General features: G+C 45.0%; 2 protein-coding genes and 2 pseudogenes across 6 annotated transcripts in view; 2 read left to right on the plus strand and 2 right to left on the minus strand.

Moving 5' to 3' along the window:
• Positions 1 to 17,390: 17,390 nt before the first annotated feature.
• Positions 17,391 to 25,821, plus strand: LOC148136877 (uncharacterized). Its single transcript, XM_087982820.1, has 2 exons — positions 17,391 to 17,547; positions 24,709 to 25,821. Exons 1-2 carry the CDS (start codon positions 17,446 to 17,448, stop codon positions 25,129 to 25,131), a joined length of 525 nt encoding a protein of 174 aa, XP_087838946.1. The 5' UTR covers positions 17,391 to 17,445; the 3' UTR covers positions 25,132 to 25,821.
• Positions 25,822 to 34,179: 8,358 nt separating this feature from the next.
• Positions 34,180 to 36,863, minus strand: LOC148136878 (histidine N-acetyltransferase-like; annotated as a pseudogene).
• A 2,588-nt stretch (positions 36,864 to 39,451) lies between these two features.
• Positions 39,452 to 48,967, plus strand: LOC148136879 (histidine N-acetyltransferase-like; annotated as a pseudogene). The gene is made up of 3 exons (XR_015754344.1): positions 39,452 to 39,607; positions 46,592 to 46,885; positions 47,942 to 48,967. The product of XR_015754344.1 is annotated as a histidine N-acetyltransferase-like (transcript).
• A 7,057-nt stretch (positions 48,968 to 56,024) lies between these two features.
• The window catches only part of LOC148136880 (histidine N-acetyltransferase-like), an 18,294-nt gene continuing 2,398 nt past the window's right edge, over positions 56,025 to 71,920 (minus strand). Inside the window, exons 1-5 of one of the 4 annotated variants that reach the window (XM_087982816.1) lie at positions 68,120 to 68,216; positions 66,038 to 66,179; positions 64,571 to 64,781; positions 61,622 to 61,846; positions 56,025 to 56,908 (exon numbers count right to left, since the gene is read on the minus strand). In XM_087982816.1, the coding sequence (XP_087838942.1) occupies positions 56,354 to 56,908; positions 61,622 to 61,846; positions 64,571 to 64,747 (957 nt within the window). In that variant the 5' untranslated portion in view covers positions 64,748 to 64,781; positions 66,038 to 66,179; positions 68,120 to 68,216 and the 3' untranslated portion in view covers positions 56,025 to 56,353. Of the gene's footprint in view, positions 56,909 to 61,621; positions 61,847 to 64,570; positions 64,782 to 66,037; positions 66,180 to 68,119; positions 68,241 to 71,920 lie in introns of those variants that run through there. The other 3 variants (XM_087982815.1, XM_087982813.1, XM_087982814.1) reach the window with 3 other exon arrangements.

Consider the following 71,920-nt stretch of genomic DNA (forward strand, 5'->3'; position numbering starts at 1 on the left):
TGACCTTTGGACTGGCACATGAATAGGAAAGGTTCAGAGGGATATGGTACAAATGGGACTAGTTCAGTTTGAGATACCTGGTTGGCATGGACAAGTTGGTATGAAGGGTCTGTTTCCATGCTGTATAACTCTAAGACTATATGGCATTTGAACAGGTACATGATTAAGAAAGGTTTAGAAGGATATGGCCTGGATGTAGGCAAATGGGACTAGTTTAGTTGGGAAATTGGTCAGCATGGAAGGGATGGACTGAGAGGTGTTTCCATGCTGTGTGAATCTGGATAAAATTGAGTTCTTTTGTTCTGTCATAACTTTCTGAGGCTTTTTGTGTCAGATTCCAGGGAAGTGGAGTGCGCTGGTCCACCAGAGGTCAAAGGTATTCCACTCTTCACCCTGACCGAAGAGAGCTTTAAGGCATGCCACTTCTCGTTGACCCTGGATGACTATCTCTTCATTGCCTTTGTTGGCTTCATTGTGTCCATTGCATCAGTCGCCACAAACTTCCTTCTGGGAATTACTGCCAACTGCTGCCATCGCTGGAACAAGGCAAATGAAGAGGAAGAGATGTGACACCTCCCTCCCCAACTTTGGTGGACGAACCAATCGCAAAGCTGCAAGGTTTGACCGGTATTTTGGCTCCTTACATTCAGCCCATGCGAGGAAAGAGTGAGGGAGGAGAAATGGGGATGAGATCATGACGAAGACAACATGTCTTGTCAAGGGAAGAGCTTGGCGTTCACGAAGAAACCCACTTTTCCTTTTATATTCTTTCTGTCTCCGGTAGTGAGAGGCAACCAAGGAAGATACAGATTTGATTCCACCAGCCATGACCCTCTGAGCAAGGCTAGTGAGGAAAAAAGGGCATTTTTCGGTGCCGTTGTACCGAACGATTTGGAGAAGCTGAATTTGCTCTGAGACTCGAAAGCTACTTCTATGGGAGTCTTTGATGACATTGGAGAGGATGATCTTGAAAAGAGAATTCAAGTTTCTTGATGTTATAGCCATCGGAACTGGAGAGTTAAGCCTTATTCTTTATGCTGTTTGTACGATTGAAGATCAGAGTTGACTCCAAATCATTCAACTGTAATCATCACCTCAGTTGTCAAGCAATGGAGGATGCAGTTGAATCTACTCATTTACTAAGTTTTAACTGAGATTGTAATGGTGGAAAGTGACTGAGACTTTGCAACTTTGAAATTCAGATGAGAAGGAAAACTTTGAAATGTTCATTCACTTTTACAATCCGATGTGAGGAAGATCCGATTGAAGATGATCTGATAAGTGAAGACCAGAACTCTAAGCACTGTTTGAAGAAAAATAAAGCTTAAAAAGAAACAAACAAGTTCTTCATTTGTCCTTAATGCTGAGAGGGAGAGGACAGACAGAGTTCAATTCCAGCCTAATTGGTATCAATCTAATTGGCCTTTGGAACTTAGTTGAGTATTCAATGGACAAGAATCAAAGGACTGTGATTGCAAATAGTTTTGACATGTTTCTCAGCTAGGGTCAAATGTAATTACCTCCAATTACTTAGCGCAGAACCAGGCCATTTGGCCCAACAGGCCAGTGCTGATGTGTCAAGCCTCCTCCCAGTCCCTACTTCATCTCACCTTAGCAACATAACAGATGGTGAGGAAATGTACTGTGCTGTATGGGAGGCTTTCAAAGGTATGCACATCTTGCACATAGCTAACTGTGGGCGATTCAGCGCTTGCTATAAATATTTCACAATAGTCCTAAACTGAATTTGAACTTTGTGAAACTGACGAAAGGAAAAGGCAATTTGTCAATATCATTATCTTCAAATAAATGTTTGGGGAGCCTTGATGAGCAAGGATATGACAATATTAAGACCAATTTTAACAGGATATATCTTGGTGATGCAAACTGTGCAGGCATCTGCTCATTAAAAGCTGACTAGGTCTGACAGTTCCTGATAAACACCTGATTTATGAGTGTGGATACAAAATACAGAGAGCTTCATATCCGTTGGGCTATTTAAAGACAGAAGCAAAATGAGATTGAGAGGCTGCCTTCCCGTCCAAAAAAAATAAATCGGGTAAGGACAATGTTGGCAGGCCTGCCTCAGGAATTCTAACCAGCCTGAGAATATGTGTGTGTGTGTGTGTGTGAGAGAGAGAGAGAAAGAGAGATAGAGATAAGGCTGGTTAATATGTCCACTATGGAACCAGGTCACTCAGCATCCTGGAGCAATTTGCCTTTAGGTAGCAGCAGTTTTTATGAGGAGAATGTTCCCTAGCCAATTCATGGGGAGGGGGCATTTTCAGGTGAAGAATCGCATGCAAGCAAGTTTGGGGCGGTAGCAGAGGTGAACAAAGGAGTAACTTTTAAGCAGCATCTTACCAGAGCAGAGAGAGAGATGGCAATGCTGAGAGAGGGAATTCTTTCGGACGCCAGGCAGCTGAAAGGACGGGTGCCCCAAAGGTGTGACTAAAATTGGGGCTATTTCGGCAGTCAAAATTGTAGTTTACTCTCCTGATCAGTCATACGCTCGGCAGACCTCTGACGTCTTCAAGAAAGGCTGGAATTTATTGTGTGACTTCTGATGCCCAAATCATGGAAAGGATTAAGAGCCACCCTAAGGTGACCTTCCTTTGAAGGTTGTTAGAAAACTATTCAGTGTTTGCAGCAATTTCCGGTGGTGATATCAAGGTTCCAGATTTATTGGACTGCGTCCAGTAGCAGAATCAGGACTCGTGCCCTGTAGGTGCCATCATTTCAGCCCAGCCTTATCCACACGTGATAATTTGTTGCTTGAAAACTATACCGTGGTTTATCGAAAGGCCTCTCATTGCTCTTTGACCTCATTCAGTTTATCTATCTAAATGGCCTTTGAGCCATTTATACTATTTAAACACCCTTTCACTCCCATTCAGATGATTTGCCTTTGCTTTTATATTCATTCTTGGGATGTGTGCATTGCTGGCTGGGCCAGCATTTATTGCATGTACCTAAATATCCTTGAGAAGGTGATGGTGGGGGGGGGGAGTGGATGTGGTGGAAATGTGTTGCTGGAGAAGCGCAGCAGGTCAGGCAGCATCTAGGGAACAGGAGAATCGACGTTTCGGGCATTAGCCCTTCTTCGGGAAGGATGTGGTGCCAATCAAGTGGGGCTGCTTTGACCTGAATGGTGCTGACCTTCTTGAGTCTTGTTAGAGCTTGAATACCATTTGACCCTGTTTCTCCTCAGAACATTCTGACCCCAGTTATCTGTCTAGATGTCCTTCGACCCCCATTAGTTTTAACTGCCTTGATTTTCTTCCCTGGCAACAGATTGCTTAACACTCAAATCTACAAGGAATGTCGCAATATGAGGAACATGAGGCCATTCAGACCCATTGTGCATATGGCCATTTTGCAGCTCAACTCCTGTAGCCTCAACTTTCCCATACAATTCATGCATCTGTGCTCTCCACCCTCTACCCCACCATTGTTTGTATTTTAAAATCTGGCTACATCCGAAGACATTTTAACCCTCTAGTGAAAGGAATAATTTTCAAGGAGTGGAGGAATGCATGATGGAAGAAGAAAACAATAAACTGAGGAAACCTATGAAGAAGGGGGTGAAATTAGGGAAGACAACTGGGATTGAGAATGCTAGTGCAGTTGGGGAAGTGAGGTAAGCATTTCAGGTCCTTTTCCAGCCTCATGTCACCTTGACTTGAAACTACATTGGCTGTCGGTCCCTTCAAAATCCTGGGACTTCCTTCCAAATGGCACTGTGTGGGTGTTCCCTACACTACACAAACTGCAGTTGTTCAAGAATAGGCCTCTCCACCTCCTCAAGCGGCAATTAGACTTGGACACAAATTCTGGTCTGGCCCACCATGCCCCACATCCCAAACAATAGCTTTCAAAAGACACTTCACTTGAACCCATTTTCTTGTCAATTTCTATTTTGGTTTGATGTTGAATTTTTCTTCACAGTCCTTGGAACTCAAAAAGCAGCAACGTCCCAGAAACAAGCCATGTTTATGAGATCCTTGGCTAAATAGCGGATGGTTCGGACACTGAGGATTTTCTTTTTCCTTTCAAAGAATCCTACAGTATGGAAAGAGGCCATTTGGCCCAACAAGTCCACACAAACCCTCTGAAGAGCCTCCCACCTTATCCCCATAACCTCACATTTCCCATGGCTAATCCACCTAGCCTGCACATCGCTGCACACAATGGGGTGATTTAGCGTGGCCAATCCACCCTAACCTGCACATCTTTGGGTTGTGTGAGGAAATCAGAGCACCTGGAGGAAATCAGAGCACCCAGAGGAAACCCACACTGACTGCAAACTCCACACAATCGTCTGAGGTTGGAATTGAACCTGGATCCATGGTGTCGTGAGGCAGGAGTGCTAACCACTAAGCTACTGTGCTGCCCTCGGACTCCAGGGAATTGAGGGACACAGGAATGGGCAGGATCAGTGACCATCTTATGGAATTGCAAACCACCTTGAGGGACCAAATGGCCTATCCTTTATCCTATTTCTGGTACCCACAACTGCTCTTTAAAAAAAAAACAATTTTTTTGGGATATGAGGATTGATTGCAAAGCCAATTCATGTAGCATGGGAGAGAGGGGTTGGGTGGGTGAGTGTGGAGGTAGGCAAGGAAAAGGCTGAATTCTGGAATCAATTTGGGGAAAAGTAGGGTAAATGCCAACAGGTTGTTAGCCATTCAGACTTCCCCCACAACTCCCTCTCCCTTAGAAACATAAAATCCCTACAGTGCTGAAGCAGGCCATTCGGCCCATTGAGTCCACACCAACCCTCCGAATAGTATCCCACCCTATCCCTGTAACCCCAGACTTCCCATGGCTAGCTCACCTATCCCTGGACACTACAAGGCAATTTAGAGTCATAGAGATGTACAGCGTGGAAACGGACCAACTAGTCCATGCCGACCAGATAGCCTAAATTTATCTAGTCCCATTTGCCAGCACATGGCTCATTACCCTCTAAACCCTACCTATTCATGTACCCATCCAGATGCCTTTATGATTTTATAAAGCACTAATAAAGTCACCACCAGCCTTTGACGCTCCAAGGAAAACAGCATCAGCCTACTCAGCCTCTCCCTATAGCTCAAACCCTTCAACCCTGGCAAAATCCTTGTAAATCTTTTCTGAACCATTTCAAGTTTCACACCATCCTTCCAATAGGAGGGAGACCAGAATTTCTCACTATATTCCAAAAGTGGCCTAACCAATGTCCTGCACAGCCACAACATGTTCCCAACTCCTCTACTCAATGCTCTTACCATTAAAGGAAAGCATACTAAATGCTTTCTTCATTATCCTATCTACTTGAGACTTACTTTCAAGGAACTATGAACCTGCATTCCAAGATCTCTTTGTTTAGCAACACTGCCCAGGACCTTACTATTATTGTATAATTCCTGCCCTGATTTGCCTTTCCAAAATGCAGTACCTCACATTTATCTAAATTAAACTCCATCAGCCACTCCACCCATTGGTCCATCTGATCAAGATCCTACTGTATTCTGAGGTAACCTTCTTTGCTATCCAATTGCCAATCCACCCTAACCTGCACATCTTTGGACTGTGGAAAGAATCCTGAGCACCTGGGAGAAACCCACACAGGCACGGGGAGAATGTGCAAACTCCAGGCTGGAATCGAACCAGGATTCCTTGTATCGTGAGGCAGAAGTACTAATCACTGAACCACTTTCTTCTCACCCAAATGTTCTGGAGTGCAACGGGTGAAATGCGATTGTGAAACCTTGAAAGGCAGGAGCGCTACAGGAGATGCTACAATCAGCATCAGCGCCATCGCAATCTCTGAAGCAGGTCTATTAGTGCCCGGACTCCAGCCTGGTTATCCTGCTGTCTGACATTTCACATGGTGAGATGTCCTCACTGGGATTTTTCCCTAAGCCATTGCCTCCACCTTGAGTGCAGGCAATTAGCATCTCCATAGGAGCATCCTGAAAGCTGTTTGTTCTCAGTTCTTTTAAAAACTATTTTTCCCTCAATGTACCAAGGCCTCCCTCCACTGCTCCCCGCAAACCCTCCCCTCCCCCCACCACCCCACACTGGCAGAGAAACTGTGGGAGAAAGGCTTTTCAAATTTGTAGATTAGCTTTTCCTGCCTGCGCTCGAAAAAGAAGTAATTGAATTTGCACTTTGATATTTTTACACTGTGTACACATTGTATGGTAGCATTTATAGAATCATATGGCACAGAAACAGATCCTTCAGTCCAACTCGTCCAAACTGACCAGATGTCCTAAATTAATCTAGTCCCATCTGCCAGCATTTGGACCACATTCCTCTGAACCCTTCTTATTCATGTACCCATCAAGATGTCTTTTAAATGTTATAATAGTACCAGCCCCCACCATTACTTCTGGCAGCTCATTGCATACATGCACCACCCACTGCTTGGAAAAGGTTACCCTTTTTAAATTTTTCCCCTTTCACCTTAAGCCTATAACCTCTACATTTGGACTCCCCTACCCTTGAGTCAAGGCCCTGGCTATTCGCCTAATCCATATCCCTCATGATTTTATAAACTTCTAGAAGGTCACCCCTCAGCCTCCAATGCTCCAGGGAAAATAGCTCCTATTCAGCCTCTCCGGCTAATTCATACCCTCCAATTGTGGCAACATCCTTGTAAGTTTTTCTTGCACCCACTCAAGTTAAACAATATTTTGTCTATAGCAGGAAGACCAGAATTGAATACAGTATTGTAAAAGTGCCCTAGCCAATGTAGTCACAACATGACATCCCAACTTCTACACTCACTGCCTGAACAGACAGGACCATGGATTTGTTTGGAGGCTGGAGGAGGCCATTTGGGCTGCTGTGTCTGTACCGGCTGTCTGAGTGTAAGCATCAAACTCCTACCTTTCTTCCCGTTACCATTGCAGCATTGCATTCTAACACAAATTAATATTCAGTGGGCTCTTGGTCGAACGATCATATGATGTCTGAGGGAGGATACTGGAAGTCTGGGAGAAGCACACAGCTCTGAACGCGACATCTCCTGAATTCGGGCAAATTTTACAAAATATCGTTCCCTCCTTGACATCGCCATCCAATTCTTTCTGCATGAAACAACTCCCAGAAAACATCAAATGCACCTTCGTTCCGGCTGAATTTAACTTTGTTTCTCCCTCATTTGCAACTTTAGATGGTTTCCTTATCTGCTATTTTAGAGGACTGTCACAATACTAAAGGAGGCTTTTCAGTCCATTCTATCCCTGCTGGCATCTGAACAGGCAATTCATAAAAGTGAATCCTAGTGTTGTTGATAGACCTAGAGATGTAGGTACAGAGTTCCTTGAAAGGGGCATCACAGGTCGACAGGCTGTTGAAGAAAACTTTTGGAACACTTGTTTTCATCGGTCAGAGAATTGAGTATAGGATTTGGGATATAATGTTACAGCTGTACAAGACATTGGTAAGGCCACATTTGGAGTACTGCATACAATTCTGGTCATCTTGCTATAGGAAGGACATTATTAAACTGGAAAGAGTGCAGAAAATATTTACCAGGATGTTACCAAAACTGGAGGAATTCAGGTATAAGGACAGGCTGGATAGGGCCAGGATCTTGTTTCATTCTGGAGCAGAGGAGGTTGAGGGGTCCCTGGTGCTGTGAGGCAGCAGTGCTAACCACTGAGCCACCATACCACCCATGTCTCACTCCTTCTTCATCTGCCCCAAAATATCCTTCTACTCTTCTGCCCTCATATGTTGAGCTAGTATTGCTGTTATTCATCTCAACTGATGCCTCTGGTAGTGGATTCCAAGTGCTCACTACCCTTTGGGGATTAGTGATTGGCAAACATATGGTTCCTCCATTCTGGGCTTACCCATATTGTCTCTTTGTCAACCTTATCAAACCCTCCCATGTTCCTAAGACCTCAAATGGTCACCTCTTAGCCTCTCTTCAAAATGAAAAGACCCTCCAGCCTGTTCAGATCTTCCTAATTATGATTTTACAGTTCAGGTAGAGAACAGAGTTATAGAGTCATACAACACAGAAACAGAAGCTTCGGTCCAAACTGTCCATGCCGAACATAATCCCAAACTAAAGTAGTCCCATTGCCTGCACTTGTCCCATATCCCTCCAACCCTTCCTATTCATGTATATATCCAAATGTCTTTTAAATATTGTAACTGCACCGCCATTCACCAATTCCTCACCACACGAACCATTGTTTAAACAATTGCCCCATATTTAAAAAAAAATCTTTCTTTCACCCTAAAAATGTGACCTAGTCTTGAAAATCCCCACCCGAGGGAAAAGACACCTGTCATTCACCTTATCTATGCCCCACGTAATTTTATAAATATCTGTAAGATCACCCCTCAACCTCCTGTGCTCCAGTGAAAGAAGTCCCAGCCTATCCATAAAACTCAAATTCTCCATTCCTGGCAACATGGAACATAGAAAAGTACAGCACACAACAGGCCCTTTGGCCCACGATGTTGTGCCGAGATTTAATCCTAATGTAAAATATAGTAACTTAACTTACGCTTCCCTCAACTCACTGCTATCCATGTGCATATCCAGCAGTCACTTTAACGTCCCCAATGATTCTGCAACATCACGGTAAATCTCTTCTGAACTCTGTCTAGCATAATAATAACTTTTCTATAACAGGATGACCAGAATTTAGTGCATAGTACTCTAGAAGAAGCCTCATCATCCTGTAGAACCTCAACACACGACGTCCCAACTCCTGTACTCAAAAGGTCTGAACAATGAAGGGAAAATGAGATGAGGCTGGATCAATAAGGATATACAAGGCTAAGAGAGACAGATTTTTTTTTAAATCAGGAAGGGGAGTTAAGGGGAAAGACAGGAAAGTGGAGCTGAGGATTAGTAGATCAGCCATGATCATCATATCAGAGTGGATTCGATGGGCTGAATGGCCCACTTCTGCTCCTCTGTCTTCTGGTCATCTCAACTGTGCAATTGTTTATTGACATGAAAGTACAAATACTCCTGTCCCAAAACAAACCGAAGGTACCAAACTTCATGTAGCACAGATTAGATTGAAAATAGGAGAATTTCTGTATCATAAATACATTGCACAATGTTCTATATCATGTGATATACATTAATAATCTAGCTTCAGAGTTTCATATGTGTTTAGATGGCATGATTATTGGCACAACTTCATTCAAGGGATGGAAACACTGAATGAACTCTGCTTCCTCCTAATCGTATGTCAGTCAATAAATTGGTGATTCCCGGTTTTATTTCAGGGGTCTCCCAATCTGTGAACAATGGCAAAGCACGCAGTCTCCTGGGTGAGCCAGTATAATTTCTTCAGCCACTGCAGTGAGTGGAGGCTAGCTGAATGATGTTACATAAAGCGCGTGATTTCCAAATCTCTTCAAGACGTGATGGGCAGGGAAGAAATTACTCAATCATTGCTGTCCTGACTGAGACTAGATTTGTGATGCTCAATGCACTCTTTTCAAGACCCATACATCAATGCAGCTGTCAATATATATCAGCTGGTCCCAGGGATATGCTTTCCGGTGACAGACCCCCGCCTGATCCTGCTAAAACAAGTCAATGTGATTCACTCACAAAATACTAATAACTCGTACAGGATCTGCAAGTGTAGAGTGCAACACCTTTACAAATGTCTATGCACTTAAAGCCCCATTGTGTCTTTGAATAGGCTCTATCCATGGGTGATAGAAGGTCTGCAATATTTGGGGCAGAGCTATCCACAAAGTCATTGTTCTATTCAGTTACAGTTGCTTTTGACATAGATCACTAGCACCAACCCCTCTCTGTCCAACAGACCATCCCTTTCATTTGGAAAGTTAGCCAAATACATTTCAGATTTTTGTTTTCAGTGTATAAACATTGGCATCATCTTGTGGGTCTTTTTCACGCTGCCATTTCCATGTAATTAACTTGTAAATAAATCTCATGGTTTTTGCCTGAAAATAATGTGCGTGATGTTGCCACCTTACAAAGGTAAACCAGATAGGGGCAGATGTTATGGCCTTTGCTGAGGAGTCCCACTGAGGCCAGTCTTCATCAAGAGAATTCACACCACACTGTTCTCATTCCCATCACTGTATGAGATGATGAAGTTTCTCCTGATTTCCCCATCGGGATTCTTGGTGACAATGTTACAAAGATGGCCTTTGGATCTTCTCTTCCTTACTGTAGGACACATCTCTGCATTCAGTCAATTCCAAACTGGGGCTTTCTAACCTTTTCAAACGGGTGGGGGCACATTTTAGTTTATTTCTCACTCGATGGGGGGCAGGAGGGAAGAAGAGGTGGTGTGCAAATTTCACACATCCCCCTCTATCCCTCTCCCCCCGCCTTAGAATTAGTGGCCCAATCCTCACTTCCCATTCTACCCAACACGAACTAACTCTTCTGTTCTAGTCCCCCAGCATCTTTGAAGATTTTGTTTAAAACAATCAAAAACAGCCGGGGAATTGGCAGTGTCCTTACCTCTGAGCCAGGAGACCTGAGTTCAAGACCCACCTAATCAAGGAGGTGCATAATAGCATTTCTGAACAGGTTGATTAGAAAACAAAAAGGTGCATTAGGAGATCTTTCAGTCCTCGAATTGCTCCTCTCCATCTGGATCATACCCCGTTCCAATTTAAAGCCCTTTCGTCAAGCAATTGATGTTGAGGCATTTTAGACAGCAAGGTGGTGCTGATTGGTTCGATGATTGTTGACATGGGAGATGCAACAAGAGCAGTTAACTGTCAATCTTCACTCACAGTTGGTAAGCAGATTCTGATTTGTCATGGTGCTGCCAAGGGCATGCAGCAGAGGGCTTTCAGAAAAGGTGCACCGTATGCTTATATTTAGCTTCCTGCACGCGCAAATGCATCACTCTACAAACCTAGCTGATTTGACATTTGTTTCTGTTGTAAACCTTAGCAGAGTCTGGATTGTTTAATAAATGATACACAATCACAGATTCACATCAAATGTGGAACCTTCTTCAAGTCTGTTTCTTGTGTTGCAGCTCTGATGAGTACAAGATAAAAAGCTTCTTGTCTCCTTTTTATGACAAGTTCTGTACTAACGAGCATTTAATTTTGTTATTAACACATCACCATCAATTCTTTCCCGTTCCATTTCTTCTCATGGCTGATCATCCAATTCAGTTCCACGTTCCTGCTTTCTCCTCCATGCCCTTTCATCCCTTTAGCCCTACGAACTACTGTATATTCTCAAAGTAAAATCTGAAAAATTTGATTTTTATGTAAGGTTACATTTATGGGGTTGACCACTACATGGATACTACTTCTGAGGGAATGAAATTCACGCTACTGTCCAAAATACCGTATCCTGAGCAAAAGCCTTCCTTCTGCCGATTTCTGATTACAAACTGGCAAAACTGTAATATCTTACCTTCTAGCTCAGCAGGCAGCTTTTCTGCGAGCTTAGTTCTCTGCCGAAGTGTTAAGTTATGCCTTCTGATGTGTTGTGGTCTCTGCTGAGCAGTACTATTGAAGCCTGCCTTCATCGAAGGAATTCACAGCACGCTGTTCCTGTCTGGATACTATCCCATTCTGTTCACTTCAGTTCAGAGGAGAGTAGACCTGCACTCTTCAGAACAGCATAGAAACAGGCCATACGGCCCAACTAATTCATCCCATCTAATTCTACCTTCCTAACCCTCGACTCGTTTCACCCTCACGTGCCAGTCGGTTTTCCCAGAAAACGCATACAGACGTTTTCCTTCCATCACTTCCGTGGGAACCTTGTGAACCATCCAGACCTTGCCTTAAAATCTGAAATTCCATCCTTCTTTCATTCGTTTCATGCTTGGATTCAGATGGCTTCACAACTAACATTTTCCATTTTAATGATTTTCAAGGATCCACTCTAACTTTTTTCTCCAACTGTGGCCGCTTGAGAGGTTTATCTCTGTTGGCACACTTGTGTTTTAGTATTTTCTGAAGTTGGTTCGATATCAGTCTTCAGCCTAACCATTAACCTCAACTAGGTATAGGACTGTATTCCATGAATGCTACGGGGAACCTGAGCTCAGCTGAACTGCAGACAAACGGAGGTTGTCACCTGATTCTGACTTGATGCAGCTTGAACTTTTGTCAAATTGGTATGAATTATACATAAAAACATACACAATAGCACAAAAACATTAATTTCCTGATCATAACACTTATGTACAGGATAATACCTTGACTCACAAATGTTGATCTGTTATCCATGAAGAACTAGGGTTGACTTTTACAAAGGATATGTGGAAAATTCCAGACTTTTTGGCCAAAAATAGGGTTGACTTTTACATGAGATCGACTTTTACTGGAGTATACACTATATATCTACTTAAGAGTCATGGAGTCATAGAGATGTACAGCATGGAAACAGACACTTTGGTCCAACTCGTCCATGCCAACCAGACATCCCAACCCAATCTAGTCTCACCTGCCAGCACCTGGCCCATATCCCACCAAACCCTTCCTAATCAAATACCCATCCAGATGCCTTTTAAATGTTGCAATTGTACCAGCCTCCACCACTTCCTCTGGCAGCTCATTCCATACATGTACCACCCTCTGCGTGAAAAATTTGCCCCTTAGGTCTCTTTTATCCAAAACAATGCAATAGCATATAAAACAGCAATTGCTGCTCCAGGAATTCGAGGAAATCACCTCCAACACCTAAAATACCTCTTTAAAAAAAAAGGAACAGCTGTTACAGCCAGAAGTTTTTCCCGTCCTCCATCTTGCTTCTTGAAACCATTCAATGTTTTGGTCTCAATCACTTTGTGTGGCAGAGAATTCCACAGGCTCCCCACTCTCTGGGTGAAGACATTCCTCCTCATCTCAGTCCTACCCGGTCTCCTTTCGACTGTGACTCCCTGGTTCTGGACTCTCTGGTCATCGGGAACATCCTTCATCCGTTTACCCCTGTCTCCTCCTGTTAGAATATTATGGGTTTCTATGAGATTCCCTCTTCATTCTTCGAAACTCCAGCAAATATAATCCTAACCGATCTCAATCTCTCTCTTCATTCACCTGTCCTGCCATCCCAGGAATCATCTGGTATACCTTTCATTTCACTCTCTCTATAGACAGAGATATCTTCCTCAGATAAAGAGGCCACAACTACACACAGTATTCCAGGTGAGGTCTCACCAAAGCCCTGTACAATTCCAACAATATATGCCTGTTACTGTATCGATAATATAATGATAGCCCCTTCAGAAACTGCTTTGCTGACACCAAAGCATTTGGGGATGTCCTGAAGTCATAACAGGTGTTGAAAGGAACATGACATTTAAACATTAATCTTCTCCTTTCAGTCCTCTGCTAAGGAACAGGAGCCAAAGTTTTATCCAGTGAGTGTTACCAGTGGCCTAATTGCTAAAAGGTATCCCTGTGGTCCCTTAGCCTTGGCCAGGTCAACAGTCTTTCTTCAGCTTGTCATTAAAGATCCTCTGGGATCTCAAGAGGAGCTTATTAATTAGAGTTTGGGAATGCCAGGATATCAATAACTCACTTTAACTTCTCATTAGAGGTTTGAGCAAACGTTACCAAGTAACAAAGGCCTGTCAATTAATTACCGCTCATATTAATGAGAAAATCAAATGCGGATTGCCTCTGGAAATAGTGACCCACTGGCGACTGCACAACCCATACACACAACTAATCCAGTGCTGATACACAATAAAATGTGTTCGGGTTGAGTAATGGCATTTACACAGATGAAAACCTCATCCCTTTTTAAAAAAAAATGATGTTGGGGGGTGGGTGTTTCCCATGAGCCTCTCAGATCATGCAGACCAGATATCCTTTATAGATCTCGTCCCATTTGCCAGGATTTGGCCCACATCCATCTAAAACCCTTTGTATACATATATCCATCTGAATGCCTTTAAAATGTTGTATTCATACCAGCTTCCACCACTTCCTCTGGCAGCTTACTCCATGCATGCGCCACCCTCGGCGTGAAAAAGGTGCCCCTTAGATCCCTTTTAAAGTGCTCCCCTCTCACTTTCAACCTATACCATCTAGGTTTGCACTTCCCTTTCGCCAGGGAAGACACCTTGTCTATTTATCTAACCATGCCCCTCATGATTTTATAAACCTTATAAGGTCACCCCTCAGTCTCCTACACTTCCGGGAAAACAGCCCTGGTTTATTCAGCCCCTCCCTATAGCTCAAAACCTCCAACTCTGGCTATTTCCTTGTAAATCTTTTCTGTACCTTTCCAAGTTTCACAGCATCCTTCCTGCAGCAGGAGGATCAGAATAGCCCATATTATTACAAAAGTAGCCAAACCACTATCCTCTACAACCACAACATGACCACCCAACTCTTATACTCAATGTACAGACCAATTAAGGCCAGCATACTAAATGCCTTCTTCATTATCCAGCCTACCTGAGGCTCCACGTTCGAGGAATTATGAACCTGCACTCCAAGGTCTCTTTGCTCAGCAACACTCCCCGGGACCTTAACGTTAAGTGTAAGTCCTGCTCTGAAACTCCATCTGCCACTTCTCAGCCCATTAGCCTATCTGATCGAAAACCCACAGTTGTCGAAGGTAACCTTCTTCGCTGTCCACTACACCACGGATTTTGGTGTCATCTGCAAACTTAATAACCATACTTCCTATGTTCACATGCAAATCATTTATATAAATGATGAAACACAGTGGACTCAGCACTGATCCTTGAGGCACACTGGTCAGTCCTCCATTCTGAAAAGCAATCCTCCGTCACCACATACTGTGTTCTACCTTTGGACCAGCTTTTTATCCTAATGGCTTGTTCTCCCTGTATTACATGTGATTCAACATTGTTAACCAGTCGACCATGAGTAATCTTGTCAAAAGCGTTATTTTGTCCACACAGATCACATCCACTGCTCTGCCCTCATCAATCCTCTTCATTAGTTCTTCAGAAAACTCAATCAAGTTAGTGAGACAATTTCCCAGACACAGTCATGTTGACTTTCCCCAATCAGGCCTTGCCTTTCTAAGTACATGTAAATCCTTTCCCTCAGGATTCCCTCTAACAGCTTGCCCACCACCGATGTCAGGCTCACCCGGTCTATAGTTCCCTGGCTTTTAGAGGTTTATAAAATTATAAAGGGCATGGATAGAGTGCATAGCAAAGTCTTTTTCCCAGGGTTGGGGAGGTCAAATCTACAGGGCAGAGGTTTGAGGTGAGAGGGGAAAGATTTAAAATGGATCTGCATTTCTCATGCAGAGGGTGGTGCGTGGATGGAATGAGCTGCGAAACAAAGTGGTGGAGGCTGGTACAATTACAACATTTGAGGCATCTGGATGGGTACATGAATAGGAAGGATTTGGAGGGGTAAGGGCCAAATGCTGGCAAACTGGACTAGATCAATGTCTGGTCAGCATGGATAAGTTGGACCGAAGGGTCTGTTTTTCTGCTGTACATCTCTGACTCATGACATTTCGATGGTACATGAATAGAAAATGCTTAGAGGGATATGGGCCAAAATCAGACAAACATGACTAGTTTAGTTTGGCACTATTGTCAGCAGGGACTGGATAGACCAAAGGGTCTGTTTCCATACTGCGGGACTCTAAGAATGGTTGGACAAAGGACTGGCTAAAAAGGTGATTAGCTATTAATGGCGACTGTGGCTAAAAATCAATTGCGTAGTAGCAAACTGTGTGAAAACAAGGCCTACTGTGTGGGGTTTGGGACGTGGGAGAGCTCAAGTCCTCAACTTATTGAACTCTCAGAATATAGACATAAACAGAAGTTGCTGGAAAAGCTCAGCAGGTCTGGCAGCATCTGGCAAGAGAAATCTGAGCTAACGTTTCGGGTCCTGTGACCCTTCCTCATAGAACAGTACAGCACAGGAACTGCTCTTCGACCCACTATGTTGTGCTGAACATGACGCCAAATTAAACTAATTTCTTCTGCCTGCCCTTGGTCCATATCCCCCCATTCCTTGCATGTTCATGTGCTGATCTAAAAGTTCCTTAAACACCCCGATCATGTCTGCCTCCATCACCACGCCTGGCTGCATGATCCAGACTCCTCCCACACTCTAGGAGAAAGTGAGGACTGCACCAACCAACCCAACCACCCCGTGGCTCAACACTTCAACTTCCCCTCCCACTCCAACAAGGACATGCAGGTCCTTGGACTCCTCCATCGCCAGACCATAGCAACACAATGGCTGGAGGAACAGCGCCTCATCTTCCGCCTAGGAACCCTCCAACTACAAGGGATGAACTCATTTCTCCAGTTTCCTCATTTCCCCTCCCCCCACCTTGTCTCAGTCCCAACCCTCGAACTCAGCACCACCTTCCTAACCTGCAATGTTCTTCCTGACCTCTCTGCCCCCACCCCCATTCCAGCCTATCACCCTCACCTTAACCTCCTTCCACCTATCGCATTCCCAATGCCCCTCCCCCAAGTCCCTCCTCCCTACCTTTTATCTTAGCCTGCTTGGCACACTCTCCTCATTCCTGAAGAAGGGTGCTTGCCCGAAACGTCGATTCTCCTGCTCCTTGGATGCTGCCTGACCTGCTGCGCTTTTCCAGCAACACATTTTCAGCTCCTCCCACACTCTGCAAACCTGACCCTCCTTTGGACATCTTAAATGCATGCCCCTCGTATTACACATTTCAGCTATCTGGACCATCAAACCAATCTCAATTTTACAGACTTCTCCTCTCAGCCTCCGCCACGGAGTTTCTTTTGAGCTTCTCCTTAAAGTGCACACCCTGTCATCTATTTTTGAGTTAAGTTTTCAATTACATTACACTGTAAACTTGTGCTATAAATTCTGTGTCTTACAATCTTATTCTCCACAGCTGCCTGAAGCAGCAGCAGCACTCAGAAAGCTAGTCTTCCAGATAAACCTGTTGGACTATAACCTGGTGTTGGGTGATTTTTAACTTTGTACACCCTGTCATTTGTGCAGCCACCTGGTAAACCCCTTCTGCAGCCTCTGAAAAGCCTCCACATCCTTCCTGTAATGCAGCAACCTGAGCTGAACGCGATACTCTTTTTTTCCCTCCCACCCCCCAGTGTGGCCTAACCCAAGGCCGACGTCTGAACGGAAACCCTGTGCGCGCGCGCGCAAGTACCACTCAAGGGAGGCCAGGCCCAGTCTCACCGAGCGCCCGCGAAGGGGGCGAGGGCCAGGCGTCAGAGCTCTGCCGCGCGGGGTCACGTGCCGGAGACGGGCCACGTGCCGCAGCGGGGGGGCCGCACTGGAGCAGCTTCAGGCACGTGCTGAGGGGGGGGAGGAGAAGGGTCACGTGCCGAAGGGGGTGATGCACTGGAGAAGGTCACGTGATGGAGGTCTCGCGCTGGAGCAGAGCCACGTGCTGGGGAAAAGAGTCTCGCGCTGCAGCGGAGGAGGAGGAGAGCCACGAGCCGGGCTGTTGCCGCGCCCAGGAGGCCGAATCCCCGGATGTGATGGACATCTCGAGAGATGCCCGCGGCGGCCTCGGCCACCTGCCCGCCCGTTACCGCGCCTGGGTCAGGGGCCCCGGATCGAAGAGCCATCCCTGCGGAAAAAACAAAAGGGAAAGTAGTGAGTGTGACCTCTCCACCAGTTTCCAACCCCCGCCATGCCGAACTAATACCGCCGCCTCCCCCGCGGGCTCTTTCCGGCCTCGGGGGCTCATTATTTAATTTCTCAGGCACTAATCTGGCCCCGACACTCACTCCTGACCCAAGTCTAACTCCTCTCCCTCACCCCCTTTCGAGTTGCCTTCCCACATAGCCTGCTTTGACGCCCCACCTCCACCCTCCACCCTCCACCCTCCACCCTCCATTAGCTCCAGCTCCAAACCCCACCTCCACCCTCCATTAGCTCCAGCTCCAAACCCCACCTCCACCCTCCATTAGCTCCAGCTCCAAACCCCACCTCCACCCTCCATTAGCTCCAGCTCCAAACCCCACCTCCACCCTCCATTAGCTCCAGCTCCAAACCCCACCTCCACCCTCCATTAGCTCCAGCTCCAAACCCCACCTCCACCCTCCATTAGCTCCAGCTCCAAACCCCACCTCCACCCTCCATTAGCTCCAGCTCCAAACCCCACCTTCACCCTCCATTAGCTCCAGCTCCAAACCCCACCTTCACCCTCCATTAGCTCCAGCTCCAAGCCCCACCTTCGCCCTCCATTAGCTCTGCCCCTAACTTTCACACACCATCTTCATCCTCTGTTAGCTCCCCTCCCCCCAAATTCCAAACCCCACCTTTGTCCTCCATTAGCTCCATCCAACCTCCAAACCCCATTTTTGCCCTCTATTAGCTCCTCCACTAACCTCCAAACCCACCCTTCATCCTCCATTGGCCCCTTCCCTAACCTTGAATTCACATTTTTCACCCTCAGTTAGCTGCTTCCCTAACCTCAACTTCCTCCTCCATTCACCCCACCCTGCTGGTCTCCATCCCCATCTCCTGTGTCTATCCCGATCTTCAGTGTGGTCTACTTTGAGTCAAACCAGATGTTAAGGTGGCAATATTCTCCTGTCTGGCCTCCTCATGGTGTGCATGTGATCAAGGGTCTCTCTTTCGAAGGAGTTGTCTCACTGCCTCAATGGTCCTCCACTCGTACTGCTTTCCATGGCCCCACCCTTTCACTCAGTGAGTAGTATTGTGGTTTGACTGGTAATTCAAGGTTCAGTTCCCAGGGGCATTGGTTCCCAATTGATGTTAATTCAATCCAGTTAATGATGATCATTGGGAGAGCGTAGACATGGCAGTGGCTCTAGAAGGAGGCCATTCTGCCCAGTTTGATGATGGCCTGCATCTTCAGAGTGGCAAGATGGTCTTCTAATTAATTTCCTTTGACAAATTTTCTCTGCCATCTCGTCATGAGAGTTAATCTAACCTTTTTTTGACTCACTAATGGGATGTCTCCAGCGAGGCCTAGCATTTATTGTCCATCTCTAATTGCCCAGAGGGCAGTTAGGAATCAACCTCATTTTAGTGGCAGCATGGTGGCTCAGTGGTTAGCACTGCTGCCTCACAGTGCCAGGGACTCTGGTTCAATTCCATCCTCAGGCAACTGTCTGTGTGGAGTTTGCATATTCTCCCTGTGTCTGTGTGGGTTTGCTCTGGGTGCCCTGGTTTCCTCCCATAGTCTAAAGGCATGCAGGCTAAGTAGAATAGCCATGGTAAATGCAGGGTGATGGGGTGGATCTGGGTGGCTTGCTTTTCAGCTGGGTGTTTGGGGATTCGATGGGACAAATTGCCTGCATCCACATTATAGGAATTCTTTATTTTTTTTAAAATACATTCATGGCATGAGGGCATCACTGGCTGGGCCAGCATTTATTACCCATCCTTAATTGCTCAGAGAGCAGTTAAGAGTCAGCTACATTGCTGTGAGTCATATGTTAGCCAGACCAGGTAATGACAGCAGATTTCCTTCCCTAAAGGACATCACTGAACCAGCTGGGGTTCCCGAGCAATCCAAAATGGATCCATGATCATTAGACTCTTAATTCCAGATTTTCATAAACTGAAATTCCAACATCTTGAATTCGAAGGGTCCTCTCTGCCTCTCGCCCTCTTCCTTTCAGCCGCTCCGTAAAATCTTTGACTGAAGTCTCGCACTGAATACCCCCTCTCACGGCCTGGGGTCGAATCTTCTGCTGGATTTGCCTCTCCTTCACGGGATGAAGGCATCACTGTCTTGGCCTAGCATTTATTGTCCATTCCTAATTGCCAAAGGGCAGTCAAGAGTCCAAACACATTTTGTGTGGAGTTACGTGTAGGCCAGACCAGGTAAGGATGGGAGTTTTCCTTCCCTAAAGAATATTAGTGAACCAGATGGGTTTTCCAACATTCAAACCATGTCCATCATTGGAATCTTAATTCCAAACTTTTACCAATTTCAAACTATCATCTATCATTACATTGTCCCCAAGAACATTACCAGTATCTCTGGATTAGCAGACCTGCCAATAAGCCATCACCTACCCTTTACCTGAGTATCTTAGACAGGAGGGGCGATTTCCAGTTTACTGATGTTGGACGCCAAACAAATGCACATCATTGTGCTATGGACTAGGCGAGACCACTCAAAATATTCTTAAGCAGAAACCCCAGATCATAACTTTACAATTTGTTTCATAACTGTACAGTGAGAATTAGCTGGAGTAAGCTAGCTCGGTTGACTACTAGATTTTAAAACAGACAGAAATTTATTCTCAAAATTACACAATGAAACACAGAGAACAGAATAAAGAACCCCTACAGAACTCAATCTATCCAAACTTGACTTAATTATGCTGTTCTGAATATACACAACAGTCCCAATAAACAAACCCCCTTAAAACACAGTTTTAAAATGGAACAGAAGGAGCTTATTCAAGGAAAAGCTCCTGTGTGTCCTAGATAAGTATGTACCTGTCAGGCAGGGAGGAAGCTGTAGAGCGCAGGAGCCGTGGTTTACGAAGGAAGTGGAATCTCTGGTCAAGAGGAAGAAGAAGACTTATGTTAGGATGAGATGTCAAGGTTCAGTTAGGGTGCTTGAGGATTACAAGGTAGCCAGGAAAGACCTAAAGAGAGAGCTCAGAAGAGCCAGCAGGAGACATGAGAAGTTGTTGGTGCATAGGATCAGGGTAAACCCTAAAGCTTTCTATAAGTATTTAAGGAATAAAAGAATGATGAGAGTAAGATTAGGGCCAATCAAGGATAGTAGTGGGAAGTTGTATGTGGAGTCAGAGGAGATAGGGGAAGCACTAAATGAATATTTTTCGACAGTATCACTCTAGAAAACGACAATGTTGTCGAGGAGAATATTGAGATACAGACTACTGGACTAGGTAGGATTGAGCTTCACAGGAAGCGATATTAGAAATCCTGCAGAGTGTGAAAGTAGATAAGTCCCCTGGGCCGAATGGGATTTATCCTTGGATCCTCTGGGAAGCCAGGGAGGAGATTGCCGATCCTTTGGCATTGATCTTTAAATCGTCATTGTCTACAAGAATAGTGCCAGAAGACTGGAGGATAGCAAATGTGGTTCCCCTGTTCAAAAAAGGGGAGTAAAGATAACCCTGGTAATTATAGACCAGTGAGCCTTACTTAGGTTGTTGGTAAAGTGTTGGAAGAGGTTATAAGAGAGAGGATTTATAACCATCTATAAAAGAATAATTTGATTAGGGATAGTCAGCACGGTTTTGTGAAGGGTAGGTCGTGCCTCACAAACCTTATTGAGTTATTTGAGAAAGTGACCAAACAGGTAGATGAGAGTAAACCGGTTGATGTGGTGTATATGGATTTCAGCAAGGCATTCGATAAGGTTCCCCACAGTAGGCTATTGTACAAAATGCAGAGGAATGGGATTGTGGGAGATGTAGCAGTTTGGATCAGTAATTGGCTTGCTGAAAGAAGACAGAGGGTGGTGGTTGATGGGAAATGTTCATCCTGGAGTCCAGTTACCAGTGGTGTACCGCAAGAGTCGGTGTTGGGTCCACTGCTGTTCGTCATTTTTATAAACGACCTGGATGAGGGTGTAGAAGTGTGGGTTAGTAAATTTGCAGACGACACTAAGGTCGGTGGAGTTATGGACAGTGACGAAGGATGTGAAACTTGAAAGGGTTCAGAAAAGATTTACAAGGATGTTGCCAGGGTTGAAGGATTTGAGCTATAACGAGAGGCTGAACAGGCTGGGGCTGTTTTCCCTGGAGCGTCGGAGGCTGAGGGGTGACCTTCTAGAGGTTTACAAAATTGAGGGGCATGGATAGGATAAATAGGCAAAGTCTTTTCCCTGGGGTTGGGGAGTCCAGAACTAGAGGGCATAGGTTTAGGGTGAAGGGCAAAGATGTGAAAAAGTTGCCCCTTAGCTCTTTTTTATATAGAGAGTGGTGCGCGTATGGAATGAACTGCTAGAGGAAATGGTGGAAGCTGGTACAATTGCAACATTTAAGAGGCATTTGGATGGGTATATGAATAGGAAGGGTTTGGAGGGACATGGGCCAGGTGCTGGCAGGTGAGACTAGATTGAGTTGGGATATCTGGTCGGCATGGACGGGTTGGACCGAAGGGTCTGTTTCCATGCTGTACATCTGAGTTGCTTACAGGTTGAAGTTAGAAGGGCAGAAAGAGAGAGAGTTTCCACACAGCTCACTGTTGAACTCCCTACTAGTTCTGGACTGAACTGCTCAGCTAGAGACCTGACCACTCCCCTGTCATTATACAGGTCACTCCTAAAACATGACCACTTTGGCCTGAAGTCACATCTGTTTATAAATAAACAAAAAGGCCTCTCATTACCCTTTAATCTCTGTAACAAACCAGTCTAATCGGCACGAGGAGCATTTCTGACCCCTCTGAATAAAACCAAGGACACAGTATCCTTGAAAAAAGGGACACCTTTTAGAAAAAAGGGACCAGCTTTGTGACAATTGTTGTTGGCAGGTAGCCTTTGCTTCAGTGAACATTGTGGATGATGGGCACACTGCGGTGGTGGAAGGGTTGAGGGTGGCACCGCAAGAGAGAGGCAAAGGAATCGCTAAGGTCTTCCAGCACTACTGCATCAATCTGCTCAGGGCTCAGTTCCCAGAGGTGAAAGTGTGTCACCACACCAGAGCCAGACCCCTGACATTTGAGACTCTCACCAAGTTCCGACTGATATGTACACAGGTAACGTCACGTGCGTGGCCGTGAATAAGCGATACATGGGTTCGTCCAGGCTGTTGCCCTGCTGCCATGTTGCTATGGTGACCAGTCTTGACCTTCGATGGCAATGGCGGGAGTAGGGGGGTGATTGGGAGTGTGTCACGTTGGCTAAGAGGTTGTGCCAAGAATTATCCCACAGGATTGAAACCTGAGTAAGCCATTCAGCTCCTCATGGGATAGGAATACATGAGCAGGAATAGGCCATTCAGCCTCTTGGGCCTGCGCAATGAGATCATGTTTCATGAAAGTATGAAAAGAAATCTCCTTGGAGACGAGAAAATTGAGAGAAGATTTGATTGAAGTGTGAAAAATCCTAAGGGGGGGTAGGGGGAATTCCAGGCAGTGCTGATAGATACAAACCTCTCCCATAGGAAAAGTATGTAGAATCATTGGGCACTGAAATATGGTGATTGATGAAAGAAGCAATGGTTACATGGGGAAACACACGGTGTGTGGTTAGGGTCTGAAGTGACTTGCCTAAGACTGTGATAGAGGTATAGGAACGTAGGAATTAGTAGCAGGAGTAGGCAATTCAGCCCTTTGAGGATGCTCTGCGATTTAACATGATCATGGCTGATTTTATCCTGGTCTCAACTCACTTTCCTGCCCGTCCTCATAGCCCTTTATTCCACTTTTCATCAGAAACATATTTATTTATTTCTTGAATTGTTGATTTGATTCTGCTTCCTCTGCACTCTGGGCTTGTGAGTTCCACAGATTCACAACCCTCTGAAATTCTAGTTTCTCATTTCACTTTTGAACCTAGCTCCTCTCACTGTATATCTATGATCTCTTGTTTGAGGCTGTCCCATAGTAGATAGCATCTGTTCAATGTCCACCATATCAATTGCCTTTAGCATTTTATATGGGGTGGCTCAGTGGTTAGCACTGCTGCATCACAGCAGCAGGGACCCAGGTTCAATTCCACCCTCTTTCATAATGTTATAAACCTCTAGAAGGTCAGCCCTCGGCTTCCTTTGCTCCAGGGAAAAGAGTCCCAGACTATCCAGCTTCACCTTGTAACTCAATACCCTGCAATCCTGGCAACATCCTGGGAAATCCTTTCTGCACTCTATCCAGCTAGTTCTGTTGATGACCGTGATGAAATTCTATCAGACTTACCACAACCCAATGAGTAAATTGCACTGTCTTTATGAATTTTGGATTTCAGATATTTAAGTTTGAGTAGGATGTATGTGTGTTGAGTTTTGATGAGTATTTCAGACACTGCTGCAGATTCACGTCACCGGTACCCCTCATTCATGGAGGTCAGTTATTTCAGTTGGCTGGAAGGCTGGTTTGCAACGCAGCATGATGCTCATAGTATGGATTCAATTCCTGCATCAGCTGAGGTTATCTTGAAGGTCCGACCTTCTCAACCTCTCCCCTTGCCTGATGGTATGGGCCAGACCAACTCCCCTTAATATGGCAAGGAGATAGAATTGGACAGTCTAGGCTATTTTATTTAAAGGCAAATCTTTCAGATGTGTTTCAGCTGGTGAAATTACTAGGTTTGAAAAACAAACTTTATTCTTACAACAAAGTTAAAATATGAATACAAGAAAGGAGAACTGGTAAAACCTCATTGAAATACTTGATAAAGAAATATGTTACTTAACTACTAATCATCAACTATTCCAACGTAGCAGCATCCTATAAACACACCCTTGGCAAAGGTAGATTCAGAAAAACTGATGTTGCTCACATGCGAACACCCTTCCTGTCCAGGAGAATGGAACACTGTCAGAAACAATATAGCAGCTGAGAGGGACAACTCAGGCTTTCTGCTGCAGCAGCCAGAGCTGTATCTAACAGCTTCAACTGCAAAAGTCCCGACTGAAAACAGCTTCCACTTCTTCAGGCCCACAACAGCAACTGCTGAAAGCTCATACCTAAAATCCCTGGTTCTGTGGGTGGGAGGTTGACCACACCCATTCAGACTGCTTCTGTTGTTCCAGTTTTGCTAGAAAAGAAAACTCAAGGCTTCACAAGTTGTTTGTCTTCCCAGAGACTGCTCTTTCACCTGTCCCCCAATCTCTCTCTCTCGCTCTCTAACAGAAACCAGGACAAAACAAATCTTTTAAAGCCACAGTATTGTCACACTGGGAATCTTCATCAATGCTTTCATTCTTCCAGAAAATCTTCACTGTGCTGTTTGAGACAGAAACTAACATTCAGTGGCTGGAAGCTGCCATCAACCAGCTGAAGGAGAGTGTGGCAGGATGGGAAGATCCAATCCTTCTCGGAGCCACGGATGTCAAGGGGGTGTTCCTTAGCCCCAAAGCGGTGGATGAGGTGCTGCCTGGGAAGACCATTATTCAAGACTGGGCTCCGTACAAGCCATTGGAGAGCAACCCAGAGAACTTAGAGGCAAGAGCTCATCTGGATGGTCGACGACAAAGAAGAGCCCAGGGTCGTCAGCCTAGGCACTGCCCCCTACAGGGTACCCTTTGGGACTGGCTAACACCTGCTGAACATTGATATATTTGGGAAGCATTTCCCCAGGGTCAGGAAACAGTTCCTCTCTCAGATCCAGCAAAGGATCAGCACCTTGAAGGGCCCAGTATACTGTGTTTAGAGCTTTGAATCATCCATGTGGCATGACATGTTATTCTTCTGCCAGACTGCATTAGGACTCCACATGGATAGAGACATTGAGGAGCAAAGCTTGCTGGAGACAGATATGTAGACCTGTAAGAGAAAGAGCCCCCAATGCTGCTATTGCCAGTCCTTTGTTGCTTCTGGGCTCAGTAGTTTATCCGTTGTCCCCTCCTGTCATGCTATCGCCTCAGAATCAAGGGTATTGTAGATTCAAGTCCCACTCCAGGGCTTTGAAAACCAACAAGCCCAATGGCAGACGAGTGTTGAATTGTTCAGTGTTTGCTTACACAGGTCTTGACTACTTGAGCTTGGATGTGGACTCAGTGAAGCAAACAGACACCAATTTCAAAAGACTCTTGTAAATAAACCTGTTACATGTTCTGAAACTTGTCACCCCTGCATTTCTGTGAAATTCACAGTAAGAACTGCAGACAGTAGAGTGGGATGTTAAGGTAAGAATGCCTACTCAGGCCTGATTGTCTTTTCTTATGGCAATGTGAGCAAACCATTATTGGTGTTTGAAAAGGAACATGGGATGAGAAAGCTTGTAGCCCAGATGAGAAAGCACGTCGCTGTATGAAGTGCACTAACAAACTGAAAGGATTCAACATTAACATTGTCCCACTGTTAGAATGGTGCATTAAAAGAACTTCCTGTACCCACGATATGGGGCAAGTGAAGCACGTACTATGTCATAAAAGACACTGCTCGTACTACTCTCCAGCTGCTAATACACCTGGATAACCGAACTTTTGGTAACACCTACTGTTTACAAGATTCGGCCCTTGCTTTGAGTGGACTCATCATTTCTCACAGAAGTCCGCCCTCAGAACTCCATTTAGCCTTCATTGGCTATGCGAAAACAAGGCCTACCCATATTTATCCAATGACTGGTATGGATATTTTGCCTTAGTGCACACCTTACCATTTTTTACCCTCCACCATAAAATACTTAAGATAGATGATGAATGGAAAGCCCACCAATATGTGAATAGCTACGGGACACAAATTAGAGGGAAAACAAAATGAGACTTGCACGACTTCTTCCATCAACAAACCTAGTGGTCTAGGTTGATGGGAGGCCTTATTCCTGGCTGGGGTGTCGAGATAGCCCTAGATAAGATAAGTGACCTTGCATACAACGTTAGAAAACTTGCCAACTCAACTGCCCATGCGTTGAAACTAATGAAAAAGAACTATAGGAGACCTGGATGCTGACGTTTTAGAATCGATTAGTGCTAGATTTCCTCCTTGCTAAAGAAGGAGGTGCTTGTTCTGTCATTGGCCCACAATGTTGCACCTACGTAGACGACTTCTCTAAAGGCATTGTATATGGCACAGATGTCATCAACAAAACAGGTCAAGATACAGGGAAGATACCTGCCCCACCGACTCATGTGGATGGAGTCCTATCTGCTGGCTATGGCCACTGTGCAGATGGTTTGTGTGGGACGCATTAATACTCCTTGGTCTCATTCTAGGAATATACATTGTCGTTTGCTTATTCATGAAATGGACTGTGCATTGCGTTTCGCCTAAGCCAAAGAAGAATCTCGTTAATCGACTTTTGTTTACTCCTGTACTTTCATGTCCAAGCTTTTATGCTGAAATCAGGTATCGTTCTGACTCTGCTCCTCCGGACGATGACTTGTCAGAAGGAGGCGCTCAACTTGTTGAACATACAAATGGACTGAATGGACTAATTATACTCGTATATGCTGTATTGTTATCGTGAAATGATAAAAGGGGGGAATTAGAAAGCTTGTAGCCTTCCATCCACTACAGGATATGCGGAAAGCACTTGACCCACGGCTGGGGGGGGGGGGGGGTGCATTTGTTCAGAAGCATTAAGGATATCTATTCCTAGTGTCAATAGCTCGGTGTAAATAAGGTGATAACATTTGTTCACTTCTGGAATGTGTGGCAGTACTTCCTTTTGAGAGAAAGTGAGGGCTGCAGATGCTGGAGATCAGAGCTGAAAATGTGTTGCTGGAAAAGCGCAGCAGGTCAGGCAGCATCCAAGGAACAGGAGAATCGACGTTTCGGGCATAAGCCTTCCTGAAGAAGGGCTTATGCCCGAAACATTGATTCTCCTGTTCCTTGGATGCTGCCTGACCTGCTGTGCTTTTCCAGCAACACATTTTCAGTACTTCCTTTTGACTCAGGGCTGGAAGGTGCGCATATTTTATAGTTGGAGGTTGGATAACTGAATTTCTGGTTTATATTGAAGACTCTTAGCAAAAGTCATACTCAATAGGAAAAGAAATTTAATAAGCTGAGTGCAATATGTACCTAATAGAACTACCCTGATACACTTTCATGTATACGCCATTGAGCAGATTTAAATTTATGAAGCTCAACTCCGTAATCTTGACTGTTCTGGAATGCGAATGTCTCATTACCCTTACAAGCTAGGAAAACACAGGCTGAAACTGAGATGGTAAGAAAATTGGAAGATGCTCATTGGTGAGAGAGAGGGAGAGACAGGATGGAAGCTAGTGGAAAGGTTCACTTTTGTGGTGTGATTTGGGTGTACATTTGCTTGTCTTGGATTGAATATTTGTGTATTGCTGCCTGGAGCTCGCGATACAGGAATGTTATGAATTTAATTTCCATTTTAGGAATCTTAAGATGATTTTTTTTTAAAAAGCCATTTTGTGGACAATGGTACTGGGCATGTTAGCTAAGTGAAGTAACCTCGTGACCTTTTCCACATAGTTTAAACAAGTCTCTCATTATGATGTACTGTTAAAAAGGAAGCTTATCTAGCTAAGGCAATTGGCCATTTGGCCTGGCCCAATCAGTGTTTCCCTCTTTGAGCATGGAGCTTAATTAGTCACACGTATTCAGACCTGTCAATGAGTTTCTCTTCCTCTACAAACTTTTTCCATTTTATTGCTGTTTATCTGATTAAAGACAGGTTTTTGTCAGCTCAGTACCAATTTCTGTATAAAGACAGCTTGTTTGCAGCAATAGAGGGAGTAGTCTGAGAGAGCTCTTAGGACTAAGAGCTGGCACCGCTACTCTGCTAATGGCTTTAAAACCTTAGCTCAAGTCTGGCTTGTAGATATCTATATTATATTGTAACATTGATGCTATTGGTAAATAAAGGTAATAATTTAAAATAAACTGTGTCTAAGAGTTTTATATTCCAGAGTACAATCTCCAGGAAAAACCAAGAGAGGCTTACAGGTCCAGTCCATTAGGGATTCCCTGAGCCATCTCGAATAGGTACTTTAACAGGGAGAGACTGGATAAAGACTCTAACGTGTCCATCAGTCCCATCAAGTCCCTGCCACAGCACCAGGAACGGACGAATAGGCTGAACAGCCAAACCATTATTATTTGTGGGATCTTGCTGCGCTTTATGATCCCAGCTGCCTATACACACTGGATAATTGAACGCTTACCACACTATAAAACTATATCACATATTACAGTACGGCTAGATAGCCACTGAACAAAACAGATCCCAGATCGAAGTGTGAATGATAGACCGTGCTTGTTTTTGATAGTTAAGTACCGTGGTGATCGGTCATCAAAATACAAGGCTGCTGATGTTCTTTAACAGAGTATAAAGTTATTAGCTGAAAGGAAAAAAAACAAGGTTATATATTTGTGACCGTTAAAAATGTCTTAACGCAAACAGCAAAAAACAGTCAAATGTTTTCCAATATCGGTTGGAAGCTGACGCAATTACAATATTTAAGAGTCATCTGGATGTATATATGAATAGGAATGGTTTAGGGATATATGGGCCAAGTGCTGGCAAATGGGACTAGTTAAATTTAGGATCTCTGGTTGGCATAGACAAGTTGGACTGAAAGGTCAGTTTACATGTGGTACATTCAATTATAGAGTCATAGAGATATAAGAGGATGTCATGTGAGAGCTGTACAGGACATTGGTTAGGCCACTTTTGGAATACTGTGATCAATTCTGGTCTCCCTGCTATTGAAAAGGTGTTGTTAAACTTGAGAGGGTTCAGAAAACAAATTAAAAGTATGTTGCTGGGGTTAGAGGATTTGAGCTAAAGGGAGAGGCTGGATAGGCAAGTCTATTTTCACTGGAGCATCAGAATGTGAGGGGTGACCTTATAGAGGTTTATAAAATCATGAAGGGCATGGATAGAGTGAATAGTCTTTTTCCTAGGGGAGAGGTGTTCAAAGCTAGAGGGCATAGGTTTAAGGTGAGAGGGAAAAGATTTGAAAGGGACCTAAGGGACAAATTTTTTCACGTGGGGGTGGTGCGTGTATGGAACGAGCTGCCAGCAAAAGTGGTGGATGCTGGTACAACTATAACATATAAAAGGTATCTGGATGACTACATAAATAGGAAAGGTTTAGAGGGATATGGACCAAATGTTGGCAAATGGGACAAGATTTATTTAATATATCTGATTGGCGAGGATGATTTGGACTGAAGGATCTGTTTCTGTGCTGTATAACTCTTGAGTCTATGATTATACTTTTACTGGTAACCAGCTCCAGAGTTATTTCACTCCTCTTCATTCTGTATAATTTTAATATCTAAAGAAAAATCTATACCTTTCTTGAAAACGTTCAGTGACATGGCCTCCACGGACCTCTGTGGTAGAGAATTCCATACGTTGACACTATTTGAGTGAAGAAACTATTCCTCATCTAAGTCCGAAAAGCCTAGCCAGATGTAACAGGATAAATATAGAAAGGATGTTCCCAAGGCCTATGAACCAGGGGTTACAATCTAAGAATACGTTGAGAAGAAATGTCTTCATCCAGCGAGTGGGGAGTCTGTGCAATTCTCTGCCACAGAAAACTGTTGACTCCAAAACATTGAATGTTTTCAACGAGGAGTTAGATCTAACTCCTGGGACTAAAGAGATCAATGGGTATAGGGGAGAAAGTGGGAAAAGGGGACTAAGTTGGATGATCAGCCATGACCCCGTTGAATAGGGTAGCAGGCACGAGCGGCCGAATGGCCTACACCTGCTGCTATTTTCCCACCACCTAACCCGAGCACAGGGCCCCCTCCCATTCCAATGGGACACAGTGGGCCATTTCTCTCTCCTCAAGCCAGACCCTTGCAGCACTCCACGTTCCCCCTCCCAATAGGGGCACGATTGCGTTTGAATGAGGCGTTGGTTCAGCTGTGGGTTCTTAGCCTGTGAGGCCTACCTCAAGCCTCACGACCGTCCCACGAGGAGGGCAGCAGCTGTTGCCTGAGAAATGGCGGGTGACATGTTGTTCACTTGTCCCTCTTTCCATTTCTCTTTCTCTGTCCATTTCCTGCCCTTGTCTTCCTGTAAGGCTTTGACACCAATTTTGATGTCAGTGGCCATTTTTATCACGGTTGTACCTCATCTGCTTCTGATTTGTTGACGTTAATTTCAAAAGGAGGTTTCGAGAGATTGTCATCAAGTCATATAGCATGGCAACAGACCCAGTGGTCCAACCAGTCCATGCCCACCAGAATACCAAACTAAACTGGTCCCACCTGCCTGTGCTTGGTCCATATCCCTCCAAATCTGTCCTAGTCATGAACTTATCGAAAGTGTTTTACATATTGTAACAGTACCTGCTTCCAGTACTTCCTCTGGAAGTTCATTCCATGTATGAATCACTCTGATTAAAAACAATTGAAAGAGGACTATGGGGTACTAACTTGGACAGTCTAGAGAAGGGCATTCTGACAATGTCATGTTCCTATCTGCCAAAGCGATTTGGCCACAGTGTCCATATATAGACTAAAAGAGTCGCACAATTTCTTCCAAAGTGGGACAAAGTTCTCTGAGGAAATGATGGATGGAGTTATTTTACGTATGGTATTGTGAATATGGCAAATGGGTTTCTTGATGATGACGAATTGGTTCGTTGTTAATGACCCCAGTGGGGAATTCAGCCTCTTTACCCAGACAGCGGGGAGAATATGAAACGCTCTCCCAGAGGGAGTTGTTGAAAAGGAGTGCTGCGAATCATCAGACAGCAGCAAGGCAGAATGAGGCCATTCACCCTGTCAGTCGTGCGCTGGCTTGCTGCCAGACCATGAGTTATAGGAGCAGAATTACATTCTTTGGCCCATCGAGGCTGCCGCACCATTTGATCACGACTGATATGTTTCTTAGCCCCGTTCTCTTGCCTTCTGCCCATAGACCTTGATCCCAAGTGATCTCAATCACTTGGCCTACACAGCATGGGGAGGCACTGAACTCCACAGATTCACCACCCTCTGGAGAAATTCTTCCTCATCTTAATTAGAGTCATAGAGTCAGACAGATGTAAAACACGGAAACAGACCTTTTAGTCCAACCTGATCATGCCGACCAGATATCCCAACCCAATCTAGTCCCATCTGCCAGCACCTGGCCCATATCCCTCCAAACCCTTTATATTCAAATACCCATCCAAATGCATTTTAAATGTTGCAAATGTACCACTTCCGCTGGCAGCTCATTCCATAAACGTACCATCCTCTGCGTGAAAAAGCTGCTCCTTCGGTCTCTTTTATATCTTTTCTCTCTCACTCTAAACCAATGCCCTCTAGTTCTGGACTCCCGACCCCAGGGAAAAGACTTTGTCTATTTATCCTGTACATGCCCCTCATAGTTTTGTCATGTCACCTCTATAATGTCACCCCTCAGCCTCCGACGCTCCAGGGAAAACAGCCCCAGCCTATTCAGCCTCTCCTTATAGCTCTAATCCTCAAACCCTGGCAACATCCTTGTAAATCTTTTCTGAACCCTTTCAAGTTTCACCTTTCCGATAGGAAGGAGACTAGAATTGCACGCTATATTCCAATAGTGGTCAAACCAATGTCCTGTACGGCCGCAACATGACCTCCCAACTCCTGTACTCAGTAGTCTGACCAATAAAAGAAAGTATACCAAATGCCTTTTTCACTATCCTACCTACCCATCTCCGACCCTTTGGCACTCCACTGGTCACAGGCCTCCAGTCTGAAAAACAATCCTCCACCATCACCCTCTGTCTTCTACCTTTGAGCCAGTTCTGTATCCAAATGGCTATTTCTCCCTGTATTCAGTGCGATCTAACCTTGCTAACCAGTCTCCCATAGGGAACCTTGTAGAATGCCTTACTGAAGTCCATATAGATCACATTTACCACTCTGCCCTCATCAAACCTCTTTGTTACTTCTTCAAAAAACTCAATCAATTTTGCGAGACATGATTTCCCCCACACAAAGCCATGTTGACTATCTGTAATAAGTCCTTGCCTTTCCAAATACACCCTCAGGGTTCCCTCCAACAATGTGCCCACCACCGACATCAGGCTCACTGGCCTATAGTTCCCTGGCTTAAGCTTACCACCCTTCTTAAACAGTGGCACCACGTTAGCCAACCTCCAGTCTTCCAGCATTTCACCTATGACTATTGATATAAATATCTCAGCAAGAGGCCCAGCACTCACTTCTCTAGCTTCCCAGAGTTGTAGGGAACGGCTGATCAGGTCCCTCTGACCAATTTTCAAAGTGTCTCAATCTTTATACCCTCCAACAGCCGATTGTCTCATTGGTGCAATGTTGGCAAAACTATAAATTCAAATTCAATTGGGTTTTAGTATACTGGAGCATAATTTAAATTGATTGGTTAAGTTTGAATGGTTGTCAAACCCAGCAACCAAAACTCAGGTATCCATTTCTCAGCCATGTTACGTAAGTTAGCATGGTGGGTCAGTGGTTAGCACTGCTGCCTCACAGCGCCAACGACCCAGGTTGGATTCCAGCATTGGGGCAACTGTCAGTGTGGAGTTTGCACATTCTCCCTGTGTCTGCGTGGGTTTCCTCCCACAATCCAAAGATGTGCGTGATGGGTGACTTGGCCATGCTAAATTTCACATAGTGTTCAGGGCTGTGTAGGCTAGATGAGTTAGTCAGGGGAAATATTGAAAAGAATGGACTTGTTGGGCCAAAAGGCCTGTTCCCACACTGTATGGATTCAATCATATTTTCAATTTTCCTGTACACTCTGGAACTGCCATGTAGTCATATACAAAGGTTTTTGTAATCTCTCAGTTCAGAACAGCATTCTCTCTCTATCTTAAAGGTACAGTACACACCTTCAACTTCATAACTGTATGCTGTAAATTTCAATCAGATGCCTCCCCCCTTCCTTCTAAACTCCATCAAGTACAGACCTAGATGCTCAACAACGCCTCATATGAGCAACTCAGCCGGTCCCACACCTCCCATCTCCTCCCTGTGATCCAACACGTTCTTCTTTTCCAGATCATGGCCCAATTCCCTCTCAAAATGTCAGCTTTGATGAATTGGTCTGAAGGGTCTGTTTCTGTGCTGTACATCTCTATGACTCTACAAAATGACATTCCAACCTCTACACTCAATTGTTGGGAAACTTATTCAGACTGTTTTTTACTGTTTGTATTAAGACATTTCTAACTGTCACAGATATATAACCTTGTTTTCTTTTTCTTTTGGCTGACAAAGTCATACTCTGTTGTTAAAGAACACCAGCAACTTTGTGTTTTGGTGACTAATCACCATGGTAACCAATTGCAAAAATTAAGCACAACCTATCAAGCCAGTTTTTATTCTGTAATCTGATTTGTGGGTATCTCGTCTGTATTCTAATATACGATGACGTGTGGTGAGCTCCCAACTATCCAGCTTGTATCGGCAGCTGGGAATCATAAAGCACAGCAAAATCCCACAAACACCAACAGGTTGTCTGTTCAGTCTATTTGTCCTTTCCCAATGCTGTTGGTTGTGGCCTGGGAATAGATGGGTCTGACACGCACCTTAGATTGTTTATCCAGCCTCTCCCATGTTCCTTTTTAAACAACAATCATCATTTGCTAGCACTGACCTAACAAAAAAAAAATCAGGCCTGAGCAGGCATTCTCAGATTATGTTTGCAGTTCAGAGAAATGCAGGGGCGATATGAGTTTCAGAGCATGTGATGTTTATTTACAAGAGCATTTTGAAATTGGTGTCTGTTTGCTTGGCTCTGAGTCCATATCCAAGCTCAAGCAATCAAGTATACTGGGCACAGATCAGTGGTCAGACTCACACAATCAAACACCAGACAATTCAACACTACTCTGTCATTGGACTTGTCAGATCTCAAAGCCCTGGAATGGGACTTGAATCTACAATGCTTTTGATTCTGAGGTGGTGGTATGAGAGATAGGGAGTGGACAATCTACTGAGCCCATAGGCAGAAAGGGGCTCGCAATAACAGGGTAGTGGACTCTTTCCCTCACAGACCTACATATCTGCCTCCAGCAAGTTTTGCACCTTCAAATCGAACGCAGTCTGGCAGAAAGAAAGCATGTCTTGCCACAGGGATGGCTCAAAGTACAAGATGCAGTATACTGGGCCCTCCAAGGTGCTGGTCCTTTGCTGGACTTGAGCGAGGAACTGGTTCCTGACCCTGGCGAAATGCTTCCCAAATATATCAATGTTCAGCCGGTGGTAGCTGGTCCCCAAGGGTACTCTGGAGGGGGAAGTGCCTCGGCTGACGACCCTGGGTTCTTCTTTGTCATCAGCCATCCAGATAATACCTTGCCTCACTAACCTCTTGAGGTTACTCTCCAATGGCTTGTAAGGAGCCCAGTCTTGAATAATGGTCTTCCCAGGCAGCACCCCATCCACCACCTTGGGGCTCAGCAACACCCACTTGGCATCTCCGTGGCCTCGAGCAAGATGGGATCTTTCCATTCTGCCCTGCTCTTCTTCAGCTGAGTGATGGCAGCTTCCAACTTTGGATGGATACATTCTGCCTTGAATTGTGCACAGAGAATTTCCTGGAAAATGGAAGCACTGATGAAGATTCTCAGTGTGTCAATACTGTGGATTTAAGAGGTGTGTTTAGCCCTGGTTTCTTTGAGAGGGAGAAAAACATTGAGGAACATGTGCAGAGCAGTTATTGGGAAGATAAGCAACTACTTAAGAGAGGTCTCTTCTATGCTGTGTCTCTTACAGGGAGGTATGGCCACATTGGTGGCAGAATATCTGCTTCAGAAGCTGTGAGGGAACAGCTTTGAACTCCCTGAGTGTTTTTTTATTTTAAATTTTGACTAAAGAAATTATGAATGGATGGACACACAGATCAAAGGTTTTTCATTTGGCTTTCAGTTGGGTTGTTGCAATCGAAACTGATAGGTACAGCTCTCTCTTTGCTGCAAAAAAAAACTGGAGTTCCCTCTTTGCTGCAAGATTCATTTTGGCGGTGTTTCTTATCCTGGATTTGGAGGAGATAGCTCATGAGGAAAGTTGGTTTTGCAGAATCTGCCTTTGCCAAGGGTGTGTTTATGGGATGCTACTAGATTAGAAGAGTTCATGATTGTAGAGGCACAGAGTCATAGACAAGTACAGCACGGAATCAGACCCTTCGGTCCAACTTGTCCATGCTGATCAGATATTCTAACTTAATCTAGTCCCATTTGCCAGCACTTGGCCCATTTACCTCCAAATCCTTCCTATTCATGTACCCATCCAGATGCCTTTTAAATGCTATAACTGTAGCAGCCTCCACCACTTCTTCTGGTAGCTCATTCCATACACACACCACCCTCTGTGTAAAAGCATTGCCTCTTAGGACCCTTTTAAACTTTTCCCTCTCACCCGAAACCTATGCCCCCTAGTTCTGGACTCTCCCACCCCAGGGAAAATACCTTATCTATTTACCTATCTGTGCCCCTCATGATTTCATAAACCTGTAAAAGGTCACCCCTCAGACTCCAATGCCCCAGGGAAAACAGCCTCAGCGTAATCAGCCTCTCCCTGTAGCTCAAATCCTCCACACCTGGCAACATCCTTTTAAATCTTTACTGAACCCTCTTAAGTTTCACAATATCTTTCCAATAGGAGGGAGACCAGATTTGCATACACTATTCCATAAGTGGCCTAACCAATGTCCTGTACAGCCGCAACATGACCTCCCAACCGCTATACTCAGTGCTCTGTCCAATAAAGGAAAGCATACCAAACACCTTCTTTACTATCCTATCTACCTGTAACTCCATTTTCAAGGAACTATGAACCTGCACTCCAAGATCTGTTCAGCAAAACTCCTCATGACCTTAACATTAGGCATATAAATCCTGCTCTGATTTGCCTTTCCAAAATTAAGCACTTCACTAATTTATCTAAATTAACAGTTAAATAATATGTTCGTTTATTATGTATTTGAATAAAGTTATGTCGATTCTCTTGTTTGTATTTTAACTTTGATGTAAGAATAAAGTTTGTATTTAAAGCCTGTTAGTTGGCCAATCAAATCACATCTCTGCCTTTAAATAAAACAAAATGACAGTCGATTGTATCTCCTTGATATATCTTGAGGGGTTTTGGTCGGGTCCATAACATCAGACAGGGGAAAGGTTGAGAAAGTGAGACCTTCGTGGTAACCTCAGCCAATTCAGGAATAGAACCCACACAGTTGGCATCATTCTGCATAGCAAACCAGCCTTCCAGCCAACCGAACCAACCGATCTCAACGAATGAAGGGTACTGGTTACATGAATCTGCAGTAGCCTTTGAAATAATCATCAAAACTCAACCGCACTATTCTTTAAATTAAAAAAAAATCTGAAATCTAAACATTACAAGGTTCGTGTAATTTCCTTCTTGGGTTGTAGAAACTCTGATAGCATTGCATCGCGGTCATCAATAGAACTAGCTCTTGCTTGTTCCAGCCTCCAGCCAGTTTACTTGCTTCTTGAGTAGCAGCTAAGGTTGAATATTGCGGAGATGGTGATATAGATCATCTTGAATTTTTTTTTTATATCTACCTGCTTGCATGCTTTTCTTCTCCTGTATAAAAATCGGGAATGTTGAGGTGAATTGCATCACAGGTTCAGCCATGAGGCAGCCAAAGACAGGAAAGATTATATTTTGTAGAAGAGTCTCCAGACTGGAACCATTAACTCTACTTTCTTCCCAAAGATGCTGTCAGACCCTGTTGCATTTCTCCAGCAATTTCTTTTTGTTTCAGAGCTCCAGCATCAGTTCTTTGTTTTACATTCAGGCAGGACAGATACTTCGCTGGGGTTGAGTATCTATAAAGGATATTGCTGGGAAGAGTTGAACGGTCTGTTTGCTGTTTATGTTAAGATATTTTTAAATGGTCTTAAATATGTGTATCGTTTTGTTTTTATTTTACCTTTGTGCAATAAGTTTGGCTGTTTGCTTAATGGAACAATTGTAGCCTGATTATGGTGATCTTGAGTGACAGATCACTCTGGTAACCAAACAGCAAAAAGTAAAACTTATGGTCTATCAAGCCAGGTTTCACACTGGGACGAGTGGTATAACCGACTGCTGGTTCAAAACCTTAATGCTCCATTGAATTAATGTCAAGAAATAGGGATGAAAACCTAATCCCAGTGGAATATAACAGCAGAAAGCTTCTACAAGTACATTAAGGGCAAAAGAGTAGAATGGGAAATCATTTGGATGAGAATATAGGAAACATGGTTTGTAAGTTTGCTTATGACATCAAAATGTGATGTAGTGGACAGTGAAGAAGGTTATCTAAGAGTACAATGAGATTTTGATTAGCTGTGCCAGTGCGCAGAGGAGTGGCAAGTAGAGTTTAATTTGGATAAATGTAAAGTATTGCATTTTGGTAAGACAATGCAGGGCAGGACTTTCTACAGTTAATGTAGGGCCCTGCGGAGTGTTATTGAACAGAGAGACCTCGGGGTAGAGGTATATAGTTCCTTGAAGGTGGAGTCACAGGTAGTCAGGGTAGTGAAGAAGGTCTTTGGCATGCGAGCCTTTATCAGTCAGAGCAGTGAGTATAGGAGTTGGAATGTCATGTTATGGCTGTACAAGACATCCATGAGGCCACATTTACAATTCTGGTCAGCCTGCTGCAGGAAGTTTGTTGCTGGAAAGGGTGCAGAAAAGATTTACAAGGTTGCTGCTGGGATTGGAGGGTTTGAGTGATATGAAGAGGCTCCATAGCCTGGGACTTGTTTCCTTGGAGCACAAGAGGTTAAGGGGTGACATAGAGGTTTATAAAATCATGAGGGGCATAGATAAGGTTCAAGACAAGTGTCTTCTCCCCAGGGTGGGGGACATATTTTCAGGTGGAGGAGAAAGATTTAAAAAAGACATGGGGGAAAATGTTTTTTGACAGAGAATGGTTCATGTGTTGAATGAACTTCCAGAGAAAGTGGTGGATGCGGTTACATCATTTACAAGCCATTGGGATAATTATATAAATAGGAAATGCTTGGAGGGATACGAGCCAAGCGCAGGCAGGTGGGACTAGTTTAGTTTGGAATTATGATTGGCATGGACAGGTTGGACTGAAGGGTCTGTTTCCATGCTGTATGAACCCATCACTCAAAGTATTTTCTTCATTACCCTGCAACATTTTTCTCTCCCAGTCTAATTCTCCTGGTCTTAATTGAGAAAGGATGTGATGGCACTGGAGGCAGTTGAGAGGGCATTCACCAGATTGATTCCAGGGATGAAAGGGCTGTCAGAAGAGGAGTGGTGGAATAGCTTGGGCTTGTACTTGCTGGAGTTCAGAAGAATGAGGGGGGTAATATGACAGAGGTAAATTAAATAATAAAAGGGATTGGGAAGATGCACATTGAACAGATGCTGCCACTTGTGGGACCGTCTCGAACAAGTGGTCATAGGTAGAGTAAGAAGTCACACCCTATCCATATAACTCAAACCCTCCATTCCTGGCAATCTCCTGATAAATCTCTACTGAACTTTGTCCAGCTTAATAATATTCCTCCTATACCAGGGTGACCAGAACCTAGCGCACAGTAATCCAGAAGAGGCCTCACCAACATTTGTGCAACCTCAACATGACGTCCCAACTCCTGTACTCAAAAGGTCTGAGCAATAAAGGGAAGATGAGGTGAGGCTGGGTCAATAAAGGATATACAAGGCTGAGATGGACAGATTTTTTTAATCAGCAAGGGGTGTTAAGGGTAAAAGCAGGAAGGTGGAGTTGAGGATTAGTCGATCAGCCATGATCCTCATTGAATATCAGAGTGGAATCAATGCGCTGATTGGCCCACTTCTGCTCCTATTTCTTCTGGTCATCTCAACTGGGCAATTGCTTATTGACATAAAAGTATAAGTATTCCTGTCCCAAAACCAGCTGGAGGTACCAAACTTTTTGTCACACAGATTAGGTTGAAAATAGAGGGGAATTTCTGTTTCGTAAATACATTGCACAATGTTCTATGTCATGTGATTTATCATTCAAGGGATGGAAACACTGAATGACGTCTGCTTCTTCCTAATCCGAACGCCAGTCAATGAATTGGTGAATCCTGGTTTTATTTCAGGGGTCTCCAAACCTGTGAACAACAGCAAAGCAAGCAGTGTCCTGGGTAAGCCAATATCATTTTTCCAGTCAGCTAAAGTGAGTGAAGGCTAGCTGAATTATGTTAAATAAAGTGTGTCATATAAATCTCTTGGAGTGGGGCCGACGTGATAGGCAGGGAAGAAATTATAGGTGACAGTGGGTACTGCAGATGCTGGATATTAGAGTCAAGATTAGAGTTGTGCTGGAAAAGCACAGCAGAGTAGGCAGCATCCAAGAAGCATGAAAATTGATGTTTTGGGCTAAAGCCCTTCATCAGGAATTATGCTCCATCATTACTGTCCTGACTGAGACTAGACTTGTGATGCTCAATGCACTCTTTTCAAGGCCCATACACCAATGCAGCCGCCAATATATATCAGGTTGTCCCTGGGATATGCTTTCCGGTGACAGACTCCTGCCAAAACAAGTCAACGTGATTAACTCACAAAGCATTAATAACTCGTGCAGGATCTGCAAGTGTAGCGTGCAACACCCTTGACAAATGTCTATGCAGCTTAAAGCACTGTTGTGTCTTTGAACAGACTCTTTATCCACGGGGCGTACAAGGTCTGCAATATCTGGGCAGAACTATCCACAAAGTCATTGTTTCACTTGGTTACAGTTGTTTCTGACAGAGGTCACTAGCACCAACCCCTCTTTGTCCAACAGACTGTCCCTTTCATTCGGAAAGTTGGCTGAATAAATTACAGCTTGAATTCTACCTTGTGATTTTTGTTTTCTGTGTGTAAATATTGGAATCATCTTGTGGGTCTTATTCACACTGCCATTTCCATGTAATTAACTTGTAAATAAATATAGTGCTTTTAGCCTGAAAATAATGTGTGTGATGTTGGCCAACTTACGAGGGTAAACCAGACAGGGGCTGATGTTGTGGTCTCTGCTGAGCAGTTCCACTGAGGCCAGTTCTTCATCAAGGGAATTCACAGCACACTATTCCCATTCCCATCACTGTATAGGATGACTAAGTTTCTCCTGATTTCCCCACTGGGGGACAAGGTTACATTGTCCTTTGGATCTTCTCTTCCTTACTGTAAGACATATCTCTGCACGCAGTCAATTCCAAACTGTGGTTTTCTAATCTTTTCAAATGGATGGGGGCATATTTTAGTTTTTTCTTCTCACTTGGTGGGGAGGCAGGAGGGAAGGAGAGGTGATGTGCAAATTTCACGCCTCCTTTCTACCCCTTCCCCCCCCCCCCTCCCCCCACCATTGCTGGTCCAATCTTCACTTCCCATTCCATCCAACAGGGACCAACTCTTCTATCCCAATCCCCCAGTATCTTTGAAGAGATCGTTTAAAACAAATCAGAAAAGCCAAGGTAATGAGACTGCTGTGGTGTGGGTGCCCTGACCTCTGAGCCAGGAGACCTGAGTTCAAGATCCACAGACTCCAGAGGTTGCATGATAGCATCTCTGAACAGGTTGCTTAGAAAACAAAAAGGTGCATTAGGAGATCTTTCAGTCCGAGAATAATATACCAAAGTAAGCAAATCTCCTGAAGCCTGCTTGATGTTGCGGCTGTTAGCTGGGTTAGTAGGTATCTACTAATTGCTCCTCTCCATCTGGATCATACCTTGTCCCCATTTAAAGCCCTTTACTCACGCAATTGATGTTGAGGCATTTTAGATAGTGGGGTGGTGCTGATAGGTTGGGTCATCAATGACATGGGAGATACAACAAGAGCAGTTAACTGTCAATCTTCAATCTCATAGTCAGCAAGCAGATTCTGATTTGTCATGGTGCTGCCATGGGCATGCAGCAGAGGTCTTTCAGAAAAGGTGCAATGTGTCCACAAATTACTCCTTTCCTACATAAAACTGAGCCTCGTGCTAAAATGTAGCTTCCTGCACAGGCAATGCATCTCTCTACAAACCTCGCTGATTTGACGTTTGTTTCAGTTGTTAACTTTAGCAGAATCTGGATTGTTTAATAAATGAGAGCCAATCACAGATTCACATTAAATGTGGAACCTTCTTCAAGTCTGTTTCTTGTGTTGCAGTTATGATGAGTACAAGACAAAAAGCTTCTTGTTGCCTTTTAACGTTATTTAAATTTGCACTAACGAGCATTTAATTTTGTTATTAACGTATCACCATCAACTCTTTCCAGTTCCATTTCCTCTCATGGCTGATCATTCAACTCAGTTCCCTGTTCCGGATTTCTCCTCCATGCCCTTTGATCCCTTTAGCCCTAAGAACTACTGTATATTCTCAAAATAAAATCTAAAAATTTTGATTTTTATATAAGGTTAAATTTATGGGGTTGACCACTACGTGGATACTACTTCTGAGGGAATGAAATTCACACTACTGTCCAAAATACCGTATCCTGAGCAAAAGCCTTCCTTCTGCCGATTTCTGATTACAAACTGGCAAAACTAATATCTTTTCTTCTAGCTCAGCAGGCAGCTATTCTGCAAGCTTAGTTCTCTATCAAAGTGCTAAGTCATGCCTTCTGATATGTTGTGGTCTCTGTTGAGCAGTACCACTGAGGCCCGCCTTCATCGAGAGAATTCACAGCACGCTGTTCCTGTCTGGATACTATCCCATTATGTTCACTTCAGTTCAGAGAGTAGAGCTGCACTCTTCAGAACAGCATAGAAACAGGCCATTCGGACCAACTAATTCATCCCATCTCGATCTACCTTCCTAACCCTTGACTCGTTTCACCCTCGTGCTGGTCCGTTTTCCCAGAAAACGCATCCAGCTGTTATCCTTCCATCACTTCTGTGCAAACCTTGTGAACCATCCAGAACTTGCCTTAAAATCTGAAATTGCATCCTGCTTTCATTCATTTCGTGCATGGATTCAGATGGCTTCACGACTAACACGTTTTCCATTTTGATGATTTTCAAGGACCCACCCTGCAACTTTTTTTCCCCAGTTGTGGTGACTTGCGAGGTTTATCTCTGTTGGCAAACTTGCGTTTTAGCATTTTCTGAACTTGGTTTGATATCCTTCTCCAGCCTAACCTTTAACATCATCTAGGTATATGACGTAATTCTATGAATGCTACGGAGACCTGAGCTCAGCTGAAATGCAGATAAAGGGAGGTTTGTCACCTGACTCTGACTTGATGTGGTTTGAACTTGTGTCAAATTGGTGTGAACTGTACATCAAAACACACAATAGTACTAAAACTTTAATTTCCTGATCATAACATTTATGTACAGGATAATACCTTGACTCAGAAATGTTGATCTGTTATCCGTGAAGAACTAGGGTTGGCTTTTACAAAAAATATATGGAAAATTCCAGACTTCTTGGCCAAAAAGAGGAAGTTGACTTTTACTCGAGTATATACACTATATCGATATCCTTCTTGAAAATATTCAATGTTTTGGCCTCAATCACTTTTTGTGGCAGAGAATTCCATAGGCTCCCCACTCTCTGGGGGAAGACATTCCTCCTCATCTCAGTCCTACCTAGTCTTCTTTCGACTGTGACTGTCTGGTCATCAGGTCATCAATTTACCCCTGACTAGTCCTGTTAGAATTTTATAGGTTTATATGAGATTCCCTCTTCATTCTTCGAAACTCCGACAAATATAATCCGAATCAAGCCAATCTCTCTTCATACACCTGTCCTGCCATCCCAGAAATCATCTGGTATACTCTTCATTTCAGTCCCTCTATAGACAGATCATATCTTCCTCAGATAAGGAGACCACAACTACACACAGTACACAAGGTGAGGTCTCACCAAAGCCCTGTACAATTCCAGCAATACTGTTACTGTATTGATGATATAATAGCCCCTTTCGAAAGTGCTTTGCTGATCCCAAAGCATTTGGGGATGCCCTGAAGTCATAAAAGATGTTGAAAAGAACATGCAATTTAAACAATAATCTTCTCCTTTCAGTCCTCTGCTGAGGAATAGGGGCCAAGGTTTTATCCAGTGAGTGTTACCAGCAGCCTAATTGCTAAAAGGTATCCCTGTGGTCCCTTAGCCCCAGCTAGGTCAACAGTGTTTCTTCAGCTTGTCACCAAAGATCCTCTGGGATCTCAAGAGGAGCGTATTCATTAGAGTTTGGGAATGCCAGGATATCAATAACTCACTTTAGCTTCTCATTAGGGGCTTGAACGAGCGTTACCAAGCAACAAAGGCCTGTCAATTAATTACCGCTCATATTAATGAGAAAATCAAATGTGGATTGTCTCTGGAAATAGTGACCCTCTAGCAATTGCACAGCCCACACACACAACTAATCCTCCGCTGATAAGTAAGAAATTGTGTTCGGGCTGAACAATTGCATTTACACAGCTGATATTTTCATGCATTTTCCAAGAAAAGGTGTTGGGGGCTTTGGTGGAGGGGGTGGGGGGGTGGGTGGTGGTATTTCACGTGAGCCTCTCAGATCATGCAGACCAGATATCCTTTATAGATCTCATCCCATTTGCCAGCATTTGGCCCATATCCCTCTAAAACCCTACCTATGCATATATCCGTCTTGATGCCTTTAAAATGTTGTATTCATACCAGCTTCCACCACTCCCTCTGGCAGCTTATTCCATACATGCACCACCCTCAGCATGAAAAAGGTGCCCCTTAGGTCCCTTTTAAATCTCTCCCTTCTCACTTTCAACCCATGTCCTCTAGTTTTGGACTTCCCTCTTGCCAGGGAAGACACCTTGTCTATTTATCCTATCCATGCCCCTCATGTTTTTATAAACCTCTATAAGGTCACCCCTCAGATTCCTACACTTCAGGGAAAACAGCCCCAGCTTATTGAGCCTCTCCCTGTAGCTCAGAATCTCCAACTCTGGCAATTTCTTTGTAAATTTTTTCTGAATCTTTCCATGTTTCACAGCAACCTTCCTATAGTAGGGGAACCAGAATGGCATATATTATTCCAAAAGTAGCCAAACCAATTCCTGCACAGCCACAACACGACCACTCAACTCATATATTCAATGTACAGATCAATTAAGGCAAGCCTTCTTCACTATCCAGTCTACCTGAAGGTCCACTTTCAAGGAACTATGAACCTGCATTCCAAGGTCTCTTTGTTCAGTAACATTCCCCGGGACCTTACTGTTAAGTGTATAAGTCCTTCTCTGAAACTCCACCTTCCATTCCTCAGCCAATTGGCCTATCTGATCAAAATCCCATAGTTGTCTGAGGTAACCTTCAAGTCCACTACACCATGAATTTTGGTGTCATCTGCAAACTTACTAACCATACCTCCTATATAAATGAGGAAACACAGTGGACTCAGCATAGGTTCTTGTGGTACATCACTGGTCACAGTCCTCCAGTTTGTAAAGCAATCCTCCATCACCACCATCTGTCTTCTACCTTTGGGCCAGCTTCTTATCCTAATGGCTAGTTCTCCCTGTATTACATGTGATTTAACATTGTTAACCAGTCGACTGTGAGGAATCTTGCAAATGCCATATTTTGTCCATACAGGTCATATCCACTACTCTGCCCTCATCAATCCTCTTTCTTAGTTCTTCAGAAAACTCAATCAAGTTAGTGAGACAATTTCCCAGACACAGTCATGTTGACTTTCCTGAATCAGCCCTTGACTTTCTAAATACATGTAAATCCTTTCCCTCAGGATTCCCTCCAACAGCTTGCCCATCACTGCCATCAGGCTCACCAGTCTACAGTTCCCTGGCTTTTAGAGGTTTATAAAATTAGAAGGGGCATGGATAGGTTGCATAGCAAAGTATTTTTCCCAGGGTTAGCAGGCCAAATCTAGAGGACATAGGTTTTAGGAATTCTATGCTTTTTTAAATTCATTCAAGGGGATGAGGGCACCACTGGCTGGGCCAGCATTTGTTGCCCATTCCTAATTGCTCAGAGAGCAGTTAAGAGTCAGCTACATTATTGTGAGTCATATGTCGGCCAGACCAGGGTTGGACAGCAAATTTCCTTCCCTAAAAGGCACCAGTGAACTAGCTGGGGTTTTCTACCAATCCAAAATGGATTCATGATCATCATTTGGCTCTTAATTCCAGATTTTCATAATCCAACATCTGTTGGATGCTGTTCCCAACATCTTGAACTTGAACCCATGTCTCCATCATCCTGAGTCTCTGGATTGATAGTCTGGTGATAATACCACTAGGGGAAAGTGAGGACTGCAGATGCTGGAGATCAGAGCTGAAAATGTGTTGCTGGAAAAGCGCAGCATCCAAGGAGCAGGAGAATCAATGATTCGGGCATGAGCCTTCCCTGTTATATATAGTTCCTAAGGCAAATTAAATTGTATCTTGCTATAAAAGACGAGCTACTCAGCTCCTGAGACCTAACTGTGGTCCATTGTCGAGAGTGTGTTGCTGTGGTCTATTATCCATAAGTGACTACTGAACAGCTCATTAGACAGACATAGGAAGGAGGAAACCTATCATTCATACCTTAGCAGTGATAACTATCATTGATTGTTGTGAAAAACCTACCCTGTTCACTAATGCCCCCTCCTTGCATGGACTCTACATGATGCCAGACTCCCCCCAGTTTTACTTCTAACTGCCCTCTTAAAATGCCAGGTGACATTCAAGGAGACATGTGACAAATACTGGGCATAGCCTGGAAATACCCATGCCCTCCCTCTCCCCCCCCCCCCCCCCCGCCTCTTGCCTTCTTCCTTTCAGCCGCTCTGTAAAATCTTTGACTGAAGTCTCACTATGAATGTCCCCTTCAGCAGCGTGGGGTCAAACCTTCTGCTCGTTTTGCCTCTCATTCACAGGATGAGGGTGTCACTGGTTCAGCCCAGTATTTATTGCCCATCCCTTAATGCCTGAGGGCAGTCAAGAGTCCAAAATCATTTTCTGGAGTTCCATGTAAGCCAGACCAGGTAAGGGTGGGAGTTTTCCTTCCCTAAAGAATATTAGTGAACCAAGTGGGGTTTTCCAACATTCAAACCATGTCCATCATTGGAATCTTAATTACAAACTTTTACCAATTTTGAACTAGCACCTATCATTACATTGTCCCCAAGAACATTACCAGCATCTCTGGATTAGCAGACCAGCCAATAAGCCATCACCTCCCCTTTACCTGAGCATCTTCAGACAGGAGGGGTGATTTCCATTTTACTGACTGTCAGGTGCCAAACAAATGTGCATCATTGTTGTTGGCAGGTAGCCTTTGTTTCAGTGAATGTTGTGGATGACGGGCACACTGCGGTGGTGGAAGGGTTGAGGGTTGCATCGCTGGAGAGAGGCAAAGGAATCGGACAGGTCGTCCAGTACTACTGCGCCGATCTGCTCAGGGCCCAGTTCCCAGAGGTCAAAGTGTGTCGCTACACCAAAGCCGGACCCCTGACACTCAAGACTATTGCCAGGTTCCGATTGATATGTAAACAGGTAATGCCACATGCGTAGCCATGAATGAGCAGCACATGGGTACATCCAGACCGTTGCCCCGCTGTCATATGGCAACCAGTCTTGACTGGTCTTAAATTTGAGTAGGGTGTATGTGTGTTGAGTTTTGATGAGTACTTCAGAAACTGCTACAGATTCACGTCACCGGTACACCTTATTCATGGAGGTTGGTTAGTTCAGTTGGCTGGAAGGCTGGTTTGCAATGCAGTGTGATACTAACACGGATTCAATTTCCTGCACCAACTGAGATTATCATGAAGGTCCCACCTTCTCAACCTCTCCCCTTGCCTGGTCTTATGGGCCAGACCAACCCCCGTCAAAATATGTCAAGGAGATAGCCTAGACTGTCTATTTCTGTTTAATTTAAAAGCACATCTTCAGATTTGGTGAAACTACTTGGTTTTAAAAACAAACATTATTTTTACAACAAAGTTAAAATATAAACACAAGAAAGGGGAACTGGGATAACTTAATTGAAATACTTGATAAACATAAAATATTATTTAACTACTAATCATCAACTATTCCAGCGTAGCAGCATCCCATAAACACACCCTTGGCAAAGGTAGATTCAGCAAAATGGATGTTGCTCACATGTGATCACCCTTCCTGTCCAGGAGAAAGGAACACTGTCAGAAACAACCTAGAAGTTGAGAGAGACAACTCAGGCTTTTTGTTGCAGCAGACAGAGAGCTGTATCTAACAGCTTCAACCGCAAAAGCCCCAGCTGAAAATAGCTTCCACTTCTTCAAGCCCACAACAACAACTGTTGAAAGCTCATACCTGAAATCCCTGGTTCTGTGGGTGGGAGGTTGACCACACCCACTCAGGCTGCTTCTGTTGTTCTAGTTTCTCTAAAAAAGAAAACCCAAGGCTTCACAAGTTGTTTGTCTTCTCATCGACTGCTAGGCACCTGTCCCCCAATCTCTCTCTCTCTCTCTCTCTCTCTCTCTCTCAAAGAAACCAGGACAAAACATACGTCTTAAAGCCACAGTATCATCACACTGAGAATCTTCATCAATGCTTTCATTTTTCCAGGAAATCTTCACTGTGCAGTTCGAGATGGAAGATATCCTTCCGAAGCTGGAAGCTACGATTGTCCAGCTGAAGAAGAGCGGGTCAGAATGGGAAGATCCCATCCTGCTCGGAACCACTGATGTCAAGCGGGTGTTCCTTAGCCCCAAGGTGGTGGATGAGGTGCTGCCTGGAAGACCATTATTCAAGACTGGGCTCCGTACAAGCCATTGGAGAGCAACCTAGAGAAGTTAATGAGGCAAGACCTCATCTGGATGGCCGACAACAAAGAACAGGCCAGGGTTGTCAGCCTAGGCACTGCGCCCTACAGGGTATCCTTGGGTACTGGCTACCACCGGCTGAACATTGATATATTTGGGAAGCATTTCCCCAGGGTCAGGAACCAGTTTCTTGCTCAGGTCCAGCAAAGAGTCAGCACCTTGGAGGGCCCAGTATACTGTCTTTTGAGCTTTGAGCCATCCATGTGGCAGGACATGTTATTCTTCTGCCAAACTGCCTTAGGACTCCACATGGATAGAGATATTGAGGGGCAAAGCTTGCTGGAGACAGATGTATAGACCTGTAAGGGAAAGAGCCCCCTACCCTGCTATTGCCAGTCCTTTGCTGCTTCTGGGCTCAGTAGTTTGTCCGCTGTCTCTCCTTCTGCCATGCTATTACATCAGAATCCAGAGTGTTGTAGATTCAAGTCCCACTCCTGGGTTTTGAAAGCCAACAAGCCTAATGGCAGACTCGTGTTGAATTGTTTGGTGTTTGATTGCACTGGTCTGATTATTGACCTCGCCCAGTGTACTTGACTATTTGAGCTTGGATGCGGACTCAGGATGAAGCAAACAGACACTGATTTCAAAAGGCTTTTGTAAATAAACCTGTTGCATGTTCTGAAACTTGTGTCACCCTTGCATTTCTGTGAAATTCAGAGTGAGAACTACAGACAGTGGAGTGGGATGTTAAGGTAAGAATGCCTGCTCAAGCCTGATTGTCTTTTCTTCGGGCAATGTGAGCAAACCATTATTGTTATTTGAAACGGAACATGGGAGAGGCTGGATAAGGACTCTAAGGTGCCCATCAGTCCCATCCATTCCCCTGCCACAGCACCAGGAAAGGACAAATATGCTGAACAGCCAAACCATCATTATTTGTGGGATCTTGCTGTGCTTTATGACCCCAACTGCCTATACACGCTGGATAATTGAACGCTTACTACTCTACAAAACTACATCACATATTACAATACAGACTAGATAGCCACTGAACAATTCAGATTGAAGTCTGAGTGATAGACGGTGCTTATATTTTACAGTTGGTTACCGTGGTGATCAGTCATCAAAACACCAGGTTGCTGGTGTTCTTTAATAGAATTTAACGTTATTAGCCGAAAGGAAAAAGCAAACAAGGTTATATATCTGTGACAGTTAAAAATGTCTTAACGCAAAAAACAGTCTGAATGTTTTCCAACTACTGGTGGAGGCTGGCACAATTACAATACTTAAAGTCATCTGGATGTATATATGAATAGGAACAGTTTAGGGGGATATGGACCAAGTGCTGGCAAATGGGACTAGATTAATTTAGGATATCTGGTCAATAAGGACAGATTGGACCGAAAGATCAGTTTCATTGCCATACATTCCTATGACTCTATAATTGAATGTAAGAGTTAGTACGTCATGTTATAGCTGTGCAAGACATTAGTTAGGCCACTTTTGGAATACTGCATTCAATTCTGGTTCTCCCTGCTATAGGAAAGATGTTGAACCTGAGAGAGTACAGAAAAAAATTATCAGGATGTTGCTAGGGTTAGAGGGTTTGAGCTATAGGGAGAGGCTGGATATACTACAGCTATTTTCGCTGGAGCATCAGAGTCTGAGCGGTGACCTTTATAGAGGTTTATAAAATCATGAGGGGCATGGATAGTGTGAATAGCCAAAGTCTTCTCCCCAGGGTAGAGGTGTCCAAAGCTAGAGGGCATACGTTTAAGATGAGAGGGAAAAGATTTGAAAGGGACCTAAGGGACAACTTTTTCACATGGGGGTGGTGCGTGTATGGAATGAGCTGCCAGCGGAAGTGGTGGATGCTGGTACAATTATAACATCTAAAAGGCATCTGGATGGCTACATGAATAGGAAGGGTTTAGAGGGATATAGGCCAAATGTTGGCAAACAGAACGAGATTAATTTAGTATATCTGGTCAGCATGGATGAGTTGGACCGAAGGGTCTGTTTCTGTGCTATACAACTCTGAGTCTTTGATTATACTTTTGCTGATAACCAGCTCCAGAGCTATTTCACTCCTCTTCATTCTTTATGTTTTTAGTATCTAAAGAAAAATTGATACCTTTCTTGAAAATGTTCAGTCACAGGGCTTCCACGGACCTCTGTGGTAGAGAATTCCATACGTTGACACTATATGAGTGAAGAAATTATTCCTCATCTAAGTCCTAAGTAGCCTAGCCAGATGTAACAGGACCAGACATGGATAAATATTGAAATGATGTTCCCAAGGCCTGGAACCCAGGGGTTACAATCTAAGGATACGTTGAGAAGAAATGTCTTCATCCAGCGCGTAGGGAGTCTGTGCAATTCTCTGACACAGAAAATGGTTGACGCCAAAACATTGAATGTTTTCAACGAGGAGTTAGATCTAACTCTGGGTCTAAATGGATCAATGGGTATAGGGGAGAAAGCGGGAAAAGGGGACTCAGTTGGATGATCAGCCACGATCCCATTGAATGGGGTAGCAGGCACAAGGGGCCCAATGGTCTACACCTGCTGCTATTTTCCCTCCACCTAACCTGGCACAGGGCCCCCTCCCATTCCAACAGAACCCCTTTCTCTCTCCTCAAGCCAGACCCTTGCAGCACTCCTCATCCCCCTACCAATAGAGATACAGTTGGGTTTGAACAAGGCGTTGGTTCAGCTGTGGGTTCAGCCTGTGAGGCCTATCTCAAGCCTCACACACCGTCCCACGGGGAGGGCAGCAGCTGTTGCCGGAGAGATTGCGGGTGAATGTTGTTGATTCCCCCCTCTTTCCATCTCTCTCTCTCTGTCTGTCCATTCCCTCTCAGCACCTGCCCTTGTCTTCCTATAAGGCCTTGACACCGCTTTTGATGGCAGTGGCCATTTTTATGGTTATACCTCATTTGCTTCTGATTTGTTGACGTTAATTTCAAGAGGAGACTTCGAGAGATTGTCATCAAGTCATGGAAACAGACCCTTTGGTCCAACCAGTCCATGCCCACCAGAGACTGGTCCCACCTGCCTGTGCTTGGTCCATATCCCTCCAAACCTGTCCTCGTCATGAACTTATCCAAAGAGTTTTAAACATTGTAACTGTACCTGTATCTAATACTTCTTCTGGAAGTTCATTCCACGTATGAATCACTCTCTGTGTAAAAACAATTGTCCTTTGTGTCCTTTTCAGTCTTTTTCCTTTCACCTAAAAAATATGCCCTTAGTTTTGAAATCTCCCATCTCTGGGGTCACCCCTCAACCTCCTACTCTCCAGCTAAAAATAGCCTTTCCAGTCTATTTTCGTATCTCAAACCCTCCATTCCCAGCAACATGCTGGTAAACCTTTTCTGAACCCTGTCCAACTCAATCATATTCTTCCTGTAACAGGGAGATCAGAACTGCCACAGTACTCCAGAACAGGCCTCACCAACATCCTGCACAACTTCAACATGATGTCCCAACTCCTATACTCAAAAGTCTGAGGAATTAATGTCTTTGAAAAGTTCCCTTTGCCCCATCCCCCCACCTCCCCCACTGTGGAAGGACTACCTGGTACAGCTCTGTATGGGGTACTCACTAGGACAGTCTGGAGTTGGGCATTCTGACGATGGGGAGAAAGTGAGGTCTGCAGATGCTGGAGATCAGAGCTGAAAATGTGTTGCTGGAAAAGCGCAGCAGGTCAGGCAGCATCCAGGGAACAGGAGAATCGACGTTTCGGGCATAAGCCCTTCTTCAGGAATGAGGAAAGTTTGTCCAGCAGGCTAAGATAAAAGGTAGGGAGGAGGGACTTGGGGGAGGGGCGTCGGAAATGTGATAGGTGGAAAGAGGTCAAGGTGAGGGTGATAGGTCAGACTGGGGTGGGGGCGGAGAGGTCGGGAAGAAGATTGCAGGTTAGGAAGGCGGTGCTGAATTTGATGGATTAGACTGAGACAAGGTGGGGGGAGGGGAAATGAAACTGGTGAAATCCGAGTTCATCCCTTGTGGTTGGAGGGTTCCTAGGCGGAAGATGAGGCGCTCTTCCTCCAACCGTCGTTTTGTTGTGATCTGGCGATGGAGGAGTCCAAAGACCTGCATATCCTTGGTGGAGTGGGAGGGGGAATTGAAATGTTGAGCCACAGGGTGGTTGGGTTGGTTGGTCCGGGTGTCCCAGAGGTGTTCTCTGAAACGCTCCGCAAGTAGCCGGCCTGTCTCCCCAATATAGAGGAGGCCACATCGGGTGCAGAGGATGCAATAGATGATGTGTGTGGAGGTGCAGGTGAATCTGTGGCGGATATGGAAGTTTCCTTTGGGGCCTTGGAAGGGAGATGCCACATTACTCTTGACCGAAGCGATTTGGTTGCGGTGTCCATATAGCGACAAAAAAGTTGCGCAATTTCTTGCAAAGTGGGACAAAGTTCTCTGAGGAAATGATGGATGGAATTATTTTACGCACGGTACTGTGAATATGGCAAATTGGTTTCTTGACGATGACAAATTAGTGCGTCGTTAATGACCCCAGTGGGGAATTCAGCCTCTTTACCCAGACAGCGGGGAGAATGTGAAACACTCTCCCAGGGGGAGTTGTTGAAATGGAGTGCTGCGAATCATCAGACAGCGGCAAGGCAGAACGAGGCCATTCAGCCAGTCAGGCATGTACTGGCTTGCTGCCAGACCATGAGATATAGCAGCAGAATTACACTAGCTCACCCATTGAGGCTGCTGTTCCATTCAATCATGGCTGTTATGTTTCTCAGCCCAATTCTCCTGCCTTCTCCCTGTAACCCTTGATCCCCTTTACCAATTGCGAATGTATTTATTTCTGTCCTAAATACACTCAATCACTTGGCTTCCATAGCCTTCTGTAGCAATGAACTCCAAAGATTCACCACCCTCTAGCTGGAGAAATACCTCCTCATCTCAATTCAAAAGGGTCATCCCTTCACTCGGAGGATGTGCCATTGGCTCCTAGTCTCTCCTACTATTCAAAACATCTTCTCCATGCTCACTGTATCCAAGCTTCTCAGTATTCTTACAACACAGAGGTGAACCCCTCTGTTAATTAAACCAGACACCCAGAAAAGCTCACCTTGCCTCGTAATGTTAAAATATGAGTGACAGGGAACTCCCAAGTTCCACTATATAAAGAAAATAACATCAATTTGGTTTTTATTTAAGTCTAAAAAGTGAACATTAAACAACAACTGCCTAGGGACCTCAATTATCCGAATATCGCATTATCTGAAGGAGATCTCAAGGTCCCGATAGAAACATTACATCAAAGAGCTTTTCAACTCTGATTGCGTCTTTTGTTTACATTGATTAAAAACTATCTCAGCTGACTGAAATGCTGCTGAGAACAGTCCTGGACATCAAGACCAGGTACCATCTCCAAATAATGACTGACCCCTCACCCTCTCCCCACACTTTCCCTGGAGTTCTACACAGGGCTGTACCTGAAACCCCCCATTCCCCAGAAATTCTCTCGAATATTGTCCTGTACAGGGCAGAGGTGGAATCTGTCAAAGGTTGTGTGCGTGTGTGTGTGTGTGCGCCCCCAAAGGCAGCAGCTATCTTACTGTTGGTGTCCACTCCGGATGCCCAGGAGGGGGAGGGGGGTGATGGTGAGGGACACAGGACAGCCGGGGGCAGGGGCGCAGATGTGGGTGGGGCAGGCAGGGGGCGGTGTTGGATGGGTTTCGGGTCAGGTGGAGAGTGATGTTGGATGGGTTTGGGGGCGGGCCGGGGGCGATGTTGGGGGGTGGGTGGCGGCAGTGTTGGATGGGTTTGGGGGCGGGCTGAGGGTGACGTTGGATGGATTTGGGGGGCGGGTGGAGAGCGGTTTTGGATGGGTTTGGAGGGGTGGGTGGGGGAGCGAGTTTGGATGGGTTTGGGGTGTGGGCGGGGGCGATGTTGGACAGGTTTGGCGTGCAGGTTGGGGGCGGGAGCTCGCGTGCGGTTTGCTGCTGCGTAGTCTCGTGAACGGGGAGCAGCAGAGCCCCAGAGGAGAGGCATTGAATCGATTAACCAAATAATCAATTAGCTGAATGAAATAGTACCTGCCCATCTCGTACAAATAATTAAGGTTCCTCTGTATTCACAACTCTAAGCCCCTCCTTTCTCTTAACTGCTTACTATCTGCCTCCAACCTTATAATATGCTGTTCCAATAAGATATTTATTAACATTACATCAACTTAATTTCAAAACCACACAGTCACTATCTTCTTCTGTGTTTTCACTCTTCCAGGTGAGGGTCTCCCTGGGTCATCTTCTTTCTTTTTATGTGGGTATGTTTCACATGAAAAGGTACCTTTGATAGAGAGTGTTTTCTAATTTCTTGGAGAGCAAGATATTAGATGGGCAATTAGCTCTCCCTCTACAGCAGTTGCTCTCTGACCAATTTTCAAATTGTCTACATTCTTATACTCCCCAACATCAGATCGTCTCATTGGTTTGATGTTGGCAAAACTATAAATTCAAACTCGATTGGGTTTTAGTATAAGGGAGCATAATTTAAACTGATTGGTTAAGTTTGAATGGTTGTCAAACCAGCAACCAAAACTCAGGTAACCACTTCACAGCCAAATATTACATAGGGTGACGTGGTGGATCACTAGTTAGTGCTGCTGACTCACAACACCAAAGACTCGGGTTTGATTCCAGCATCCGGGCAACTGTCAATGTGGACTTTGCACATTCTCCCTGTGTCTGCTTGGGTTTCCTCCAAGTGCTCTGGTTTCCTCCCACAATCCAAAGATGTGTGGGTTAGGTGATTTGCCCATGCTAAATTGCCCATAGTGTTCAGGGGTGTGTAGGCTAGGTGCATTAGTCAGGGGGAAATGTTGAGTAATGTGGACTTGTTGGGCCAAAAGGCCTGTTCCCACACTGTACGGATTCTATGATATTTTCAATTTTCCTGTACACTCTGGAACTGTCATGTAGTCATACGCAAAGGTGTTTGTAATCTCTCAGTTCAGAACAGATTTCTCTCTCTATTTTAAAGGTACAGTACACACCTTCAACTTCATAACTGTATGCTGTAAATTTCAATCAGATGCCTCCCCCCATCCTTCTAAACTCCATCAAGTACAGACCTAGATGCTCAACAACGCCTCATATGAGCAACTTAGCCAGTCCCACACCTCCCATCTCCTCCCTGTGATCCAACACGTTCTTCTTTTCCAGATCATACTCCGATTCCCTCTCAAAATGTAAGCTTTGATGAATTGGTCTGAAGGGTCTGTTTCCATGTTGTACATCTCTATGACTCTACAAAATGACATTCCAACCTCTACACTCAATTGTTGGGAAACTTATTCAGACTGTTTTTTTACTGTTTGCATTAAGACATTTCTAACTGTCACAGATATATAACCTTGATTTATTTTTCTTTCGCTGAAAAAGTTATGCTCTGTTGTTAAAGAACACCAGCAACCTTGTATGTTGGTGACTAATCACCATGGTAACCAATTGCAAAAATTAAGCGCAACTATCAAGCCAGTTTTTATTCTGTAATCTGATATGTGGGTATCTAGACTGTATTCTAATATGTGATGCAGTGTGGTGAGCTCCCAATTATCCAGCTTGTATCAGCAGTTAGAAATCATAAAGCACAGCAAAATCCCACAAATACCAACAGGTTGGCTGTTCAGTTTATTTGTCCTTTCCCAGTGCTGTTGGTTGTGGCCAGGGAATAGATGGGTCTGACATGCAACTTAGATTGTTTATCCAGCCTCCCCCATGTTCCTTTTCAAACAACAATCATCATTTGCTAACACTGACCTAACAAAAAAACAATCAGGCCCAAGCAGGCGTTTTCAGGTTAACATCCCATTCTACTCTTTACAGTTCTTACTGTGAATTTCAGAGAAATACTGAGACGAAATGGTTTTCAGAGCATGTTATGTTTATTGACGAGCATTTTGAAATCAGTGTCTGTTTGCTTGGCTCTGAGTCCGTATCCAAGCTTAAGCAATCAAGTACAGTAGGCATAGATCAGTGGTCAGACTAACACAATCAAACACCGGAGAATTCCACACTATTCTGGCATTGGGTTTGTCAGATCTCAAAGCACTGGAATGGGACTTGAATCTACAAGCTTTTGATTCTGAGGTAGCGTGTGAGAGATAGAGAGTGGACAACCTACTGAGCCCATAGGCAGAAAGGGACTGGCAATAGCAGGTTGGAGGACTCTTTCCCTCACAGGTCTACATATCTGCCTCCAGTAAATTTTGCATCCTCAACTCTCTATCCACATGTAGCCCTAAGGCAGTCTGGCAGAAAGAAAGCATGTCTTGCCACATGGGTGGCTCAAAGTACAAGATGCAGTATACTGGGCCCTCCAAGGTGCTGATCCTTTGCTGGACTTGAGCGAGGAACTGGTTCCTGACCCTGGGGAAATGCTTCCCAAATATATCAATGTTCAGCCGGTGGTAGCCGGTCCCCAAGGGTACCCTGTAGGGGGCAGTGCCTAGGCTGACGACCCTGGGGTCTTCTTTATCGTCAGCCATCCAGATGATACCTTGCCTCACTAACTTCTCTAGATTACTCTCCAATGGCTTGTACGGAGCCCAGTCTTGAATAATGGTCTTCCCAGGCAGCACCCCATCCACCACGTTGGGGCTGAGGAACACCCGCTTGACATCCGTAGCTCCGAGCAGGATGGGATCTTTCCATTCCGCCCCACTCTCCTTCAGCTGGGCAATGGCAGCTTCCAGCTTCGGAAGGATATATTCTGCCTTGAATTGTGTACAGATAATTTCCTGGAAAATGGAAGCATTGATGAAGATTCTCAGTGTGTCAATACTATGGGTTTAAGAAGTGTGTTTAGTGCTGGTTTCTTTGAGAGAGAGAGACATTGAGGAGCAGGTGCAGAGCAGTCTATGGGAAGATGACCAACTCTTTAAGAGAGGTCTGTTCTGTGCTGTGTCTCTTGCAGGGAGGAATGGCCACAGTGGTGGCAGAATGTCTGCTTCAGAAGCCATGAGGAAACAGCTTGAACTCCCTGAGTGTTTTTTATTTTAAATTTGACAAAAGAAATTATGAGTGGGTAGACTCAGGCACACACAGACCAAAGGGTTTTCATTTGGCTTTCAGTTGAGGTTTGGCAATCGACGCTGATCGATGCAGCTCTCTCTCTGCTGCAAAAAAAAAAGAGTTCTCTCTTTGCTGCAAGATTGATTCTGCTGGTGTTCCTTATCTTGGATTTGGAGGAGATATCTCATGAGGAAAGTTGGTTTTGCTGAATCTGCCTTTGCCAAGGGTGTGTTTATGGGATGCTGCTATATTAGAAGAGTTCATGATTAGTAGAGTCATAGAGATGTACAGCACGGAAACAGACCCTTCGGTCCAACTCATCCATGCAGACCAGATATTCTAAACTAATCTGATCCCATTTGCCAGCACTTGGCCTATATCCCTCTAAACCCTTTCTATTCATGTACCATCCAGATGCCTTTTAAATGCTGTCATTGTACCAGCCTCCACCACTTCCTCTGGCAGTGCATTCCATACATGCACAATCCTCTGTGTGAAAGCATTGCCTCTTACGTCCCTTTTAAATTTTTCCCCTCTCACCCTAAATCTGTGTCCTGTAGTTCTGGACTCTCCCACCCGAGGGAAAACACCTTGTCTATTTACCTATCCATGCTCCTCATGATTTTATAAACCTCTATAAGGGGTTTTACAAATATATTAAAGACAAAAGGGTAACTAGGGAGAGAATAGGGCCTCTCAAAGATCAGCAAGGCGGCCTTTATGTGGAGCCACAGAAAATGGGGGAGATACTAAATGAATATTTTGCATCAGTATTTACTGTGGAAATGGACATGGAAGATATAGACTGTGGGGAAATAGATGGTGACATCTTGCAAAATGTCCAGATTACAGAGGAGGAAGTGCTGGATGTCTTGAAATGGTTAAAAGTGGATAAATCCCCAGGACCTGATCAGGTGTACCCGAGAACTCTGTGGGAAGCTAGAGAAGTGATTGCTGGGCCTCTTGCTGAGATATTTGTATCATCGATAGTCACAGGTGAGGTGCCGGAAGACTGGAGGTTTGGTAAACATGGTGCTACTGTTTAAGAAGGACGGTAAAGACAAGCCAGGGAACTATAGACCGGTGAGCCTGACCTTGGTGGGGGGCAAGTTGTTGGAGGGAATCCTGAGGGACAGGATGTACATGTATTTGGAAAGGCAAGGACTGATTCGGGATGGTCAACATGGCTTTGTGCATGGGAAATCATGTCTCACAAACTTGGTTGAGTTTTTTGAAGAAGTAACAAAGAGGATTGATGAGGGCAGAGCAGTAGATGTGATCTGTATGGACTTCAGTAAGGCGTTCGACAAGGTTCCCCATGGGAGACTGATTAGCAAGGTAAGATCTCATGGAATACAGGGAGAACTAGCCATTTGGATACAGAACTGGCTCAAAGGTAGAAGACAGAGGGTGGTGGTGGAGGGTTGTTTTTCTGACTGGAGGCCTGTGACCAGTGGAGTGCCACAAGGATCGGTGCTGGGCCCTCTACGTTTTGTCATTTACATAAATTATTTGAATGTGAGCATAAGAGGTACAGTTAGTAAGTTTGCAGATGACACCAAAATTGGAGGTGTAGTGGACAGTGTAGGTCACCTAAGATTACAACAGGATCTTGATCAGATGGGCCAATGGGCTAAGAAGTGGCAGAAGGAATTTAATCTAGGTAAATATGAGGTGCTGCATTTTGGGAAAGCAAATCTTAGCAGGACTTATACACTTAATGGTAAGGTCCTAGGGAGTGTTGCTGAACAAAGAGACCTTGGAGTGCAAGTTCATAGCTCCTTGAAAGTGGAGTCGCTGGTAGATAGGATAGTGAAGAAGGCGTTTGGTATGCTTTCCTTTATTGGTCAGAGTATTGAGCACAGGAATTGGGAGGTCATGATGTGGCTGTACAGGACATTGGTTAGGCTACTGTTGGAATTTGCGTGCAGTTCTGGTCTCCTTCCTATCGGAAAGATGTTGTGAAACTTGAAAGGGTTCATAAAAGATTTACAAGGATGTTGCCAGGCTTGGAGGATCTGAGCTACAGGGAGAGGCTGAACAGGCTGGGGCTGTTTTCCCTGGAGCGTTGGAGCCTGATGGGTGATCTTATAGAGTCATAGAGATGTACAGCATGGAAACAGACCCTTCGGTCCAACCCGTCCACACCGACCAAATATCCCAACCCATGCACCCCGTTTTCAAAGAGCTACGAACTTGCTCTTGTCTCTTTGTTCAGCACAGGTCCTCATGAGCTTTCCATTAGGCGTATATGTCCTGCTCTGATTTGCCTTACCAAAATTCAGCACCTCACATTTAACTAAATTAATAGTTAAATAATATGTTTGTTTATTATGTATTGCAATAAAGTTATGCCAAATCGCTCTTCTTTTGTTTGTATTTTAACTTTGTTGTAAGAATAAAGTTTGGTTTTAAAGCCTGTTAGTTGGCCAGTCAAATCACATCTCTGGAACACTTGCCTTTAAATAAAATTGAAACAAAGGCAGTCTATGCTATCTCCTTGATATATCTAGAGGGGGTTTGGTCTCATCATAACATCAGGCAAGGGAAAAGGTTGAGAAAGTGAGACCTTCATGGTAATCTCAATCAATGCAGAAATTGAACTCACACAATTGGCATCATTCTGGATGGCAAACCAGCCTCCCAGCCAACTGAACCAACTGATCTCAATGAATTAAGGGTACTGGTTGCATGAGTCTGCAGTAGCCTTTGAAATACTCATCAAAACTCAACCCTACTATTTTTTAAATTAAAAAAAAATCAAAATCAAAACAAGGATAGTGCAGTTTACTTGTTGAGTTGTGGAAACTCTGACAGCATTGCATTACGGTCGAAACAGAACTAGCTCTTGCTTGTTCCAGCTTCCTACCTATGTACTTGCTTCTTGAGTAGCAGCTAATGTTGATTGGAGGGTTTGATTTATAAGGAGAGGCTCCATAGCCTGGGACTTGTTCCCTGGAGCACAGAAGGTTGAGGGGTGACATAGAGGTTTATAAAATCATGAGGGGCATAGATAAGGTTCAAGACAAGTGTCTTCTCCCCAGGGTGGAGGACATATTTTAAGGTGGAGGAGAAAGATTTAGAAAAGACATGAGGGAAAACGTTTTTAGACAGAGAATGGTTCATTTGTGGAATGAACTTCCAGAGAAAGTGGTGGATGCAGGCACATCGTTTACAAGCCATTGGGATAATTATATAAATAGGAAATGCTTGGAGGGATACCAGCCAAGCGCAGGCAGGTGGGACTAGTTTGGAATTATGATTGGTTGGACTGAAGGGTCTGTTTCCATGCTCCATGAACCCATCACTCAAAGTCTTTTCTCCATTACCCTGCAACATTTTTCATTCCCAGCCTAATTCTCCTGGTGTCCTTTCTTGAGGAAAGATGTGATGGCACTGGAGGCAGTTGAGAGGGCATTCACCAGATTGATTCCAGGGATGAAAGGGCTGTCGGACGAGGAGCAGTGGAATAGCTTGGGCTTGTACTTGCTGGAGTTCAGAAGAATGAGGGAGGAATGTGACGGAGGTATAATACTAAAAGGGATTGATAAGGTGGATAGTGAACTGGATGCTCCCCGTTATGGGACTGTCTTGAACAAGAGGTCATAAATATAGAGTACGAGGAGGTAAGTTCAAAACTGAGATGAAGAGACTCTATTTCTCTCAGAAGGTTAGAAATCTATGGAGTTCTCAGGCCCAGAGTACAGTGAAGGCAAAATCAATCAACAAATTCAAGTAATAAATAAATATGTTTCTGATGAAAAGTGGGATAAAGGGCTGTGGGGAGCAGGCAGGAAAGTGCAGTTGAGACCAGGATAAAATCAGCCATGATCATGTTAAATCGCAGAGCGCATTCAAAGGGCTGAATTGCGTATTCAGGCTCCTAATTCTGATGTTTCTATACCTCTGCCATAGTCTCAGGCAGTGCATTCCAAACCTTAACTGTACGCCGTGTATATCTTCATGTAACCATCGCTTCTTTCATCAATCACTATAGTTCAGTGCCATCTGGTTCTACATCCTTTGCCGATGGGAGAGGTTTATACATATCAGCACCACCTGGAACACTTCCCCCCCCCCCCGCCCCCAACTTAGGAGTTTTCACCCTTCTATCAAATCTCCTCTCAATTTTCTCCTCTCTAAGGAGATTTCTTTTCATTCTTTCATAGAGCGTTGTCTCATTGAATGGCGAGTGCAGGCTCGAGGGGCTGAATGGCCCACCCCTGCTCTATATTCCTATCCCATGAAGGGCTGAATGGCCTACTCATGTTATTAATCCTGCAGGACAATTGTTGGCAGGACCTCTCAGCCCACTTGACATGATTCCAACTGTCCCCCTGCCACTGCCCTCAAAGAACAAGACTGGTTGCTATAGCAACATGGAATGGTCTGGACAGAACCCATGTGCCGCTTATTCACAGCCACACGTGCGATGTTACCTGTTTACATATCAGTCGGAACTTGGCGAGAGTCTCAGGTGCCAATTGGCCGGCTCTGGTGTAGCGCCGCACTTTGACATCTGGGAACTGGGCCATGGCCAGATCAAGGCAGTAACTCTGGATGAACCCAGCAATTCCTTTGCCTCTCTCTCGCGGCGCCACCCTCAACCCTTCCATCACCGCTGTGTGACCGTCATCCACAACGTTCGCAGAAACGAGGGCTACCTGCCAACAACAATGGTGTGCATTTATATGGCACCAGTAAAGCGGAAGCCACCCCTCCTGTCCGAAGTTGCTCAGGCAAGGTGGAAGCGATGGCCAGGTGTATTATTGGCTGGTCTGCTAATCCAGAGACCCCCAGGTAATGTTCTTGGAAACCCAGGTCCAAATCCCATCACAGTAGACAGTAGAGTTTGAAACTGATAAAAATCTGAAATTAAGATTCTAATGATGGACGTGATTTGATTGTTGGAAAAACCCATCTAGTTCACTAATGCCCTTTAGGGAAGGAAATCTGCCGTCCTTACCTGGTCTGGCCTACACATAACTCCAGACCCACACCAGTGTGATTGGACTCTTGACTTCCCTCTGGGCAATTAGGGATGGGCAATAAATGCTGGGCCGAGCCTGGGATGCCCTCATCCCGTGAATGAGGCAAAACCAGCCCAAGGTTTGACCCCGGGCCACTAAAGGAGACATTCAGAATGAGACTTATGTAAAGATTTCACAGAACGGCTGAAAAGAAGAGGGTGAGAGGCGGAGAGGATCCTTCTTTGGAGAGGCATGGGTACTGTCAGACTAGACCCAGCACTTGTCGCCCATCTCCTTGAAATGTCACGCAGGATTTTCGGAGGGCAGATAGGAGTAAAACCACAGGGTCTGGAGTCACGTGGATTCCAGGCAAGGAGGGTTATTAGTGAACAGGGTAACAAGCGATGTTGGTAATCACTGCTAAGGTATGATGGATGGATTGATTGGCCATCAATCCTTCTTCCTATGTCCATCTAATGAGCTGTTCAGTAGTTGCTGGTAGACAATAGACCACAATTAAGTCTCAGGAGCTGAGTAGCTCTTCTTTCATAGCTGGGTACAATTTAACGTGCCTTACGAACAATATACAAGGTAGGAGGTGATGGCCTAGTGGTATTATTGCAAGTCGAGTGTGGTGCTGGAAAAGAACAGACGGTTGGGCAGCATCCGAGGAGCAGGAGAATCAACGTTTCGAGCATAAGCTCTTCATCAGGAAATGTCGATTCTCCTGCTCCTCAGATGCTACCTGATCAGCTGCGCTTTTCCTGCACCACACTCTCGACTCTGATCTCCAGTACCTGCAGTCCTCACTTTCTCCTGGTATTATCAATCCAGAGACTCGGTGTACCAGGGACCTGGGTTCGAATTCAAGATGCTGGAATATGAGTTTATGAAAATCTGGAATTAAGACTCTAATGATGATTGTGAATCCATTATGGATTGTTGGAAAAACACAATTGGTTCACTGATGCCTTTCTGTCTTTACCTGGTCTGGTGTACGTGTGAGTCCAGACCGACAGCAATGTGGTTAACTTTTAACAACCCTCTGGGATGTACAATCAGTGTTGCCCTCATTCCGTGATTGAATTTAAAAAACATATATACCCTAAAGTGTGGAAGCAGGCCACTTGGCCAATTGATTGCACACCAAGCCCTCCGAAGACCATCCCACCCAACCCCCCACCTACCCTAACCCTGCATTTTTCATGGCTAATCCACCTAGCCTGCACATCCTTGGACGTTACTGGGCAATTTAGCATGTCCAATCCACCTAACCTGCACATCTTTGGACTGTTGGAGGAAACCGGAGCATCCAGAGGAAACCTACACAGACACGGGGGAGAGTGTGCAAACTGCAGACAGACAGTCACCCGAGTCTGGAATTGAACCAGGGTCCCTGGCGCTGAGCTACCATGCCACCCCTAAATGAGGTTGATTCCTAACTGCCCTCTGGGCAATTAGAGATGGACAATAAATGCTGGGCCTAGTTGGAGCCATCTACATCCTGTGAATAAATTTTTAAAAATAGGTTACATCAACTCTCATGAAGAAATGGCAGAGAGAGTTTGTGAGAGGAAATTAATTAGGAGACTGTCTTGCCATCCAGAAGATGCAGGCTATCATCAAACTGGACAGAATGGTCTCCTTCTAGAGCCACTGCCACATTTACACCCTCTCCATGAGCATCGTTAACTGGATTGAATTAATGTCAATTGGGAACCAGTGCCCTTGGGCACCAGCCCAGCGACCACACCAGTCACTGAGGATAAGGGTGGAAATTCCAGATCTTGCTCCCTCACCATGACGCCAATGGTGGGGCCATGGAAAGCAGTGCAGGGCTGGGGACTGTTGAGGGAGTGAGACAACTTATTTGAAAGTATGAGCCTTAAAATCATGTATGCCAACCCAAGCCAGCTTAACGTCATGTTTGACCCAAAGTAGGACACATGGGAGATGGGGATGGAGACTGGGGCGGGGAGGGGGTTGGGGGGGTGATGGTGATGTCGTGGTTGAGTGAAATGGAGTTTGAGGGAGGAGGAAATTTAGGTTGGGGGAGAGGCTAATGAAGGGTGCTGGAGGGATTTGGAGGTTAGGGGAGGGGCAATGGAGGGTGAAGGAGGGGTTTGGAGTTTGGGAGGGGTTTGGAACTTAGGGGAGGAGCAATGGAGGGTAGGGAGGGGGTAAGCAGACCATGTTGGAGGCAGCTGGAAAGCAACGGGGGAAGAGGGGTGAGGGTGAAAAGTTAGAGGTCTTTCAAAAGTGAGTGACCACTGTTGGCTGGGGACTTAATTGGCCAGATAGTGCCTGAGAAATTAGCTAGTAGGCCCCAAGGCTGGACTGAGTTCAGAAAGAGCTGGTGATGGGCGCGGATGGGAGCCTGGCCAATTACATTGACAGGGAGCAAGAGGTCACACTCACTATTTGCCCTTTCTTTTTCGCCAGGATCACCCTTCGAGCTGGATCCCGGATCCAGGCATGGTAACGGACAGGCAGATAATCAAGGCCCCCGTAGATGTCTCCCGAGATGGACATCACTTCCTCAAAATCGGCCTCCTTGGCGAGGCAGAACTCCAGCGCGTGGCCCTCAACCGCCATCTTGGACACTTCGTAAGACTGTGCTTGGCGTAACCTGTGGAAGCGACAGACTGTCATGTCGATCAAGTTTGGGGAGGGTGGGGTGGTCAGATAATGTTTTTTACTCATGAACCTCGAGCTGATGCCAACCCAGCATCAAGGTTGAGTTCAACCTACAAACCCCAGGGGGCCCTCTCGCTCTACTGCACGGTAAGAGGCTCAAACCCAAACAGCCTGGAGTGGGAGCTGGTTGGCGGGTGTCACTTCATGAGGAATCTTCCTGCATTTGGAGGATGATGTGGAATTTGAGGTGTAGGTACCTGTCCAGGTCTACGAGCAGCCATTTTGAGGCCTGAGAGAGCCTGGAGTGTGGGAGGAATCTGGGAATACCAGAACCCAAGGGCACAGCCTCAGAGAGAAGGGACAATCCTCTTAGAGCTATCCCGGCCTACAAGCAGCCATTTTGAGGCCCAGCATCAAGGTCAGGATGCTAACATTCGTTAACTCCGTCTTGGGACAAGGGGTGGCAACAGAGAGCCAGCACTTATTGCTCATCCCTAATTGCTCCTCGAGCTGAACCTTTTGGGGATTAACTACTTTGGCTGTGGGTCTGGAGTCACGTGTAGGCCCAGATTGGCCGATTTTCCTTCCCGAAGAGGAACCAACTGGCTCTTTGTGCCAATCAATGGCAGTTGTGTCAAGGTCATTGACACTAGCTTTTGATCTTATTAATCAAGGTCAAATTCTGCTGTGGTAGGTGTTCAAACAGTGTTCCCCTCCTGAGCATTAGGAATTGGAACAATGACATTACCACCACACCATCATTGCTTCCTCCCCCCAACGCAAATTTAGGAGCAGAATTAGGCCATTAGATCGTGGCCGGTATATTTCTCAACATTCATTCTCTTGCTGTCTACCCATGACCCTTGACCCTCCCCGTAACAATCATGAACCTATCTATCTCTGTCTTAAAGGCACTCATTGATGTGTCCTCCACAGCCCTCTGCGGCAATGAGTTCCACAGATTCACTATCCTCTGGCTGAAGAAATTCATTCCCATCTCAGTTTATCCCTTCACTCGGAGGCTGTGCCCTCGGCTCCTAGTCTTCCCAAGATTCTTCTCACACCCGTGGCTTCCTCAGGCCTCGAGGCCTGAGGCCTGTCATGCATGCTCCCTAGCCCTCAGGCAGCTCCACCAACTAGGGCAGTCAAAGCATTGAGACACTGCCTAGAGAGGAAGGTTGCCCCTTAACCCGAGCCCACACCTGAATGGTTTTCATGGTGGTTACACCCTTCAAAGTGAAGACTTACTTGTCACTGGCAGCTGAAAGGCTCCTAAATGAAGTAGGCCTCAGGCCGCAAAATCTTGGCAGAAAATAGGCATCTGGCCTCCTGATATAATTTATCACTTAGCAATAGCCTCTCCAAGAGTCTTGGATCCAGGAACTGATGCCTTTAAAATAACAGGTGTGGGAGGCAGAGTAAACTTTAAAGGGCGAAAGTTGAAAAAGGACTTTCACAATAGAAAAGGAGGGTTTTCGAAGGAGAATCACTTGGCAATGGCAAGTACAGGAAATTCAGAAGGAGGTTTCACCTCCCCCCAATTGGCTGTGAATGATGTATTTTTCCAGCAATCTGCAAGATATTGGGCATTTGTTCACTGACTCATCTACCCAACACTGACCCCTCTTCCTCCCACACCCACCCAAACCGCACTGTACTGCTTTCACCACAACACTACGCCTCTTCCGACCTCTCTCCTTCTGTTTCTCTCTCGCCCTCCCCCCTCTCCCTCTGTCTCTCTCTTCCTCCACCCGTCTCTCTCTCTCTCTGTCTCTCTCTCCTACTTTCTCTCCCTCTTCCACCGTGAACCTCCCTTTCCCCCCGCCTCTCTCCCTCTGTCTCTCTGCCTCTCCCTCCTTTTTCCATCCTGAACCCCCCTCTCTCTCCGCTTCTCTCACCCTGTCCCCACCTCTCCTGTGTTTTTCTCTCTCTCTTTCTCCATCTCTCCGTCTGTCCCTCTCTCCATCTCTTGTTCTTTCATTCTGTCGCTCATTCTCCCTCGTCTTCTCTTCCTCTCTCTATACCTCTGTCTCTTGCTCTCACTCCCTCCCCCCTTTCTCTCTATCTCTATCCCTCTGTCGCTATTGCTGTCACATACTCTCCCTCTCTGTTACTCTCTCTTCCCCCCCACCCTCTAACTCTCTCTTCCTCTATCTCTCTTTTTCCCTTTCTTTCTCTCTCTCTCTCTCTCTCTCTCTGTCTCACACTCCCTTTCTCTCTTTTTGCCTTTCTCTTTGGCTGTCTCTTTGTCTTTCCTCTCTTCCTGTCTGTCTCTGTCCGTTGTTTTCTTTCCATCTGTGTGTCTCTCTCCTTCTTTCTCTCTGTCTTCCTGTCTCCACCTACCCCTCTGTCTCCCTCTATCTCTCTCTGTGCCTCTGTCTCCATCTCTCTCTCTCTATCTCCCTCTCTCTCTCTGTCTCTCTCTGTCCGTTGCTCTTTTACTGTCTGTCTGTCTCTCTCTATCTATCTGCCTGTCTGTCTGTCTCTCTCTCTCTCTCTCCACCACCCTCTCTCTCTCCCTCTGTCTCTCTCTGTCCCTTTGTCTCCATCTCTGTCTGTCTCCCTCTCCCTTTGCCCCTCTCTCTCTCTCTCTCTGTCTCTTTTCTGTCTCTCTTTCTCCCTCCCCCTCTCTCTCTCCCTCCCTTTCTCTCCTTCTTTCACCCAGTCGCCCTCTCTCTCCCTATCACCCTGTCTCTCACTCTGTCCCTTTCTCTGTCCCCTGTGATTCTCTCTCACACTGTCCCGCTAACTCTCCCTCTCTTTCTCTCCCTCTTACTCTGTCTCTCTCTCACTCTGTCCCCCGTCCCTCTCTCTCTCTCCCTGTCCCTCTCTCTTCTTCTCTCATCCTGTCATCCCACCTTTCCCTCTGTCTCACTCCCCGTTTTTCTCTACCTTTCTCTTTCTCCCCTATCTTTCTCTCTCTCTCTCTCTTTCTGCTTCTATCTCAACCCCTCTCCCTGTTTACCCCCTTCTCTCTCTCTCTGTCTTTTTCTATTTCTCTGTCTCCCTCTCTCTCTCCCCCCATTTCTTTTTCCCCCTCTCTCTGTCTCTCTCCTTCTCCTGTCTTTCTCTTTCTCTCTACCCACCTTGCCCTCTCCCTGTCTTTGACCCCTGTCTCTCTTTCTCCCTCTCTCTTTGCCTCTCTTTCCTTCTGTCTGTCTGTCTCTTTATCTCTCGCTCTATCTCTCTCTGCCCCTCCCTCTCTTTCTCTCTCTCTCTGTCCTGAAGGCTGCTTCCTTCGACTGCCCCTCCCCCCTTTAATCTTCCACAGTAACATGTTTAACAACACTGGAAAGAAATTTTGAGTAAAGGCCCCAGCGCTAAATTTACCTGTGGATGAAAATGTGCAGTGCCGGAGCTTGAGAGAGGCTTGCTTTTTGAAAGCTCCCCTGTTCTGTCTAATCTTTTAACGTGCTTCCCGTCCACCCATGACCCCATTCCACGTTCCAAAGTGCATTGGCAGATATGCTGTAATTGTCACTCTGGACTCTTGGCAGGAGGGATGTGAGAAGATAAACTAATTAAATTACCTCCCCTTTCTCACCTTCACCTTGCAACCTCCCCACAACCCTACCCTCAGTGTGATTTCCCTTCCCCCTCCTTACTCCCACAATTCCTGCTTGAAGCCTTGAAATGGTGTCCTGTTCGGGATGGGGGGAGTGCCTCCTGGTGTCCTGAGGTAAATACTCCCCCCCTCCTCTCCATTGCCCACCCCCACCGTGCCCAAAACAACAACTGCACCTTGAGGTGTTTAATTTCTATCTCACGGTTATAGGATCTCATTGTGCACAGATAGGCTGCTGTCTTCCCCTCTCTTCCCCTCCTGCAGCAATGACCATGTTCACCAGTGAATTACTTCATTGTATTGACTTCACTCCCTGAAACAGTCTCTTTTGCTTAGAGTCATAGAGATTTACAGCATGGAAACAGACCCTTCGTCCGAACTTGTCCATGTTGCCCAGTTTTTACAATTAATCTAGTCCCATTTTTCTGCCTTTGGTACATTTCCCTTGATACCTATCCAGTCCAAGAGTCATTACAGCACAGAAACAGACTGTTCATCCAACCAGTCCATAATCCCAAACTAAACTAGACCCACCTACCTGCTCCTGGCCCATATCCCTCCAAACCTTTCCTCTTCATGATTTGGAGATGCCGGTGTTGGACTGGGGTGTACAGTGTTAAAAAATAGCTAGTGTGCTTCCAGCTAAACCTGTTGGACTATAACCTGGTGTTGTGTGATTTTTAACTTTCCTATTCATGTACTTTTCAAATTTTTTTAAAATATTGTAGCTATACCCACATCCACACACTCCTCTGGAAATTCACTCCACACACAGACCACCCTTTGTCTGAAAACATTGCCCCTCAGGTCCTTATTAAATCTTTTTTCTTTTACCTTAAAAATATGCCCCCTTGCTTTGAACTCGCCCACTCTAGGGAAAATTCACCTGCCATTCACCTTATCTATGCCTCTCAGGATTGTATAAAACTCAATAAGGTCTCCTCTCAACCTCTACGCTCCAGTGAAAAAAAGTCTATCCAGTCTATTGTTATATCTCAAACCTTCCATACCTGGCAACATCCTGGTATTTTTCTTCTGAACTCTCTCCACCTTAATAATATACTTCTTATAACAGGGCGGCCAGAACTGGACACAATACTCCAGAAAAGGCGTCACCAAATTCCTGTACAACCTCAACATGACGCCCCAGCGTCTATACTCAAAGGTCTGAGCAATGAAGGCAAGCGTGCTAAATACTTTCTTAACCACCCTGTCTACATGTGACGTAAGCTTTAAAGACCTGAGTACCTGAACCTTAGGTCTGTTGGTTCTGCAACACTACCCAGGGCCCTACAATGCTTGACATTGGACGGGGTCACCGTACCAGGACGCCCATGACATCCGCCTCCAAGCTGGAACCATGGGTCCGGAGGTGCATGGGTTCCGACTAGCTCGGTTTAGGATATCTGGTCATCGCCCCGTTTCCGCGCTGCAAGACTTCCTCACAATATGAGGGACTTGTTAGGCCATGTATGTTTTTATTGAACAGAAAGCCTGCCATACATGTCATGGCCACCAGGTGGTGATATGCCCCCAGGAACAAAGGATTGAATCTCCAGATGTTGTGAAGTGCTGCCGCCTGCTGGAGCAGCCAAAATAAATGTCTCTGGCTCCCCTCCCACGACTCAGCAACAATAATCTACATTGATGTAGCTGCCTTTCACCTCGGAATATGTCCCAAGATGCTCCTAGCCCGCATTGAGTGGCAAAATTCAATCCCGGGCTGCGTGAGGAGAGATCAAAAGTATAAAAACATGGGAAGTGATGCTCCACCTCTTCATTGGTGGACTGTGTTCAATTCTGGGCACCTTATTAAAGTCACGAAGAGAGTGCAAAGGATGTGTATTAAGATGATACTGGGAATGAGGGATTTGATAAATATGTAACTTAGCTCGCTGAGCTGGAAGGATTGTTTTCAGATGTTTCGTCACCATGACTAGGTAACATAATCAGTGAGAGTCTTCAGTGAAGTGCTTCATTAATGATGTTACCTAGGCATATTATCAACCTGAGCTTCAAAAAATGAGGGATTTGAGTTACAAGGAAAGATTATAGAGATTGGACTGAATTGCTCTGGAGCAGAGAAGATTAAGAGGTGACCTCATTGAAGTGTTCAAAATTATGAACAATTTTGACAGAGTCAAGAAGGATATCCTGTTTCCACTAGCTAGTATGTCAGTAACTAGGGGTCATAATTTCAACTGTCAGCAAGAGAGTATGAAGTGAGATGAGGGGAAACCTCTTTACTCAGAGAGTTGTTAGGATTTGGAATGCGCTGCCTCAGAGAGAGTGGTGGAGGTAAATTCAATTGGAGGTTTCAAAAGAGAATTGGAGATATATTTGAAAGTTAGATGGAGTTAGAGTGCAACGGAGGTAGGGCTAGAGAGTGGGACCAGCTGGATAGCTCTTTCAGGAGCATGACAGAGACGATGGGTCACAGAATCATTCAGCATCAAAGTAGACCCTTCGGTCCATACTTGTCATGCCAACCAGATATCCTAAATTAATCCAGTCCACTTGCCAGCGTTTGGCCCATATTCCTCTAAACCCTCCATATTCATGCACCCATTCAGATGCTTTTTATGTGTTGCAATTGTACCAGCCTCCACCACTTCCTCATTCCATACGCACACCACTCTCTGCACGAAAATGTTGCCCCTTGGGTTCCTTTCAAACCTTTCCCATCTCACCCTAAACCTACGCCCTCTGGTTCTGAATTCCCCTACCCTGGGGAAAAGGCCTTGACTATTCACCCTATCAAGTCTCCCATGATTTTATAAAGTTCTATGAGGTCACCCCTCAATATCCAATGCTCCAGGGAAAACAGTCCCAGCCTGTTCTGCCTCTCCCTATAGCTCAAGCCCTCCAACCCTGGTAACATCCATGTGAGTCTTTTCTGCACCCTCTCAAGTTTCACAACATCTTTTTAATGGCAGGGAGACCAGAATTGAATGCAGTATTCCAAAAGTGGCCTAACCGATGTCCTGTGCAACCACAAAATGACCTCCCAACTCCGATACTCAATGTACTGACCAATAGAGGCAAGCGTACCAAACGGCTTCTTCACTATCCTGTTTACCGCAACTCCACCTTCAAGGAACTATACACCTGTACCCCTGGCAACACTCTGCAGAACTTAGGCAAGGGTACATGAAAGGAAAGATTTGGAGGGATGTGCGTCAGGAGTAGGCCGGTGGGACTAATTTAGTTTGGGATTATGTCGGCATGGACTGGTTGAACCAATAGGTCTGTTTTCATCCTGTACAACTCTACGACTATGACTGTAAGTATATCAAACACACTGTCGGATGGCCTCCTTCTGTACTGTAAAATCCTACGATCAAAGTCGATTAATAGGATCTGGGATAAGTAGGTTTTAAGAAGCGGGTTGGAGAAGGGAATGAGGGGACAATCAATATTAAGGAGTGAGAGTCAGGGAAACCCAGAGGATGGTGAGTCTGAAGGAGATATATCAACTGTCCCAGCTAGATGGGACAAAGAGCTTTGAGGTCATCAAGATGATGTCGAAGTAGTGCTCCTGAGTTCGACCTTGTCTGCTTTTCTTT

This window comes from Chiloscyllium plagiosum, unplaced genomic scaffold (assembly GCF_037043375.1).
Source record: "Chiloscyllium plagiosum isolate Xiang-an unplaced genomic scaffold, Cpla_swu_hap1 HiC_scaffold_44, whole genome shotgun sequence".
In the NCBI taxonomy this organism is placed as follows: Eukaryota; Metazoa; Chordata; class Chondrichthyes; order Orectolobiformes; family Hemiscylliidae; genus Chiloscyllium; species Chiloscyllium plagiosum.

What these genes read in the sequence shown, in the direction of transcription:
- LOC148136877 (XM_087982820.1), top strand. Translation starts at nt 17,446, where the DNA reads ATGCCCGCGGCGGCCTCGGCCACCTGCCCGCCCGTTACCGCGCCTGGG. An exon ending in AAAAAACAAAAGGGAAAGTA is followed by an intron (nt 17,548 to 24,708) that starts GTGAGTGTGACC and finishes GCTCTCTAACAG; the next exon opens with AAACCAGGACAAAACAAATC.